Source organism: Trifolium pratense, linkage group LG3 (assembly GCF_020283565.1).
Source record: "Trifolium pratense cultivar HEN17-A07 linkage group LG3, ARS_RC_1.1, whole genome shotgun sequence".
Lineage (NCBI taxonomy): Eukaryota > Viridiplantae > Streptophyta > Magnoliopsida > Fabales > Fabaceae > Trifolium > Trifolium pratense.
Window position 1 is genome coordinate 16,837,687 of NC_060061.1, and position 56,133 is coordinate 16,893,819.

A 56,133-nucleotide genomic window follows, 5' to 3' on the forward strand; every position below is an offset into this window, starting at 1 on the left:
TCCAACTCGTTTTGCAAGCCCAAGCATGTTCAGAGTGCCCATCACATTTGTTTTTATTGCCCGTAAATTTATTATCAACACATTAGATAATCTCTCAAGGAGCAATATGAAAAGATATCTTTCAAGCAGCGATGCAACAGATATATTCGTTGATGCAGATTGTAGCATTATGAATGTGGGTTCTATGCACTTTTATATGAAGCAGCCAATTTTAGTGATTGTGCAATGAATGGATGTTAAAAGTAAACTCTTCAATTGTTATACAACTATATGAACTACTTGCTAAATAAATGGTATGATTAAACACAAAATAAGACACGATCATACCTTCACAGGATTATATTTGTAGAAAATGCGAGATGGTAAATCTGATCCACCTCAATCATCAAAGGCTCAGTGACATCTACAAAGGAATCAGAATGACAAATTCATCAGCATTACTGAGTTATAAGTAGATTTGAAGGCATGCTGAACATAATATACTTATTACATAATTCATCATTGTAAATGTTCTCAGCTTTCAGAATGGCAGCTGATCAAAATTGTGGCTTTTGTAGCCTTTTAAGTTAGAGAAATCATTTTACAACCTACGTATAAGTGTTCAGAGATGTACTACCAAATGGAACAAAAAAGTAAATTAACATAGTATATTATGAGGTTGTCCTTCAATCCAGTGAAGTAGTTATCAGCAACAACGACCTGATTAAAGATGTTAACGAATGAAATAGTTCTAGCAAGTAATATAGAAAAGGAAGAGAGAATAAGGATAATTGTATTAGGACTTTTAACAAACAGTTGGCATACAATAGAAAACCAGATGTGAATAGAGAGTTTAGGGAGAGAAGTAGCAACAACACCAATCACATACCTACAAAATATCACTACTGCAGTATATATAATTGATTCATGCCTTCACATATTCTTTCCACATGCTATGTGGTGTACGTGTCCTTATTTATTTGCGAGGTGCCTTCGCTTCCGCCGTTTCCGCGTGGTTGTTAGCAATATCCTTTTCATACATATTTTGTGGGCCCTTTCTTTGATTTGCTGACTCATTAGCTGCTTCTAGACCCTCTTCTCTTTGTGGCTTCATTACAATACCCTCCCCATTAAAATTAACCTTGTCCTCAAGGTTGAAAGAAGGAAACTTCTATTGCAAGTCATCAATTGCTTCCCATGTAGCTTCAGACGCAGCATGTTGATCCCATTGAATTAAGACTTGGTGAACTGTTTGGTTGCCTTTGATAACAGTCCTAGCTTGCAACACCTTTATAGGATTTATAATAGGACCACTGTCAGACATGGTCAGAGGCAAAGGCAAATATTGATCTTGCAAAGGTATGTTTCAGACACAGCATGGGAAGCATGAATGCAGAAATGTTCAAATCTAAGTTCAGATTGTCAAATAAGCAATAGTTGAAAATATATACCACAAACAGAAAAATGTATCGCAGAGGTACTCATCTCCAATTTCTTCACTTCGGACATAAAAATTAACATGTTGCAGAGTTTGAGAAAGGACACTTGTGAAATAAACCAAATCCATGTAACCCTGTGAACACCAGACATGTACAACAAAATTACGACATGACAAATAGCTGTAGAAAAAACCAAGAATAAAGAAATAATAGTAGCATAATCCTCCAAACCAATTCGCTGATCCGAATTGCATGGAACACAAATTCCTCTCAAATTAAGCAATTGCCCATTCACCTGGCACATTTCGTTGCATTAATTAAAAGATAAATGAGATGTCTCATCATATTTCAAATGTGTGGTGGAAAACTTCTTTAATTAACCTATTGTCTCATCAAGGCAAACATTGGAATATAAAAGCGAAAATTGGAAAACATGATTTAGTTTATTAATATATCAATTTTACAATCAATCACTTTCTCTGTTTACCTTTCTACCAAATCCTTGATAGTGGGATGTAAAATCATATTGGACAATAATGCACTATTCGGAGTAAACAAGCAGATCATTGAGGAGCTTGCAAGGATTGCTAAGAGATGACCAAATCAAAATCATATCCTCTCCTGCAACACCAAAGAATAAATAACAAATCATAAAATATATGCTCTCAGAATTGATAAAGATTGAAAAAGAAAGAATTTACTAGAGATCACCAAATTAAAACTCTAGGCTCCATGCTCTGAAGAATCCGTGCATTGTAGAAAACATTTTCACCGTTTAATTTGTATGTGTTGCCATTAAAGCAAAGAAATAGAAATGATAAAGAATGACTCATTGAAAAATTATCTGGATATGTTCTACGGTCTTAACCATTTAATCAAGAAATGAAAAATGTTCTACATACACAAAGACTTCATCTTGCTGCAAAATGGATAAACACATATCTCAATCATCCAATGAATTATATCCAAAAAATTTGCAAACAATTCTTCATAAAACAACAGTGAAGAGAGTCAAAAAAAGGATGTCAAACCAACAATTTCCCAAATAATGACAAGAAAATAGAAATAAAAAATTATAACAAAGGAAGTGGCAAATCAACAAGACTATAAAGTGCCAAACCAAGCTTGTCAAGAATTCCTCATCCTTGAGGATGGCAAAGAGATTTACTCTGGAATCGTCACACTCATGCTCCAAGTAGAGGTTCCAAAATAAACCTGAGGCTTGATACTACTCAAATGTTACTGTTTCAAAACACACTGCACTGCAGAAAACAACGTCATTTTTCAATTAACGTATCAAAGCCAGAACCAAATCTAACCTCACAATCAAAAGACCAGAAAAAAAAAAGAACCAGAATACAAAGTCAGAAGATCAAACAAGAGAAAGAAAATTATAACACCAGATGAACTAACATATCAAGAAAATATGCTTTAAATTGAAATATGCAAACCAAAACATGAGGCTCCATGCTATAATGAAAGAACATCAAATTCCTGATAAAAAACACACAAAACTCAACATTACCACATCACATCACCAAAAGACAACTATACCAATCCATAAAAAGTAGATTTAAATAAAAATGACCATTTTTATCCCACATTACATTCATAGGTTATCTACACTATAACAACCACAAGGAACTTATGGAATCAAGAAAGCTAAATTCAAGTGACAGAAACATAAAGAATTCATAGTCATAATAGAAATCACCAAATGCTTTAGAATACAACAATGCAAATATATGCTACAGCTAATTCATAGTCATAATAGAAATCACTAAATATATGCTTTAGAATACAACAATGTGAAACGACAATTATTTAGGCTTCCCCGCTATGACAGACCCATTTGAGACAGAAGATTCATATATCACAAAGGACGAGAAAATAGTGAAAGAATCATCACAAGGGAAGTGGTAAATTAAAAGAACAAGAGAGAGCCAAAACCAAGCTGTCCAGAATTCCTCATCCTTGACACATGCAAAAATATATACTTCAAATCTTGTATGCTTCAATATTCATGCTGCTGATACAAAATCAAAACAAGAAATCCAACACTAGTAGACACACCATAAAAAGAAAAATATGCCCAATCTCAAAACAAGCCAAATTTCTGTTTTATCTCAAGGATGAATTCAATGGATAGTATGTTAACCTGTGCTTGCCTGCCACAAGCCAAATTTCCGGTTTTATATTCCCACATGCCATACCAGAGGAGTCCTAGAGCCACTGTAACAATGACAATATCATTTTAGGAGTACACATAAATAAAAAGATAACAAAGAAAATAACACTAGAAGAATATCATCTCTCCCTAGCCAACTTATCCCCAACAAAGAAATCATCATAACAAACACCTAACCAAGTTGTCCAAAACTCCTAATCCTTGGGAAGGGAAGAGTTACTCCAGAAGCTTATATGCAAAACCACACAGAGTAAAACTGAAGTTACCGATATAGAAACACAAAAACTTCACCACTGGAAGAAATACTAAGTTATTTCCCAAAGATAAAAGGGAGAGTCTGTGATAACCTCTCTCTAAGCTTTCACAAAGGAATCGAGAAGCGTGGATGCTGAAATGGATATAATGAAATGTAAAGAATTCATAATCAGAGAAGAGAAATTCAAATTAAAGCCTAGCAAATATATAACACGGCCATCAGAACATAATGGTTCATGTGTCCTTCTTAATTTGTTCACAAAGGTAAGTAGAACCAAGTGGCAAAGAAACTCATCTCCAATGTTCTACATTTGAGACGGCGAATTGAAAAGGTGTAGTGTGATTGAGAAAGATGAAGACAATTGTAATACGCCAAACCCATGTAAGATTTGCTCGGCCAACACTACATGATACATTTACAAAAAGATTACGCTATGAAAAATAAGTTGTCAATTAATAAACAAGAAGAAAGAAAGAATAGTAGTATAATTCTTCAAACAAAAGTCGCAAATCAACATTATAAAGAGAGGACCACCCAGTTTTCTCAACTCCTCAAGAATCATGTAAACTTTTGCCCTGTCAGAATTCAGATCAAAATGCCAAACATAGAACAAAGTACATGGTAGCAAAATAAACCTGAGGCTAGATGCTACTTAGAATTTTATTGTTTCAAAACACACTACACTGCATGAAACAACGTGTCATATTTTAATTCACATGTATGGCGGTCAAAGACAGAACCAAATCAAAAGATCAGAAAAGAATAAGAATACAAAACATGGAGATCAAACAAAAGAAAGATAGAACCAGTACCAGAAGGAATCAGTGTTCATAAATTACCTTCCTGCAACATCGAAGGAAATAAAATATCAAGAAAATATGCATTGAAAAGCGATGGAGTTATTGAAAACTAAAATATTTAAAAAAGAGAGAAGCAAATCAACACTTGAGGTCTCCGTGACTTGATGAAAGATCAACATTTTTTTGATTTTGATAAACCATACTGCAGAAAAACAGGTTCACGGTTCAATTTGAGTGTAATGTAATCAAAGCCCAAAAATAAAAATCATAAAGAACGAATGATCAAAGAAATTTGATTATGCATCTGTATCTATTATCGTTTTTATTATAATCTCAAATTGTTCCAGATATCCAGAAATCAACTCGCTGCAAAATGGATAAACGAATATCTTAATATTCTTTTATTTATAATAGTTCGACAAATCATATAACAAAAACTATATATATAATCAAATGGGAATTGGAAGAACAATTGGTACAAATCATTAGTAGCACCGATCAATAAAATAAGAACAACAAACTCCAAGACAGAAGCCATTAAGAAGCAAATCAAACCTCAACATATACCAGAGTAACCAAGGAAAAAAGAGTGAGAAAACAGGAGGAGGATAGAACCAGAAGGACTTGTGTGTACATATATTACATCACCTGCTAGAAAAACCAAAGATAAAAATAACAAATAAAGAAATTAATATACACTCTCAGAATCAATAAAGAAATTCTTAAACAAAAAGAATTTACCGATGATCACCAAAATCAAAACTTGAGCCTCTACGCTGTGAAGAACGTTATTTTTCCATCTAGCAACTGTACATAAATCCTCATCTTTAGGGAATGGAGAGGGATAAAAAGATGAAATCTAGAAATCTTAAATGCTTCATATTGACATTCCTAAAGCACAAAAAAGTATGAGAACCTCTGCCTGCCTCAGGTTCGACGAGCACCCCACACATTTACTAGTTATCTCCCCTGTTTCACCCACACAGAAATCTCAACTCAACGAAACTGACAAAAGTAGATGCTGAGTATCAAACGTAGACTGAAACGTAAAGAGTCTTAGAAGAGATAACCAAATTAAAGCCTGCACATGATATGTGACACAATTTTGGATTCTTCCTAACACAGAAGAGTCCCAGACCACTTTAACCAAAATGATATCTTTATAGGAGTATCATCATCATCTAAATCATTAATAACAATTGAAACCACTCAAACCTGTAAAAGAAGACTATATAGAAAACATATCCAACGACCAAATCATCAGACAAACAACACCTACGTCATTACCAAGGCGTCCAAAGTTCTTCATCTCAGGAAGGACAAAGAGTTATTCCAGAATATTGTACTCAGGTTCTGCATATCCTAATGATGAATACTGATAATCTCCCCCAAGCTTGCAGAGAAGAATCAAGAAGCATGATTGCAGAAATGTTCAAATCTAAGTTCAAATTGCCAAATTATGCCCACCAACATCTGACAATATATAACAGAGCAAGAAAAATAACCGCAAAGGCACTTATCTCCAATTTCTCCACTTCAGACAACAAAATTAACAAGTTGCAGTGTGATTGAAAAAGGACACACTTATGAAATACAATAAATCCATGTAACCCTGTGAACATCAGACATGTACAGCAAAATTACACTATTACAAGTAGTTGTAAAAAAAATCAAGAATAAAGAAATAATAATAGCATAATTCTCCAAACCAAGGCGCTGATCAGAATATCATATTTACAAAGAGAGAATAGAGAAATTGAGTCCCAATATAAGAAAACAGACTAAGGCTTGAGTACAAAGAGAATAGAGGAATTGAAAAGTTTACCAAAATATATCTAATGATTTCAAAACACACTACCATGCAGTAAGCTTCACAAAAACTTCAACCAGAGGGTGATAATCATGCATCAAGCTTCGCAAAAAAGAAAAATTCAAATCAGAACTCAAGCGTGTTACCAACAGATTAAAAGCAAAACACCCATCTGTACACGAAGAATTATATCTGAAAAATAAGAGGAATTGGAAGAACAAGTCTATTAAGAATGAAATCGATAATAATATTAATTAAATCATTACAATAAAACCAGCAAACTCCAAGAATGAAACCAACCACAACCAAAATACCAAATTATCAAGCAGAAAACAATAAGAATACAGAACATGAAGAAATTTGATTTATCTATATTGAATCTTTCTTCGTTCTTGTTCATTTTATCAAGTCATTCTAGACACCGAAACTTCTTAGCCCGCTGCAAAACAGATAAACGCATCTCTTGATTACCAAACAAAGTTATATCAAAAAATTATACAAAATCTTGATGAGTAAAAAAAGAGTCAAGAGAAGTTTGATTCTATGAAATTTTGAGAAAAGCAAATCAAGACGTAAATCAAAATCATATACTCTCCAGCAACAACAAAGAATAAATAACAAATCAGGAAATATATGCTCTCAAAATCGATAAAGATTGAAACAAAAAGAATTTACCAGAGATCACCAAATTAAAACTCTTGGCTCCATGTTCATGTCCATTTTATCAACACATTCTAAAAATCGAAACTTCTTAGCCCGCTGCAAAAAGAATAATCGCTTCTCTGGATTACCAAACAAAGAAATAGAAATTATAAAGAATGACTCATTGAAGAAATTTTATTATAAAGAATCACTCATTGAAGAAATTTGATTTATCTGGATGTGTTCTCCGTTCAAAACCATTTAATTTAATCGAGAATCGCAATATGTTCTACATATCCGAAGACTTGAACTCGCTGAAAAATAAATAAACACATCTCTCAATCATCCAATTTAGAATTATATCCAAAATTTAGGCAAACAATTCTTCATAAAACAAGAGTAAAATAGAGCAAAAAAAAAAATGTACGCTAAAACAGCCATTTCCTAAATAATAGCAAGAAAATGGAAATAATAAATTAGAACAAACGAAGTGGCAAATCAACAGGACAAAAAAGTGCCAAACCAATCTTGTCAAGAATTCCTCATCCTTGGGGATGGCAAAGAGATTTACTTTGGAATCTTAAATGCTTCACACTCGTGCTCCAACACAAATCCCAAGGCTGAGCAGAAAGTATGTGAACCTCTTCCTGCCACTAGATCCCAGAAAGCCACACATTATAGGTTGAACGGGAAGTATGTGAACATTCAAAAGAAAAAAATAAGTATTAATGGTAAATCATAGAGGAGAAAATCCAGAAGACAGACAATAAGAATCAGCAGATAAAAAATGAAATGGAAATATTTCACATTACAAGTTGAGGTTCCAACATAAACCTGAGGCTTGATACTACTCAATTTTTATTGTTCCAAAACACGTTGCACTGCAGAAAATCAAACCCAGAACCAAATCAAACCTCAAAATCAAAAGACCAGAAAAAAGAACCAGAATACAAAATCGGAAGATCAAACAAGAGAAAGAAAATTATAACACCAGATGAACTAAAATATCAACAAAATATGCTTTAGAATGAGATAATGCAAACAAAAACCTGAGGCTCCAAGTTATGATGAAAGAACATCGTTATTTTGACAAAACCACACTGCATAAGAATAGGTACACAAAATTCAATTTCTGTCTTACATTCAAAGCTCAAAAATAAAAATATAATAAAGAATGACTCATAAAAGAACATCATTATTTTGACAAAACCACACTGCATAATAACAGGTACACAAAATTCATTTTTTGTCTTACATTCAAAGCTCAAAAGTAAAAATAATAAATAATCATTTTATTTTAACAACGATAGCAAATTTATTGAATGATCAATTATATTAAAAAGAGTACACTAATAAACAAACGAGAATTGGAAGAGCAATCAATTAAAACCCAAACAATTCATAGTAGGTGCAGAACATTAGAATATGAACCAAATCAAACCTCAACATCAGCAGACCAAAGTAACAAAGTAAAAAAAAAAACAGCGAGCCTCTGTCTGCCATGGGTTCCATAGTAAAGCACATATTTATAGGCTCTCTCCCCTGCAACACCCACAAAGAAAACTCACGAACTAACAAAAGTATATGCTTAGTGTAAAAAGACTGAAATGTAAAGATTCTTAACAATTTGCAAGATCATGTAGCCATATTAAATAATACAGAGGAGTTCTTTGGCCACTGTAATGAAGAGGGTATCTTATTAGGTAAAGAAGATTTAGAAAACACCAAGAAAACAACAAAACAGTAAAGAAGATTTAGAAACCTCCCCGGACAAAGTTAAGTTATCCCTAACAAACAAATCATCAGAATCAGGTTTATGCATCCAAGTTGTCCAAAATTCCTCATCTTGGGAAAGACCAAAGAGTCATTCTAAAATCTTCTAAACTTTGTTAGAGTACTCGGGTTCTGAATACACAAAAACTTCAACACCAGCTTGTATGCGATCAAAGAATATAGCTCCAAAATAAAAATAATAAAGAACGACTCATCAAAGAAATTTGATCTGTGTATCTGTAGCCACAAGCCATTATCATCATTCTTATTCATTATCATCAAGAATTGCAAATTGTTCCAGATATAAGCTCACTGCAAAAATGGATCAACGAATATAAGATATTCTTTTTATTTTAACAACGATAGCAAATTTATTGAATGTCAAATTATATAAAAAAGAATGGGCCTCTGTTTGCCATGGGTTCCACAGTAAAGCACATATTTATAGGCTCTCTCGCCTGTACCCACAAAGAAAACTCAGGAACTGACAAAAGTATATGTTGAGTATAAAAAAAAGACTGAAATGTAAAGATTCTTAGAAGAGTTGACCAAATTTCCAACCTATTTGCAAGATCAAGGCCATATTAAATGAATAAATTTTGGGAAGGAAGTATGTGAACCTCTTCCTGCCACTAGATCCCTTGCAAGCCACACATTATAGGTTGAACGGAAAGTATGTGAACATCATAGGAAGAAATAAGTATAAATGGTAAATCATAAAGGAAAAAATCCAGAAGACTAGACAATAAGAATCGACTGATAAAAAATTAAATGAAAGTAATTCGCATTACAAGTAGAGGTTCCAAAATAAACCTGAGAAAACAACTCAAATGTATCAAAGCCAGAAAACAAATCAAACCTCAAAATCAAAAGACCAGAAAAAAGAACTAGAATACAAAATCGGAAGATCAAACAAGAGAAAGAAAACTATAACACCTGATGAACTAACATATCAAGAAAATATGCTTTAGAATGAGATATGCAAACCAACACTTGAGGCTCCGTGCTATGATGAAAGAACATCATTATTTTGACAAAACCACCCTGCATAAGAACATGTACACAACATTCAATTTGATCTATGTATCTGTAGCAAATAGCCATTATCATTCTTATTCATTATCATCAAGAATTGCAAATTGTTCCAGATATCCAAAAATCAGAAATAAGCTCATTACAAAAATAGATCAACGAATATCTCAATATTCTATTTAGTTTTAACAGCGATAGCAAATGTATTTAATGGCAAATTATATCCAAAAGTGTACACATATAATCAAACGAGAATTGGAAGAGCAATTAATTAAAACCCAAACAATTCATAGTAGGCTCAACATCATTAAAATATTAACCAAATCAAACCTCAACATCAGGAGACCAAAGTAACCAAGTAAAAAAAAAACAACAGCGAGTCTCTATCTGCCATGGGTTCCATAACACATTTATAGGCTCTCTCCCCTGTAACACCCAAAAAGAAAACTCAGGAACTGACAAATGTATAGGCTGAGTATAAAAAAAACTGAAATGTAAAGATTCGTAAAAGAGTTGACCAAATGTCCAACCAATTTGCAAGATCATGTAGCCATATTAAATGATACAAATTTGGCTTCCACCAAATACAGACGAGTCCTTTGGCCACTGTAATGCAGAGGGTATCGTTTTAGGTGTACCATCATCATCATCATCATAAATCACTAATCACAACAAAAACAACAAAACAGTAAAGAAGATTTAGAAAACCTCCCCCGACAAAGTTAAGTTATCCCTAACAAACAAATCATCAGGATCAAGTTTATGTATCCAAGTTGTCCAAAATTCCTCATCCTGGGAAAGACCAAAGAGTCATTCCAAAATCTTCTAATCTTTGTCAGAGTACTCAAGTTCTGGATACAAAAACAAATAAATACTTACAACACTGGAAGAAACACAAAAACTTCAATACCCACGATCCATGAATAATTATTCAGGAACAAATACATATACATGTAATAAAAAGACCAATTATATCCCAAGGACGAATCACCATTATCTGATAATTTCGGCCAAACTTGCAAAGAATAATCCCAGCACAGAGGAACTCATCATCAATTGACAAAAAAGTTAACAAGTGTATGGCTTAGGCTTAACAGGCTAAATATGAGTTAGTATCAGGTCTTGACAAATATACACAGATTCTCAAGAATCAAATAAACTAAAAAAAATATACAAGAGGCAATTGTAAGAAAATATATAGTATTGAAGTTAATTAAAAAAATAGTATTAAAGCTTCCCCCCAACCAATTATAATCTCCTCCATAGTTGCACATTCATTTATTGCTCTCCTGTAAATTGAGAGAGTAAATAACAAGAATCAACAAAAAAACAATAAAGTAAAATTAACTTAAAATCCAATAATTGTCACCATATTAAACTTAAACAATTGTTTCAAGTTGCAACACAGAAAGCCAGAATAGTAGTTATAAGTGGTATGCTTCCCCACCTCACAAGGCAGATTTATGGAATTGAGTTAGGTCCAACCCAAACTCTAAAAGAAAATTTAATCACTGCGTTGTCAAAACCTTTTTCACACTTTCATTGCCAAAGGCAGATCTACTCTAAAGTGAGGGTGTGCAAGTACATGTGAAAATTGCACTAGTTACTTAAGCACACCACACCCCTTCAATATTTAACTTTGCACCTGTCTTTTTTCTCTCTTGATGAAAACAGGCCTATTAGGTTCATTATTTGTGCAATTTATTTGTTTTCAAGTGTCTATACTTCTAACAAGCCATACTGGTCAGGATTCAAATAAATTATGCTTATTTAAAATTTTCGTTTTATATATATAATTATAATTGTTAATTAAAGGCAAAAATAGACCCAAAAGCGCTTGGATGAGATGATAAGGGTCTCTTCCATCTTAACCAGAGGTCATGGATTTCTAATTCAGCCCTAGGAATGGCTCAATGTTAACACTCTTGAGGGATAGTTTTGCTACCTATTGTGGTTCTACCTGGCTCAAGGGATTAGTCTCTGCAATTATAGTAAAGAATACCCGATTTACACCAAAATATTAAAGTTAAAAATGTTTGCACCCCTGATCCAGGGTCATGGATACCCCACTGTTCACTACTACGCATTTTGCAAGTAAGTTGGATACCTAAGTTTAAAATATGATTGAACAAATCTTATAGAAATTTGTTTGAGCATGAACTTTCTGGCAATAAAAGATTCATTTTGACGGTTAAAACGATTTAAAAGAAGTACAGTGCAAAGCCACATGAGTATTTTAGACAGGAATTACTTTGACAAAAAAACTCAAATGGTAAACCAAATTGATTATCAAAATTTTCTAACAACATCAGTAAGATAAATGGTGCCATATTATGAAACAAGAAACACTTACCAATAATCCAACTGCCTGTCTAATGTGCTTGAGCTCATCCCAAGATGTCCCAGCATACTGCAAACCCAAGGCAATTTGGTTAGACTTTCCGAAGAAACACTTACCAAGAAACACTTACCAAGAATCCAGCTAGCTGCCTGTCTAATGTGCTTGAGCTCATCCCAAGATGTCCCAGCATAGTGCAAACCCAAGGCAATTTGGTTAGACTTTTAGAAGACACATATTGTTAAACTTAAAGAATGTTAGACTCATGGAAGTATTGATCTGAAAACTGTATGTTCTCCTCTAGGAGAAGTCTCATATAAATACAATGTAATTACATTTGAATCGGCTCAATAAATCTGTAGCTATGAATCTACATTTATTATACAATATATACTAATTAATAGTAGTTACTATTGTCAAAATAACAGTTACAAATGCATAGCATTTGAATTTGCCATTAAGACATTAAACCTATTGACACATATTACCAACCCAAAAGCTATTACAGAGTAGCAATAGGTGATTGCCTAGTTATTATTAAGCGCCTAATTAATTTATGCAATAACTCAATCTATCTAGCACAATACGGTAAACAAAAAATGAATACCTCCTCCTTTGCTTGGCAGCACCACAGCTCCAATTCTGCTAAACCAGCCTTCACATATTCTCCATTGCTGAATGGGCAACAATCACCGTAGAAGAAGACTACCAATCATTTATTAAAAACAGAATGTTAAACATTAAGATCAAAACACCATGACAAACAAAAAAATTATGTCAAAGGATGCATGCAAAAACTACTTACATGTTGAAGAGTTGAACATTAATATATGAAAATGTTTGAGAGAAGATCTTTTGGACAAGGACAGGAGGCACCTAAAACCCAAAACAATATATCATGCAATGTTTTAAGAACCGGACCGGAAGTCGAACCGTTGTGACCACCGGTTTAAGGTTCAATCGGTCGGACCGGTTCTACCGTTATTGAACCGTTTATATTGAACCGTTCATATAATTTTACTATAATAACAAAATATAATAGAATTTTTTTTTTCTACAACAAACTAAGAAAACACAACTTAAGAAAGTAATAAATAAATACTAAATAAAATAAAAATGAATAATACTTAGCTCAACAATAAGCCCAATTTATTAGTGAAAAAAGAACATACTTGACCCAAGCCCATTTACTAAACCCTAAATATAAATATCTAATCTAATCTTAGTATACAATACAAACAATATGTAAAGGTAATGTAATCAGCCGTCACTGTTCATCTTTCTCTTCTCAATCACGTGAGATTTTTTCTTTCTTTCTTTTTCTTTCTTATTTTTTATTGGCACATCCTTTCTTATATCTCTTCTTCAAGCTCAATCTTGTTCTTTTTCTCTCTTTTCTTTCTCTTCTTCAAACAAATCTCTCTCCTTTCTTTTACTTTTTTAAACAAATCAGTTACTTTTATTTGTATAAAAGCAAAGGAAAAGAAAATTGAATCCCTCTGGTCTCTGTATTTCTATGTACAGATCCTTTTACAACTCTGTTAACTAATTATCGTAAAAGACAAAGGCAAATCTTAATCAATTGATAAAAGGAAAAAAAAAATCTTGACAATAAAAAAAGCGTGAAAAGAAAAAAAAAAATAGGGAAAAAAATGTTTTTTTTTTTTTAAAAGCTAGATTCCGAACCGGCCGGTTTTTTAAAACCGCCACCGGTTCAACGGTTTGAGCGGTTCAGGGCGGTTCAGAACGGTTCTAAACGGTTTTTTTTCCGGTTCTACAGACTACCGGTTCTTAGCACTCACCCGGACCGCTGCTGTGTCCGGTTCCCGGTCGAACCGGTCGAACCGGCCGGTCCGGTCCGGTTCTTAAAACATTGATATCATGTATAAGCAATTTTTATAAATAGCATAAACAGGTAGTGTAAAAAAAGTAATTACACGATACTCAAATTGTTAAAAAGCCATAATATTAGTTTCTTACAAAGTTCTCTTTCATAGTATAGAGAATAGTGTTGAGGGATTCAATAATACTCTGCCAATGACCCATGGGAGAATCTTTACTAAAAGATCGGCCAGATCTAAGACTTAGATGTCCTTGGTGCCTGCATATCAGCAATACGAATTGCATGAGTATAGTATTTTAAAAAAAATTATATGCTAAAAAACTTTATTTGAAACTCAATTTTAGACCAAGTGCCAAAACTTAGAAGACCTGAATGCAAACCAGCCTGATACAATGAAAAACTGGAATAACACACCTACCGAAACACACATATAGCAGTACTAGGGACCTAACAACTATATACAACATAATTCTTCCTGTAATTGCTATACAAATCAAAAAAATCCCAAGCATCCTATGGGATTAGTAAACCACAAAGAAATCGAAAATCTGAAACCAGTCCACTTAGCACTTAACCAATTCCAGGATTTCAACTTTACCACCTCTAGAATCTTATGACCATCCGGAGAAAAGACAGGAAACACATCGGAGGACCAGAGTCCTCTTAGAAATTTCTAGAAACAATAAAGTATCTCGAAAAGGCATATATTATATATGGACAAGATATGAACTTAAAAAAATATATATGGAGAAGATATGAGAACTGAGGATTATAATAAGACATTCAACTTTACTTATCCCATTCAGATTCAGTTAAACAATTGTATTCAAAATACCTGGATACATAACGAAATAAATGATGTCAACTCTTTCTTCAAGTTGTCCCGCAAGATACCATATATTTTCTCCACATAGGCTGTGAGCTGTTGCTTGAAAAGCAAAGCAAGATACTTAGCCTCTACTTTGCGTACAACCTCCGATGGGGTAGGAAAGTTGGCAGACGAAGGAGATGACCGAAAACCCTGCAATTCAGGTAAGGCAACAAATAAATATGAAATCTTTTAAGTGTCAAAGGGAGAGTAGATTACAAACACTATAAGATTATTATTACCATAGTCATTCTGCCAAAGAGGGATGTTGGATTTGGTGGTTTTCTAACTGGGGTTGCGTCATTTGAACCACCGGATTTTAAACTTTGTTGGAGCAGAAACAATAGTGCAGATGTATTTGACAGCCAGTAAGCCATGAGATAATTGTCGTCTTGATTCTGGAAAGTAAGCAAGGAAGAAAAAAAGTTATATTGGATAAGGGATCCATTACGTAATTTTAGAATACAAAAAAACAAAAAAATATATTATAAACTTTCACTGAAAATTAGAATCATATATGAAGGATTAATTTTCCTAAAAGCTCAAGTTATTAGGGGAAGGTTCAAAGTACTATACTTGTATATTTCTAAATAAAAAAATTACCTCAATTGCAGAACCAATCATCTGGATAAGGCGATCAAATACACTTGTCCTTTCAGCTTCGAATGATTTCCAGTGAAGACATTTGTAAATGGTGAATGTAGCAATAGGCTTTCCATGATGGAACATAGTAGCATAAAGAACTAGAATATTAGATGTAAAATTTTAAGCACACACATGTTGACGTTTAATGTATGATCTCCTTAATTTGCTATCAGACTCTGTACCAAACTTTTTCACAGGTGTGTTAGTCTGTGTTTCCTGCAAAGAGAGCTCATTTTAGATGTCATTCAACATAACAACTGGCATGCTATAGAAAGAGAATGTAGACAAGAGTAGATATCTATGCACTTACAGTAGCTTTCTGATCTTCTACCAAATGGTGACCATTTTCCAACTTCTGCGGATAAAAATCAATAGCCCAAAAGATTCACACTTGCATACAGAGAATGCAGAAATACATACTTAAGAAAGCACAATTTACCTCATAAATATCAAAATAGTAGCATAAAGAACTGGAATATTAGATGTAAAATTTTAAGCACACACATGTTGACGTTTAATGTATGATCTCCTTAATTTGCTATCAGACTCTGTACCAAACTTTTTTTCATAGGTGTGTTAGTCTGTGTTTCCTGCAAAGAGAGCTCATTTTAGATGCCATTCAACTTAACAACTGACATGCTATAGAAAGAGAATGTAGACAAGAGTAGATATTAACTTAAAAATGACAAGTTATTTCCCAAAGATAAAAAAGGGAGAGTCTGAGATAACCTCTCTCTAAGCTTTCACAAAGGAATCGAGAAGTGTGGAGATGCTGAAACGGATATAATGAAATGTAAAGAATTCATAATCCTGAAACCCACATTATATCCCAATCAGAGAAGAGAAACCCAAATTAAAGCCTAGCAAATATATTACACGGCCATCAAAACATAATGGTTCATGTGTCCTTGTTAATTTGTTCACATAAGTTAAGTAGAACTAAGTGGCAAAGAAACTTATCTCCAATATTCTACATTTCAGACGGCGAATTGAAAAGGTGTGGTGTGATTGAGAAAGATGAAGACTTTTGTAATACACCAAACCCATGTAAAACTTGCTCTGCCAACACCACATGATACATTTACAGAAAGATTACGCTATGAAAAATAGTTTGTAAAATAATAAACAAGAAGAAAGAAAGAATAGTTGCATAATTCTTCAAACCAAGTCGCGGATCAACATTACAAAGAGAGGACCACCAAGTTGTCCCAACTACTAAAGAATCATGTAAACTTTTGCACTCTCATAATTCAGATAAAAAAGCCAAACATAGAACAAAGAAGTAAATCGACTAGACAATAAGAATAGAAATGAAAATAAAAATAATTCACAACCCAAGTACATGGTAGCAAAATAAACCTGAGGCTTGATGCTACTAAGAATATTATTGTTTCAAAACACACTACACTGCAGAAAACAGCGTGTCATATTTCAATTCACATGTATGGCGGACTAAGCCAGAACAAAATCAAACGACCAGAAAAGAATAAGAATACAAAACATGAAGATCAAACAAAAGAAAGATAGAACCAGAAGGAATCTGTGTTCACAAATTACCTTCCTGCAACGTCAAAGGAAATATAATATCAAGAAAATATGCATCCGAAAGCGATGGAGTTATTGAAAACTAAAATATTTTAAAAGAGAGAAGCAAATCAAAACTTGAGGTCTCTATGCCTTGATGAAAGATCAACATTTTTTTGATTTTGACAAACCATGCTGCAGAAAAACAGATTCACGATTCAATTTGAGTGTATGGTAATCAAAGCCCAAAAATAAAAATAATAAAGAACGAATGATTGAGGAAATTTGATTATGCATCTGTAATAGCTATTATCGTTCTTATTCATTATAATCCCAAATTGTTCGAGATATCTGGAAATCAGCTCGCTGCAATGTATAAACGGATATTTTGATATTCTTTTATTTTCAATAGTTTGACAAGTTATATAAAAAAAACTATATGGAAACAAAAAGAATTTACTAGAGATCACCAAATTAAAACTTTACGCTCCATGTTCTTGTCCATTTTATCAAGGCATTCCATCGAAACTTCATAACCCACTGCAAAACAGATAAACACATCTCTCGATTATCAAACAAAGAATTATATCAAAAAATTATACAAAAAATCTTGATGAGTAAAAGAAGAGTCAAGAGAAGTTTGATTGTGAGAAATTATGAGCGCATATCCAGACGTAAATCAAAATCATATCCTCTCCAGCAACACCTACGAATAAATAACAAATCATGAAATTTATGCTCTCAGAATCAATAAAGATTGAAACAAAAAGAATTTACTAGCGATCACCAAATTAAACCTATTGGCTCTGTGCTCTTGTCCATTTTATGAACGCATTCTAGACATCGGAAGCTCTTAGCCCGCTGCAAAACCGATAAACACGTCTCTCGATTACCAAACAAAGAATTATATCAAAAAATTATACAAAACATAATCTTGATGAGTAAAAGAAGAGTCAAGAGAAGTTTGATTCTGAGAAAAGCATATAAAGACTTAAATCAAAATCATATCCTCTCCTGCAACACCTAAGAATAAATAACAAATCATGAACTATATGCCCTCATAATCGCTAAAGATGGAAACAAAAAGAATTTACTACAGATCAACATCATATCCTCACTATCAATTTAATATCATGGTGTGCTCAATATGAAACGTCACAATTAAAGCCTACTTCAATACCAGAGGAGTTTATGGGCCAATGAAAGAGGTCATCATAACAAACACCACCTAACCAAGTTGTCAAAAATAGAGGTGCCAAAATAAAAAAAGAAACGAAAATAATTCACATTCAAAGTAGAGGTACCAAAATAAACCTGAGGTTTGATACTAATCAAATGTTATTGTTTCAAAACATAATGCAATACAGAAAACGTTGTTTTTCGATTAACATGTATCAAAGACAGAACCAAATCAAACCTCAATCAAAAGACCAAAAAAAAAAAGAATCAGAATACAAAACGGGAAGAACAAAACGTCGTTTTTCGATTAACATGTATCAAAGTCAGAACCAAATCAAACCCCAATCAAAAGACCGAAAAAAAAAAGAATCAGAATACAAAACGGGAAGATCAAACAAGAGAAAGAAAAGTATTATCGTCCCTGCAACACCAGAGGAAATACAATATCTTGAAAATATATGCTTTAAAAATAAATATGCAAACCAAAACTTGAGGCTCCATGCTATGATGAAAGAAGATCATTACGTTGACGAACCACACTGCAAAAAACAGGTTCACAATTCAATTTGTGTCTTGCGATCAAAACTAAAATAAAGAACGGCACAATGAAGAAATTTTATCTATGAATCTGTAGCCATTAAAAAAAAGACCAATTATATTCCAATAATGAGTAATGATAATCTTGCCAAGCTTTCAGAGAAGATTTGAGAAGCATGAATGCAGAAATGTTCAAATCTAAGTTCAGATTGTCAAATAGCAATAGTTGAAAATATATAACACAGACAGAAAAATGTATCGCAGAGGTACTCATCTCCAATTTCTTCACTTCGGACATAAAAATTAACATGTTGCAGATTTGAGAAAGGACACTTGTGAAATAAACCAAATCCATGTAACCCTGTGAACACCAGACATGTACAGCAAAATTACGACATGACAAATAGCTGTAGAAAAAACCAAGAATAAAGAAATAATAGTAGCATAATTCTCCAAACCAATTCGGTGATCAGAATTGCAAGGAACATGCATTCCTCTCAAATTAAGCATTTGCCCATTTACCTAGCACATTTTGTTGCATTCATTAAAAGATAAATGAGATGTCTCTGAATAAAAAAAATGAGATGTCTCATCATATTTCAAATGTGTGGTGGAAAACTTCTTTAATTAACCTATTATCTCATCAAGGCAAACATTGGAATATAAAAACGAAAATTGGAAAACATGATTTAGTGTATTAATATATCAATTTTACAATCAATCACTTTCTCTGTTTACCTTTCTACCAAATCCTTTATAGTGGGATGTAAAATCATATTGGACAATAATGCACTGCTTGGAGTAAACAAGCAGATCATTGAGGGGCTTGCAAGGATTGCTAACTTTTTTAGGTTTATTTCTCTGTTTTGAACATAACCTGGATATATAGATCATATGCAACCATCATTAACTTATTAAATTAAAAAAAACAATATGGAAACAACATTAAGCATGGTTGTTGAAAATTGATATGCTCTGATTTGAAACTATCAAATGTGATTAGTTTAAATTCAGAAAATAAAGTCTTAATGCAGGGAAGCATTATTCTAGTTGTATTTAAGAAGAGTAACATAACAAGGACACATACCACATCATATGAGTCGCAGCAGAGTTTTTCACAGAATCAGCTTCTATGTCAGCACAACCATACGAAATATAGACATATGGCCCAATGTCATGTTTCACACTCCCGTGTTGCAACTTTGCAGCTAAATTCAGAGGACCAGACATGGGATTCATGTATTCTTGAACTGGTAGAGCATCAATTACTTCAGAAAAATGGGCTGGAAACTCCTCTTTGAATACTTGGGAAGACAGCCATCCCTTCAGTTTCAGCATCTCATGCCCAAGTGTTTCTCTGAGGACGACATTTGAGGGATCCAGTAAAATACTGCCTAATGTTTATTTCCACCTGCCAATAAAATACACACTTAACAATAACATTTTGGTTCAATTGCAACACTATTACGGTCATAATCAAAAGGAACAGCTAAATGCACTAAATTTTAGTCTACATTTAGAAGAAAAACATTTTGAATAGAATATCTATTACTCTACGACAGTTTTAACTTTTTTTTGGTCAAATAGAAGTATCAAATTAAGAAATCACTTTAAAAGAAGTTCGCCATATACTAACCTCACACCAATCCAAACAGGATATAAGTAACTCTTTATTATTCTCGTACTTTGTAATACTCTGCTCGAGATAATAACAGAACATGAACAGTGGATTCCCACTGAGGTTTGATGTACTCTGGAGCACATCTTGGACCACTATAGGATGGCCCTTTCCCCAGTGTTTCTGAAAGTGCTCAAAGTTACTACCATTGAAGTCCAAAACTATGGGACAGAGCAAGCAATTATCTGATGGATCTTCTCTCTCACGTGCTTTCTGCAACTGGTTATATCGTCGGTGTCAAAACACAGCGAGCAGCTTGAACTTTTATCCGAAGTGTCAGGAATGTCATAGCTGCAAACAATTAAGGTCGGTGTCAAACCATCATTGGCCCAACTTGTATTACTAATTTCTGCAAATTGCGAGAGAAAAAAAAATGACAATTTCTGTTTTCATTTTTAAATTTCATGATTTTCTTCTTAACTTCTGCTGACAACGATGATCATTCCACACATCTCTCTTAAGTCTTAACAACATAAAAAAGTACCCAACCTCTAACTATGTTTTTGGCATATTAAATCATGCTTTTCAAAATTCAAGTTTCTGCATTGCCCCAAAAGAATAACAGAACACACAAATCCCTAAACAATCAAATCAACAGGTTTTCGAATAAAGTCAAATACCCAACAACACATGACCCAGCAACACATGACGAGAATTCCAACCAAGTAAGAAATTCAGCACAACATAAAACTTCTAAACAACCATAAACAAGTACAGAAGTACTAGATAGTGACAGGACACAGCAAATGAATGTAATAAGAACTACAAACCGCTCTCTAATGCAATCAAAGCAGAAAAACTCCTTGTTACAGCTAGAACACTGGACGAGATTCACCGATTCACTTCTCTGGTACAAGTGACACATCCTCTCAGTATTTACTTTCTTCAAGCTTGGTCCATAAGGCACAACCTAAACAAAACAGTTAGTTCAAAATTGACAAAAAAAAAACACAGAAAATCGATAAATAGTGACAATTGAAGCAACCCACTTGCAACTTTCCAAGAGCAACCCTATCAACATTCTTGGACCTGAAGTTTCGTGGCGTTACAGCTACAACCCTATTATGATCAACACCAACTTTCACATCACAATGAGAGCTCACATTGTTATAATCAAGAGGTGTTGAAGCTGGTGATATTTCCATAACACCATTTGGTAACTCTCTCCTTAATTCTCCTTCATTGAATTCAACTTCTTCTAGTTTCATCTCTATTTTCTTCTTCTTCTTTTTCTTATTCTCATTATTGTTCTTTTTTCTCTTCTCAACTTCTCTTTCCAAAACCATTCTTATAAGATCCAATTGCGAATCACATTGCTTAATTGCCTTCTTCCTAACCGGAACAGAACCAGAACCCGAAGCTGAATCGGTTACCGTAACCGATTCCGAACTCTCTGCGAGCTTCACCTTCTTCTACTTGTTCTTCCTCAGCTCCATATTCAGCTCCCTCGGTGCTCTAGCTTCCGCATTATCGACTACAACAGTTTCTGTAGCTTCATCGTTGTTCTTACGCTTTCTCTGAAGCTTCAGAGATTCAGGAACTTTCTCTCGGTATTGACGATGCTTACCTTGAAGATAGTGAACTTTCTCTCGGTATTGACGATGCTTACTCTTCTGCATGTTACAAAGATCCGAAAATATTATCAAAAGAAAGAGATTTTTTTGTAAATTACCCCCCAGTTTCTCCTTTAGCTTTCATGTTCCTATCACTTAAATTTCATCTGTCTAACAAGGTTATGTAGACATGATAAAAGAAGATTTAGGTAGACACGAATGTTGAAAGATTTCAGTGTGAATCATGTGTGAATCATGTGTAGGGGATGGGGTAAAATTTCTTTGATGTAGGAACGTGAAGAAGTCATCACCTACACATGATTTCAGTGTCATGGGGTAACACCCATCTGTACGAAGAATAATATCTGAAGCATAAGTGGAATTAGAAGAACAATTCAATTAAAACCATACTGAACTCGATAATAATATCAAATCATTAAAATAAAACCAGCAAACTCCAAGAACGAATCCAACCACAACCAAAATACCAAATTATCAACCAGAAAAGAATAAGAATACAGAACGCGAAGATCAAACAAGAGGAATATAGAATAGAAGAATTTTTTAAAACGGAAAGAATTTAATAGAGATCACAAAATCCAACTAGACAAACATGTTCAAAATTCAATTTGCACTTCTTAAAATCAAAGCCAAAACATAAATAAAAATAGTAAAGAACGAATCATATTAAAGAAATTTAATTTATCTATATTGAATCATTCTCCGCCCTTGTCCATTTTATCAAGTCATTCTGGACATCGAAACTTTTTAGCCCTCTGCAAAACAGATAAATGCATCTCTCGATTATCAAACAAAGTGTTATATCAAAAAATTATACAAAACAAAATCTTGATGAGTAAAAGAAGAGTCAAACCAAGCTTGTCAAGAATTCCTCATCCTTGGGGATGGCAAAGAGATTTACTCTAGAATGTTAAAGAGTACACATATAATCAAACGAGAATTGGAAGAGCTATTAATTAAAACCCAAACAATTCATAGTAGGCGCAGAACATTAAAATATGAACCAAATCAAACCTCAACATCAGGAGACAAAAGTAACAAGTAAAAAAAGAAACAGTGAACCTCTGTCTGCCATGGGTTCCACAGTGAAGCACATATTTATAGACTCTCTCCCCTGCAACACCCAAAAAGAAAACTCAGGAATCGACAAAAGTATATGATGAGTATCAAAAAAAGATTTAAATGTAAAGATTCTTAGAAGAGTTGACCAAATTTCCATCCAATTTTCAAGATCATGTAGCCCTATTAAATAATACAATTTTGGCTTCCACCTAATACAGAGGAGTCCTTTGGCCACTCTAATGAAGAGGGTATCTTATTAGGTGTCTTAGAAGAGATAACCAAATTAAAGCCTGCAGATTATGTGTGACACAATTTTGGCTTCCTCCTAACACAGGAGTCCCGGGCCACTGTAATGAAAAGGATATCTTCTTAGGAGTATCACCGTCAACATCATCCAAATCACAAATAACAAAAGAAACCAGTAAAGTAAAAGAAGATTATAGAAAACCTCTCCTAACGAACAAACAACACCTGCGATGTAACCAAGTCGTCCAAAATTCTTCATCTTGGGAAGAGCAGGTTCCGGATACTGAAACACACAAACTCCAACACCAGAAGAAACACAAACTTCAACACCAGCCTGTCCACAAGCTAAGAACAATTCTTCGAAAACAAATACATAAACATATAAAAAAACATGACCAATTAGGAGACCAAAGTACATTTCGTTGCATTCACTTAGTACATTTCGTTGCATTCATTAAGAAATAAATGACATGTCTCATCATATGTCTAAAGTGTCGTTGAAAATTTCCTCAAGGAAAAAATTGGAAAATAAAAGCGAAAAATGGAAAACATAAAGATTTAGTGTTGTCTTGAGTAGTTCAAGAGGATGAAGAACACTATAACCCTTTTGTATAATATATCAATTTTACAATCAATCACTCTCTCTGTTTACCTATCTACCAAATCCATTTGTATATAGTAGGATATAAAATCATATTGGACCACGGATTGGAGTAAACCAGCGGATCATTGAGGAGCTTGCAAGGATTGCTAACTTGATTGACTCCAATGAGGTAATTACAATATATATATATATATATATCACATGGAACCATCATTAACTTATTTAAAACAAAAGGAAGCAACATTAAGCATGGCAGTTAAAATTTGATATGAACAATAAATTATAACAAAGGAAGTGGCAAATCAACAGGACAAAAAAGTGCCAAACCAAGCTTGTCAATAATTCCTCATCCTTAGGGATGGCAAAGAGATTTACTCTGGAATCTTAAATGCTTCACACTCATGCTCCAACACTATCCCAAGGCTGAGCAGAAAGTATGTGAACCTCTTCCTGCCACAGGATCCCAGAAAGCTACACATTATAGGCTGAACGGGAAGTATGTGAACATTCAAAAGAAAAAATAAGTATTAATGGTAAATCATAAAGGAGAAAATCCAGAAGACTAGACAATAAGAATCAGTAGATAAAAAACGAAATGAAAATATTTCACATTACAAGTAGAGGTTCCAACATAAACCTGAGGCTTGATACTACTCAAATATTATTGTTCCAAAATACGTTGCACTGCAGAAAACAACGTCATTTTTCAATTAACATGTATCAAACCCAAAACCAAATCAAACCTCAAAATCAAAAGACCAGAAAAAAGAATCAGAATACAAAATCGGAAGATCAAACAAGAGAAAGAAAACTATAACACCAGATGAACTAAAATAACAAAATATGCTTTAGAATGAGATATGCAAACCAAAACCTGAGGCTCCATGCTATGAAGAAAGAACATCATTATTTTGAGAAAACCACACTGCATAAGAACAGGTACACAAAATTCAATTGTTGTCTTACATTCAAAGCTCAAAAGTAAAAATAATAAAGAATTACTCATCAAAGAAATTTGATCTATGTATCTGTAGCCATTATCATCGAGAATTGCAAACTGTTCCAGATATAAAAAATCAGAAATAAGCTCACTGCAAAATTGGATCAACGAATAACAGATATTCATTTTATTTTAACTACTATTGGATTTGAACCAATTAAGTATTCCAACTCTGCCTTTTAGGGTACAATACCCTGACTTTCAGTTGCTGTACTGGTCAATGGCGACCTTGTTGGATACTATCAGTGGAAAGCAGTCCAACTCCTCTGGAAATGACAGCCAACCAAGATTGGGAGTCCGGAACCAGCAAGCACTTAGGAGAGGGAATTTGATTTTGAAGCCCTATCTTCTCTCTTTAACTAGAGAGGTAGGTAAACCTGAGTTTAGAGCCCACCTCGATTCGGGATGTCGGAACACCAACCAAATCCTAAACTGACTTAGGAACAGGTTCGAGCGATAGCAAATTTATTGAATGATCAATTATATAAAAAAGAGTACACATATTTCCATCCAATTTGCAAGATCATGTGCCATATTAAATAATACAATTTTGGCTTCCACCTAATACAGAGGAGTCCTTTGGCCACTGTAATGAAGAGGGTAACTTAATAGGTGTATCATCATCATCATAAATCACAAATCAAAATAAAAACAACAAAACAATAAAGAAGATATAGAAACCTCCCCCGACAAAGTTAAGTTATCCCTAACAAATAAATCATCAGAATCAGTCAGGTTCATGTATCAAAGCCAGAAAACATCGTTTTTGTTATTTTTTCAAAACACATGATACATTTACAGAAAGCATGATTACGCTGTGAAAAATAGGTTGTAAAGTAATAAACAAGAAGAAAGAAAGAATAGTTGCATAATTCTTCAAACCAAGTCGCAGATCAACATTACAAAGAGAGGACCACCAAGTTGTCTCAACTCCTAAAGAGTCATGTAAACTTTTGCACTGTCAGAATTCAGATAAAAAAACCAAACATAGAACAAAGAAGTAAATCGACTAGACAATAAGAATAGAAATGAAAATAAAAATAGTTCACAACCCAAGTACATGGTAGCAAAATAAACCTGAGGCTTGATGCTACTCAGAATGTTATTGTTTCAAAACACACTACACTGCAGAAAACAGTGTGTCATATTTCAATTCACATGTACGGCGGTCTAAGCCAGAACCAAATCAAAAGACCATAAAAGAATAAGAATACAAAACATGAAGATCAAACAAAAGAAAGATAGAACCAGAACCAGAACCATAAGGAATCAGTGTTCACAAATTACCTTCCTACAACACCAAAGGAAATAATTATCAAGAAAATATGTATTCGAAAGCGATGGAGTTATTGAAAACTAAAATATTTTAAAAGAGAGAAGCAAATCAAAACTTGAGGTCTCTATGCCTTGACGAAAGATCAACATTTTTTTTGATTTCGACAAACCATGCTGCAGAAAAACAGGTTCACGATTAAATTTGAGTGCATGGTAATCAAAGCCCAAAAATAAAAATAATAAAGCACAAATGATTGAGGAAATTTGATTATGCATCTGTAGCTATTATAGTTCTTATTCATTATAATCCCAAATTGTTTGAGATATCCAGAAATCAGCTCGCTGCAAAATGGATAAACAGATATTTTGATATTCTTTTATTTTCAATAGTTTGACAAGTTATATCAAAAAAACTATATGGAAACAAAAATAATTTACTAGAGATCACCAAATTAAAACTTTACGCTCCATGTTCTTGTCCATTTTATCAAGGCATTCCATCGAAACTTCATAGCTCACTGCAAATAAGATAAACACATCTCTCGATTATCAAACAAAGATTTATATCAAAAAATTATACAAAAAATCTTGATGAGTAAAAGAAGAGTCAAGAGAAGTTTGATTGTGTGAAATTCTGAGAGCATATCCAGACGTAAATCAAAATCATATCCTCTCCTGCAACACCTAAGAATAAATAACAAATCATGAAATTTATGCTCTCAGAATCGATAAAGATTGAAACAAAAAGAATTTATTAGAGATCACCAAATTAAACTATTGGCTCTGTGCTCTTGTCCATTTTATGAACGCATTCTAGACATCGAAAGCTCTTAGCCCGCTGCAAAACGGATAAATGCGTCTCTCGATTACCAAACAAAGAATTATATAAAAAAATTATACAAAACAAAATCTTGATGAGTAAAAGAAGAGTCAAGAGAAGTTTGATTCTGAGAAATGCATATCAAGACTTAAATCAAAATCACATCCTCTCCTGCAACACCTAAGAATAAATAACAAATCATGAACTATATGCCCTCAGAATCGCTAAAGATGGAAACAAAAAGAATTTACTATAGATCAACATCATATCCTCACTATAAATTTAATATCATGGTGTGCTCAATATGAAACGTCACAATTTTTGTGGGCCAATGAAACAGGTCAACATAACCAAGTTGTCGAAAATCCTTACCTTGGGAAGGAAAGAGTTACTCCAGAATTTTGTATGTTAAACCACGAAGTAAAACGTTACAGAAACTCACATAAACTTCAACACTGGAAGAATATGATACCCTCGCCATAAGCTTTCACAAAGGAATCAAGTGTGGATGCTGAAACAACTATATTGAAATGTGAAGAATTTAAATATGAGTACAGATCACCAAATTAAATCCTAGAAAAAATATGTAACACAGCCAACTGAACATTATGGTTCACACGTGTAAGGTTGATTCGTCCACATAAGACACTTAAGATGGTGATTAAAAAGGTTCAGTGTTTGAAAAAGTAGGAAACTTTTGTGGTATACCAAACCCGTGTAAATCTTACTCTGTTAACACCACAAGAAAATTAAAATTAGGCTGTAACAAACAGATTGTAGAAAAAGAACCAAGAAGAAAGAACAGTACCATAGTTCTTCAAACCAAGTCACAAATCAGCATAACAAAGATAGGCCCACCAAGCTCTCCCAAAACACGAAAACAAAAACAAAAACAAAACAAAAAATCTTAAATCATGTATAGTTTTCAACATTAGTAAGAAAGAATAAGTAGTAATGGTAAATCATAGAGGAGCAAATCCAGAAGACTAGAACACAAGAATTGGCCAGATAAAAAAAGAAACGAAAATAATTCGCATTCAAAGAGAGGAACTGCAAAAAACCTGAGGCTTGATACTAATCAAATGTTATTGTTTCAAAACATAATGCACTATAGAAAACGGCGTTTTTCGATTAACATGTATCAAAGTCAGACCCAAATCAAACCTCAATCAAAGACTAAAAAAAAAAAGAATCAGAATACAAAACGGGAAGATCAAACATGAGAAAGAAAAGTATTATCGTCCCTGCAACACCAGAGGAAATAAAATATCATGAAAATATATTTAAAAATAAATATGCAAACCAAAACTTGAGGCTCCATGCTATGATGAAAGAAGATCATTATTTTGACGAACCACGCTGCAAAAACAGGTTCACAATTCAATTTGTGTCTTACGATCAAAACTCAAAAACAAAAATAATAAATAACGACTCAATGAAGAAATTTTATCTATGAATCTGTAGCCATTATCATTCGTATCCATTATGATCAAGAATTGCAAATTGTTCCAGATATCCAGAAATGAGAAATAAGATGACTACAAAATGAATAAACGAATATCTTAATATTCATTTTAATTTTAAAAGCAATAAGCACATTTATCAAATGACAAATTATATCAAAAAGTGCACATGATCAAAGAAGAATTGGAAGAGCAATCAATTAAAACCCAAACGATTCATTAGTAGCTGCAGATTATTAAAATATGAACCGAAAATTCCAAGATCGAAACCAGCAAGAAGAACCAAATCTAACCTCAACATCAAGAGGAAGATAGAACCAAAAGGAATTGAGTTTATCGATTACCTCTCTTGCAAAACCAGAGAGAAAATAACTAGTCAATAAATATATGCTCTCAGGATCGATAAAAGAAATAATAAAACGAAAAGAATTGAACATCTCCACTTCGGACAGAAAGGTTAACAAGGTTGAGGAAAATAGTTTTAAGAAAAGCTATGAATAAAGAAAGAAGAGTAGCAAAGTTCTCCAAACCAAGTCCCTGAAGTGGAGAGGATAATGAAGGAGAGGATCCAATCTCCATTGGCACAAGCTTGTTTCTACAATTTCAAAACAATACAAAAATCAGAAAACAATCATCATTACTAACCTACCAATGGATAACATAAACTAAATTAAATCAATTAATCAAAGAAAGAGATTCAACAAATAATATAAGAAAACCTTGTTATTCGCATTAACTGCTGCTGCTTGAGCATTGGCAAGTAGTTGTGCACAAAAACTCCAAAAAGAATCATCAAAATCAATAGGGAATCTCAAAATCAGAGAGAAAATCACAAAATCAGAGAGAATGTGAGAGAGATAGGGAAAGAATCTTGTGACAGGGCGATTTGGCTTGACTTCAACACCTTTTAGAGTGACAATGTTTCCAATATCAAGAAGTGCTCTTCGGTTCCTTCCTTCACCTGCTGCACCATTCTTTTTCACCTGTTTCCTTCCAAACACAAAATCCAGAAAAAAGATCAAGACCCTTTTGTTGGATTTGGGATAAAACCCTTAAAACGTGAAACTAAAGTTCCAATCTTGGGATAAAACCCCAGAAAAATTAATGAAACATCAAATAAAGTTCCAATCTTGGAACAAAACATGGAACCCCAGAAAAATTAATGAAACATCAAAATTAGTAAGATGATTGAAGAAAACACGCACCTTTGGGTTGTTGTTGAGGAACAATTCTTGAAACCATTGCAAAACTCTTGTTGTTGTTGTTGTTGATTTTTTGTATGATTGATTCTTGGTGGTAGAATCAAAGAGTGTTGTTCTTTTCTGTGATTGTAGAATGAATGAATAGTAATGAGAGAATGAGAATGAAAAACCCTATTTTTGAAACAAAGAGTCCAAATAAGTGTGATTGTGTAAAATTCTTGATATCTACAATCTGAGAAAAGCAAAGCATATCAATACATTTATAACAGACGATCAGTGAAAAAGGAAACAAAGAAATAGAAGCAAACCCTAAACTCAACCTTTCGACTTATCTCGCTGCAAAATTGAAAATATAGAACGTTGAGGGAAACTTGTTGGATTGAAGAGGTTTATATAGGAAGCGGGGGAGTTAGGATAGAACAATACGATTATGCTGATGTGGATATTTTGACAGTCATGATGCAGTTAAAATATAGCCGGGGGAGTTCAGATTGTCAAATAGCAATAGATGAAAATATATAACACAGACAGAAAAATGTATCGCAGAGGTACTCATCTCCAATTTCTTCACTTCGGACGTAAAAATTAACATGTTGCAGATTTGAGAAAGGACACTTGTGAAATAAACCAAATCCATGTAACCCTGTGAACACCAGACATGTACAGCAAAATTACGACGTGACAAATAGCTGTAGAAAAAACCAAGAATAAAGAAATAATAGTAGCATAATTCTCCAAACCAATTCGGTGATCAGAATTGCAAGGAACATGCATTCCTTTCAAATTAAGCAATTGCCCATTTACCTAGCACATTTTGTTGCATTCATTAAAAGATAAATGAGATGTCTCTGAAAAAAAAATGAGATGTCTCTGAAGAAAAAAATGAAAATACCTGTAGAAAAAACCAAGAATAAAGAAATAATAGTAGCATAATTCTCCAAACCAATTCGGTGATCAGAATTGCAAGGAACATGCATTCCTTTCAAATTAAGCAATTGCCCATTTACCTAGCACATTTTGTTGCATTCATTAAAAGATAAATGAGATGTCTCTGAAGAAAAAAATGAGATGTCTCTGAAGAAAAAAATGAGATGTCTCTGAAGAAAAAAATGAGATGTCTCATCATATTTCAAATGTGTGGTGGAAAACTTTTTTAATTAACCTATTATCTCATCAAGGCAAACATTGGAGTATAAAAACGAAAATTGGAAAACATGTTTTAGTGTATTAATATATCAACTTTACAATCAATCACTTTCTCTGTTTACCTTTCTACCAAATTCTTTATAGTGGGATGTAAAATCATATTGGACAATAATGCACTGCTTGGAGTAAACAAGCAGATCATTGAGGGGCTTGCAAGGATTGCCAACTTTTTTTAGTTTTATTTCTCTGTTTTGAACATAACCTGGATATATAGATCATATGCAACCATCATTAACTTATTAAATTAAAAAAAACAATATGGAAACAACATCAGAAAATAAAGTCTTAATGCAGGGAAGCATTATTCTAGTTGTATTTAAGAAGAATAACATAACAAGGACACATACCACATCATGTGAGTCGCAGCAGAGTTTTGTCACAGAATCAGCTTCTATGTCAGCACAACCATATGAAATATAGACATATGGCCCAATGTCATGTTTCACACTCCCGTGTTGCAACTTTGCAGCTAAATTCAGAGGACCAGGCATGGGATTCATGTATTCTTGAACTGGTAGAGCATCAATTACTTCAGAAAAATGGGCTGGAAACTCCTCTTTGAATACTTGGGAAGACAGCCATCCCTTCAGCTTCAGCATCTCATGCCAAGTGTTTCTCTGAGGACGACATTTGAGGGATCCAGTAAAATACTGCCTAATGTTTATTTCCACCTGCCAATAAAATACACACTTAACAATAACATTTTGGTTCAATTGCAACACTATTATGGTCATAATCAAAAGGAACAGCTAAATGCACTAAATCTTAGTCTACATTTAGAATAAAAAACATTTTGAATAGAATATCTATTACTCTACGACAGTTTTAACTTTTTTTTGGTCAAATAGAAGTATCAAATTATGAAATCACTTTAAAAGAAGTTCGCCATATACTAACCTCACACCAATCCAAACAGGATATAAGTAACTCTTTATTATTCTCGTACTTTGTAATGCTCTGCTCGAGATAATAACAGAACATGAACAGTGGATTCCAGCTGAGGTTTGATGTCCTCTGGAGCACATCTTGGACCACTATAGGATGGCCCTTTCCCCAGTGTTTCTGAAAGTGCTCAAAGTTACTACCATTGATGTCCAAAACTATGGGACAGAACAAGCAATTATCTGATGGATCTTTTCTCTCAGCTGCTTTCTGCAACTGGCTATATCGGTTACTATTAAGGTCTGTGTCAAAACACAGCGAGCAGCTTGAACTTTTATCCGAAGTGTCAGGAATGTCATAGCTGCAAACAATTTCTTCTGCCTTTACTTCAATCTCTTTGAGCAAAGTCATGAGAGAAATGCATCTTAAATCTAGCAGGCCTGTACCACAACCACCAAGTTCCGTAGGAGGGCATGACACTTTTTCAATATCATTACAACTTGTCTCCTCAGGCAACGTTAACGTAGGAGGGCATGACACTTTTTCAACATCATTACAATTTGTCTCCTCAGGCAATGCTAAAGTAGGAGTTAAATTGCCACAAGAAATGTCCTTCTGATCCAAAATATGGCCCTCATTGTCAACACAAGCTTTCCTTTGATCAGGTAGCTTCAACATTGATGAGTTAATTTATCCGGAAGTTCTTCCTTGAGATGATTTCTCACAACGAACAATTAGAACAACGTCTATGGAGATCCAGGATGGGTGTATTGCAGTGATTGCTGAGACCAGTCCACATTTAGTTAACAAGCAGATTGAAAAGAAAAAAAATTATAGCATCTGAAGACGAGAACTTACCAATAAATATTTTCATTGTAGCCAAATTCAACTTGATTGATTTGAATATCAGAAATATTTTTCCCTGTTACACAACATGGCATCTAAGATACATTTGTAACAAACAAAGCTGCTTTGGAAAACATCAATGTTAGAGGAATGAAAACAACTACCTTGGATTTTTGCTTCTGTTTCTAGCTCAGTTTCTACGGTTTTCACTTATTCGATTTAGTACTGGAAGGAACATGCAGATCAAATGAAAATGGAGTATTCTATCAACTCTACTTTTACCAGATAAATAGGACTGAAACAACAGGGCAAAAACGGAGGTGTCAGAATATGCTATTAACAAAACATTGGTCAAGTAGAAAAGCAAAAATGTTTGATGCCAGACCTTACTTTCACTGTCGTTACATTGGTCTGCCAAGCAGAACTTACAAGTGCAAGTTCCTTGACAAACTGGGCACGCCTTCTTAACTTCTTTTCTAGTGTCAAGATACCTATTTGTGTCAAAATGTTTTGGAAAACGTCTCATGTTTTAATTCTAAATTCAAGAGAAACAGACTACATAAATCACATTTATGAATTATCTTAGCACAAACCATCATTGGCCCAACTTGTATTTCAAATTTCTGCAAATTGCGAGAGAAAAAAAAAATGACAATTTCTGTTTTCATTTTTAAATTTCATGATTTTCTCCTTAACTTTTGCTGACAACGATGATCATTCCACACATCTCTCTTAAGTCTTAACAACATAAAAATGTACCCAACCTCTAACTATGTTTTTGGCATATTAAATCATGCTTTTCAAAATTCAAGTTTCTGCATTGCCCCAAAAGAATAACAGAACACACAAATCCCTAAACAATCAAATCAACAGGTTTTCGAATAAAGTCACATACCCAACACATGACGAGAATTCCGACCAAGTAAGAAATTCAGCACAACATAAAACTTCTAAACAACCATAAGCAAGTACAGAAATACTAGATAGTGACAGGACACAGCAAATGAATGTAATAAGAACTACAAACCGCTCTCTAATGCAATCAAAGCAGAAAAACTCCTTGTTACAGCTAGAAACCATTCTTATAAGATTCACCGATTCACTGGACGAGAATCACCGATTCACTGGACGAGATTCACCGATTCACTTCTCTGGCACCAGTGACACTTCCTCTCAGTATTTACCTTCTTCAAGCTTGGTCCATAAGGCACAACCTAAACAAAACAGTTAGTTCAAAATTGACAAAAAAGAAAACACAGAAAATCGATAAATAGAGACAATTGAAGCAACCCACTTGCAACCTTATCAACATTCTTGGACCTGAAGTTTCGTGGCGTTACAGCTACAACCCTATTATGATCAACACCAACTTTCACATCACAATGAGAGCTCACATTATTATAATCAAGAGGTGTTGAAGCTGATGATATTTCCATAACACCATTTGGTAACTCTCTCCTTAATTCTACTTCATTGAATTCAACTTCTTCTACTTTCATCTCTTTTTTCTTCATCTTCTTTTTCTTATTCTTCTTATTCTCATTATTGTTCTTTTTTCTCTTCTCAACTTCTCTTTCCAAAACCATTCTTATAAGATCCAATTGCGAATCACATTGCTTAATTGCCTTCTTCCTAACCGGAACAGAACCAGAACCCGAAGTTGAATCGGTTACCGTAACCGATTCCGAACTCTCTGCAAGCTTCACCTTCTTCTTCTTGTTCTTCCTCAGCTCCATATTCAGCTCCCTCGGTGCTCTAGCTTCCGCATTATCGACTACAACAGTTTCTGTAGCTTCATCGTTGTTCTTACGCTTTCTCTGAAGCTTCAGAGATTCAGGAACTTTCTCTCGGTATTGACGATGCTTACCTTGAAGATAGTGAACAACGTCTATGAAGATCCAGGATGGGTGTATTGCAGTGATTACTTAGACCAGTGCACTAGTTAACAAGCAGATTGAAAAGAAAAAAAATTATAGCATCTGAAGACGAGAACTTACCAATAAATATTTTCATTGTAGCCAAATTCAACCTGATTGATTTGAATATCAGAAATATTTTTCCCTGTTACACAACATGGCATCTAAGATACATTTGTAACAAACAAAGCTGCTTTGGAAAACATCAATGTTAGAGGAATGAAAAAACCTACCTTTGATTTTTGCTTCTGTTTCTAGCTCAGTTTCTAGGTTTTCACTTATTCGCTTTAGTACTGGAAGGAGCATGCAGATCAAATAATGAAAATGGAGTATTCTATCAACACTACTTTTACCAGATAAATAGGACTGAAATAACAGGGCAAAAACAGAGGTGTCAGAATATGCTATTAACAAAACATTGGTCAAGTAGAAAAGCACAAATGTTTGATGCCAGACCTTACTTTCACTGTCGTTACATTGGTCTTCCAAGCAGACCTTACAAGTGCAAGTTCCTTGACAAACTGGGCACGCCTTCTTAACTTCTTTTCTAGTGTCAAGATACCTATTTGTGTCAAAATGTTTTGGAAAACGTCTCATGTTTTAATTCTAAATTCAAGAGAAACAGACTACATAAATCACATTTATGAATTATCTTAGCACAAACCATCATTGGCCCAACTTGTATTACTAATTTCTGCAAATTGCGAGAGAAAAAAAAAATGACAATTTCTGTTTTCATTTTTAAATTTCATGATTTTCTCCTTAACTTTTGCTGACAACGATGATCATTCCACACATCTCTCTTAAGTCTTAACAACATAAAAATGTACCCAACCTCTAACTATGTTTTTGGCATATTAAATCATGCTTTTCAAAATTCAAGTTTCTGCATTGCCCCAAAAGAATAACAGAACACACAAATCCCTAAACAATCAAATCAACAGGTTTTCGAATAAAGTCACATACCCAACACATGACGAGAATTCCGACCAAGTAAGAAATTCAGCACAACATAAAACTTCTAAACAACCATAAGCAAGTACAGAAATACTAGATAGTGACAGGACACAGCAAATGAATGTAATAAGAACTACAAACCGCTCTCTAATGCAATCAAAGCAGAAAAACTCCTTGTTACAGCTAGAAACCATTCTTATAAGATTCACCGATTCACTGGACGAGAATCACCGATTCACTGGACGAGATTCACCGATTCACTTCTCTGGCACCAGTGACACTTCCTCTCAGTATTTACCTTCTTCAAGCTTGGTCCATAAGGCACAACCTAAACAAAACAGTTAGTTCAAAATTGACAAAAAAGAAAACACAGAAAATCGATAAATAGAGACAATTGAAGCAACCCACTTGCAACCTTATCAACATTCTTGGACCTGAAGTTTCGTGGCGTTACAGCTACAACCCTATTATGATCAACACCAACTTTCACATCACAATGAGAGCTCACATTATTATAATCAAGAGGTGTTGAAGCTGATGATATTTCCATAACACCATTTGGTAACTCTCTCCTTAATTCTACTTCATTGAATTCAACTTCTTCTACTTTCATCTCTTTTTTCTTCATCTTCTTTTTCTTATTCTTCTTATTCTCATTATTGTTCTTTTTTCTCTTCTCAACTTCTCTTTCCAAAACCATTCTTATAAGATCCAATTGCGAATCACATTGCTTAATTGCCTTCTTCCTAACCGGAACAGAACCAGAACCCGAAGTTGAATCGGTTACCGTAACCGATTCCGAACTCTCTGCAAGCTTCACCTTCTTCTTCTTGTTCTTCCTCAGCTCCATATTCAGCTCCCTCGGTGCTCTAGCTTCCGCATTATCGACTACAACAGTTTCTGTAGCTTCATCGTTGTTCTTACGCTTTCTCTGAAGCTTCAGAGATTCAGGAACTTTCTCTCGGTATTGACGATGCTTACCTTGAAGATAGTGAACAACGTCTATGAAGATCCAGGATGGGTGTATTGCAGTGATTACTTAGACCAGTGCACTAGTTAACAAGCAGATTGAAAAGAAAAAAAATTATAGCATCTGAAGACGAGAACTTACCAATAAATATTTTCATTGTAGCCAAATTCAACCTGATTGATTTGAATATCAGAAATATTTTTCCCTGTTACACAACATGGCATCTAAGATACATTTGTAACAAACAAAGCTGCTTTGGAAAACATCAATGTTAGAGGAATGAAAAAACCTACCTTTGATTTTTGCTTCTGTTTCTAGCTCAGTTTCTAGGTTTTCACTTATTCGCTTTAGTACTGGAAGGAGCATGCAGATCAAATAATGAAAATGGAGTATTCTATCAACACTACTTTTACCAGATAAATAGGACTGAAATAACAGGGCAAAAACAGAGGTGTCAGAATATGCTATTAACAAAACATTGGTCAAGTAGAAAAGCACAAATGTTTGATGCCAGACCTTACTTTCACTGTCGTTACATTGGTCTTCCAAGCAGACCTTACAAGTGCAAGTTCCTTGACAAACTGGGCACGCCTTCTTAACTTCTTTTCTAGTGTCAAGATACCTATTTGTGTCAAAATGTTTTGGAAAACGTCTCATGTTTTAATTCTAAATTCAAGAGAAACAGACTACATAAATCACATTTATGAATTATCTTAGCACAAACCATCATTGGCCCAACTTGTATTACTAATTTCTGCAAATTGCGAGAGAAAAAAAAAATGACAATTTCTGTTTTCATTTTTAAATTTCATGATTTTCTCCTTAACTTTTGCTGACAACGATGATCATTCCACACATCTCTCTTAAGTCTTAACAACATAAAAATGTACCCAACCTCTAACTATGTTTTTGGCATATTAAATCATGCTTTTCAAAATTCAAGTTTCTGCATTGCCCCAAAAGAATAACAGAACACACAAATCCCTAAACAATCAAATCAACAGGTTTTCGAATGAAGTCACATACCCAACACATGACGAGAATTCCGACCAAGTAAGAAATTCAGCACAACATAAAACTTCTAAACAACCATAAGCAAGTACAGAAATACTAGATAGTGACAGGACACAGCAAATGAATGTAATAAGAATTACAAACCGCTCTCTAATGCAATCAAAGCAGAAAAACTCCTTGTTACAGCTAGAAACCATTCTTATAAGATTCACCGATTCACTGGACGAGATTCACCGATTCACTTCTCTGGCACAAGTGACACTTGACACTTCCTCTCAGTATTTACCTTCTTCAAGCTTGGTCCATAAGGCACAACCTAAACAAAACAGTTAGTTCAAAATTGACAAAAAAAAACACAGAAAATCGATAAATAGAGACAATTGAAGCAACCCACTTGCAACCCTATCAACATTCTTGGACCTGAAGTTTCGTGGCGTTACAGCTACAACCCTATTAAGATCAACACCAACATTCACATCACAATGAGAGCTCACATTGTTATAATCAAGAGGTGTTGAAGCTGATGATATTTCCATAACACCATTTGGTAACTCTCTCCTTAATTCTCCTTCATTGAATTCAACTTCTTCTACTTTCATCTCTTTTTTCTTCTTCTTCTTTTTCTTATTCTCATTATTGTTCTTTTTTCTCTTCTCAACTTCTCTTTCCAAAACCATTCTTATAAGATCCAATTGCGAATCACATTGCTTAATTGCCTTCTTCCTAACCGGAACAGAACCAGAACCCGAAGTTGAATCGGTTACCGTAACCGATTCCGAACTCTCTGCGAGCTTCACCTTCTTCTTCTTGTTCTTCCTCAGCTCCATATTCAGCTCCCTCGGTGCTCTAGCTTCCGCATTATCGACTACAACAGTTTCTGTAGCTTCATCGTTGTTCTTACGCTTTCTCTGAAGCTTCAGAGATTCAGGAACTTTCTCTCGGTATTGACGATGCTTACCTTGAAGATAGTGAACAACGTCTATGAAGATCCAGGATGGGTGTATTGCAGTGATTGCTGAGACCAGTGCACTAGTTAACAAGCAGATTGAAAAGAAAAAATAATTATACCATCTGAAGACGAGAACTTACCAATAAATATTTTCATTGTAGCCAAATTCAACCTGATTGATTTGAATATCAGAAATATTTTTCCCTGTTACAGAACATGGCATCTAAGATACATTTGTAACAAACAAAGCTGCTTTGGAAAACATCAATGTTAGAGGAATGAAAAAAAACTACCTTTGATTTTTGCTTCTGTTTCTAGCTCAGTTTCTAGGTTTTCACTTATTCGCTTTAGTACTGGAAGGAGCATGCAGATCAAATAATGAAAATGGAGTATTCTATCAACTCTACTTTTACCAGATAAATAGGACTGAAATAACAGGGCAAAAACGGAGGTGTCAGAATATGCTATTAACAAAACATTGGTCAAGTAGAAAAGCACAAATGTTTGATGCCAGACCTTACTTTCACTGTCGTTACATTGGTCTTCCAAGCAGACCTTACAAGTGCAAGTTCCTTGACAAACTGGGCACGCCTTCTTAACTTCTTTTCTAGTGTCAAACGTCTCATGTTTTAATTCTAAATTCAAGAGAAACAGACTACATAAATCACATTTATGAATTATCTTAGCACAAACCATCATTGGCCCAACTTGTATTACTAATTTCTGCAAATTGCGAGAGAAAAAAATGACAATTTCTGTTTTCATTTTTAAATTTCATGATTTTCTTCTTAACTTCTGCTGACAACGATGATCATTCCACTCATCTCTCTTAAGTCTTAACAACATAAAAAAGTACCCAACCTCTATGTTTTTGGCATATTAAATCGTGCTTTTCAAAATTTAAGTTTCTGCATTGCCCCAAAAGAATAACACACAAATCCCTAAACAATCAAATCAACAGGTTTTCGAATAAAGTCAAATACCCAACAACAAATGACGAGAATTCCGACCAAGTAAGAAATTCAGCACAACATAAAACTTCTAAACAACCATAAACAAGTACAGAAGTACTGGATAGTGACAGGACACAGAAAATGAATGTAATAAGAACTACAAACCGCTCTCTAATGCAATCAAAGCAGAAAAACCCCTTGTTACAGCTAGAACACTGGACGAGATTCACCGATTCACTTCTCTGGCACAAGTGACACTTCCTCTCAGTATTTATCTTCTTCAAGCTTGGTCCATAAGGAACAACCTAAACAAAACAGTTAGTTCAAAATTGACAAAAAAAAAACACAGAAAATCGATAAATAGAGACAATTGAAGCAACCCACTTGCAACTTTCCAAGAGCAACCCTATCAACATTCTTGGACCTGAAGTTTCGTGGCGTTACAGCTACAACCCTATTATGATCAACACCAACTTTCACAACACAATGAGAACTCACATTGTTATAATCAAGAGGTGTTGAAGCTGGTGATATTTCCATAACACCATTTGGTAACTCTCTCCTTAATTCTCTTTCATTGAATTCAACTTCTTCTACTTTCATCTCTTTTTACTTCTTTTTCTTATTCTTCTTATTCTCATTATTGTTCTTTTTTCTCTTCTCAACTTCTCTTTCCAAAACCATTCTTATAAGATCCAACTGCGAATCACATTGCTTAATTGCCTTCTTCCTAACCGGAACAGAACCAGAACCAGAAGCTGAATCGGTTACCGTAACAGATTCCGAACTCTCTGCGAGCTTCACCTTCTTCTTCTTGTTCTTCCTCAGCTCCATATTCAGCTCCCTCTTGCAAAACCAAAGAGAAAACAACTAATCAATAAATATATGCTCTCGGGATCGATAAAAGAAATAATGAAACAAAAAGAATTGAACATCTCCACTTAAGACAGAAAGGTTAACAAGGTTGAGGAAAATAGTTTTAAGAAAAGCTATGAATAAAGAAAGAAGAGTAGCAAAATTCTCCAAACCAAGTCCCTGAAGTGGAGAGGATCCAATCTCCATTGGCACAAGCTTGTTTCTACAATTTCAAAACAATACAAAAATCAGAAAACAATCATCATTACTAACCTACCATTGGATAACATAAACTAAATTAAATCAATTAATCAAAGAAAGAGATTCAACAAATAATATAAGAAAACCTTTTTATTCGCGTTAACTGCTGCTGCTTGAGCATTGGCAAGTAGTTGTGCACAAAAACTCCAAAAAGAATCATCAAAATCAATAGGGAATCTTAAAATCAGAGAGAAAATCACAAAATCAGAGAGAATGTGAGAGAGATCGGGAAAGAACCTTGTGACAGGGCGATTTGGCTTGACTTCAACACCTTTTAGAGTGACAACGTTTCCAATATCAAGAAGTGCTCTTCGGTTCCTTCCTTCACCTGCGGCACCATTCTTTTTCACCTGTTTCCTTCCAAACACAAAATCCAGAAAAAAGATCAAGACCCTTTTGTTGGATTTGGGATAAAACCCTTAAAACGTGAAACTAAAGTTCCAATCTTGGAACAAAACATTGAACCCAGAAAAATTAATGAAACATCAAATAAAATTCCGATCTTGGAACAAAACATTGAACCCCAGAAAAATTAACGAAACATCAAATAAAGTTCCAATCTTGGAACAAAACATTGAACCCTAGAAAAATTAATGAAACATCAAATAAAGTTCCAATCTTGGAACAAAACATTGAACCCCAGAAAAATTAATGAAACATCAAAATTAGTAAGATGATTGAAGAAAACACGCACCTTTGGGTTGTTGTTGAGGAACAATTCTTGAAGCCATTGCAAAACTCTTGTTGTTGTCGTTGTTGATTTTGTGTATGATTGATTCTTGGTGGTAGAATCAAAGAGTGTTGTTCTTTTCTGTGATTGTAGAATGAATGAATAGTAACGAGAGAATGAGAATGAAAAACCCTCTTTTTGAAACAAAGAGTCCAAAGAAGTGTGATTGTGTAAAATTCTTGATATCTGCAATCTGAGAAAAAGCATATCAATACATTTATAACAGACGATCAGTGAAAAAGGAAACAAAGAAATAGAAGCAAAACCCTAAAATCAACCTTTCACAACGGATCAAAAAATCAAGAAACATGAAAAATCAAATTTTAGAATCAAAGAAATCAAAATCAAGAAAGACATGTTCAAAGTTGAATTCGACTTATCTGGAGCTGTATCAAGAATCGCAAAACCAACCAGGATTCGACTTATCTGGAGCTGTATCAAGAATCCCAAAACCAGCCAGGATTCGACTTATCTCGCTGCAAAATTGAAAATATAGAACGCTTAGGGAAACTTGTTGGATTGATGAGGTTTATATAGGAAGCAGAGGAGTTAGGATAGACGGCTACGATTATGCTGATGTGGATATTTTGACGGTCATGATGCAGTTAAAATATAGCCGTTGACACGTTAGCCTAAATAATAAAGGCGGTGTGTGACACGCTGTCTCCGCAGTAAGCAAAAAAATATGTTAGATTACTTATCAAAAAAATCAATGCTATATGTCTAAAAGGTATAAATCGTAAATATTTGAATGATATCATTTAAATTTAAATATATTAATCTTTTCAAAAAAAATTAAATATGTTAATAGAGTTTAAAAAATGAGTTTAATTGTTGTACACTGTCAGTGTAAAGATTTTTTACACATGTATCGAATGATGTGTTGCCACATCATTTAATGAACATGACACATCATGTGTTTTTAAATATCATATATAATGTGTTGGTATATTATTGGACGCATGTGTAAAATAATTTTACACCGACGGTGCATATAAATTAAATTCTTAAAAATATATATTAATATAGATTAATTTCACACTGACAACTAATAAGAATAGTTTAATTGTTCATGTCATATTAAAAAAAATAAGTTAAGTGAAGATGACATGTCGAAAAATATGATTGTGATTGATTGACTATGTAAATTTATTTTATTGTTAGTGTTATATTTATTTTTCTCATATTAATATCAATCGGTACAACGAGGAATATTAACGGAAGGTCAGAATTCAAACTTTGAATTTTAATTTTGTACCCTTATGAAAAATGGTTTCTTTTTTGACTAAATAAAAGGTATTCATTCATTTAAATTGATAAGAGTACATCGATGCAATACAAATTCTAAATCGCTAAAAACAAAAAGGATGAATCTACGAACAAACTCATAGCATCTGTATGTTGCATACCACACATTTGTGCACTGTCATGGTTCACTACTTAATTACAATATGAACTAGGTGAAGGGGGTTCGTACCTAAGTAAAGAATGATAGTTGTTTTTAATCCATGTTGTTATTTCATCAGGGGTGTGTGACAGGTGAAAACATTGTCATTAGGTTAAAAACTATTACACGCTACGTAACCAGCGAACTTCATTCACTACCTAAATAGAGATCAATTATTTTGGTTATTTTACGGGGGCGCGCGAGAAATAATGAAGGGCACGAAAATAAAAATCCAAGTTAGAGTCCTTCCATCACTCCCCATAACTTTTTAAATTCACTATTCCAAGTTAGTAGTCATTCCATCACTCCCCATAACTTTGCTAAGCTGCCCAAGAATTTACTAAGGCCACATTCAGTCACCGTTTTTGTCTCTTTATGATACCACCACACCCCGCACAAATGCCACCATTTACTTGCACATCCGTATTAAGGGCCACCCAACAAAATTATCACCACATTCCTCTCTCTAATTAGGCCATTGTCATTCACTCTCATTGTTGCTTTCTTGTATTGATCAACCTGATACTTTGGCATCAGGGGCGGATGCAAGGTTATGGAAGGAAGTATCATGCTTATAATTTTTTGAACAAACCTCATTAGACATGTAATCACACATTCAAACTAGTAGCATGATAGTGTATGTTATTTGTTCTCCCTATCTCTCCATATGAATAAACGTTTAAAAATAATTGTTAATATTTTTTTTACAAAATTATTATTTATTTAAGTTAATAAAAGTAAGAATAAACTGTTAAAATCAATTGATCAGACCTTAAACTGTTCTTTCGTGGAACTACTTAAGAAAACAAATTATAGAAGGTTAAGATTGTAAATGAGTAAATTAAATTGTTGCTTAAAACGACTCTTCTTTGAACCTATCACGCAAAACACACTCAGTCGTTTTAATTTTTCCCAAAACTTGCAAAAAGTACATTAATTTTTTCTTTCTAAATGGAGTATGTAAAACGGCGTTAAATATTCACTGAAGTAAAGACTTAATTAGTAAGTGTCATTTTAATTCATAACAAGGACCCTTACCTTGGTCCTTCTAGCTACTCGTGAGTACTACTTTTCTTCGTTACTTCTTTCCTTTGCTTAATACTTCTTTACAAAGTAATCCATTAAACTCATATTATTATCTCCTCAGAAATAGCTCATTTAATTCACTATAGTTTTCTTTTAGTCCTTTAAAATGTAACTCAATTTACTAGTTGATTCGATGGTGATTGACGCTGAACTTGGTAGGAATGATCACAGTTTGATCACTGCAAATGCGATCGAGGGGGGACTTGAACCACTTGATGTCGGAACTGACCCCCGAACCAGATTCAACCGGTGGTGAAAGCCAAAAATAAAATTAAAAAAAATGTAACTTGATCATATTGGTCCTAAATGTATCAAAATTGCTAACTCGGAGTTATGGTTAACAGAACTTATGTAGATGTAAGTAGAACTTTACCACTAGAGATCATTCATGTAAATATATATATGGCCCAAAATATACTTTACCACTAGACATATTTCAAATGGATGTTTTCAGACGACACAATTTATCTGGACGTATACTTTCATACAGTACAAAATATGTGTTGGAATTACATATATATATATATATATATATAGAATTCAAAAATCTCACTTAAGTCACAACAAGAGCGAGCGAAAGGGATGACTCAACTCAATGTGTCAACCCCCAAAGGAGTTTTTTTATTGCGCCTAGAATATAATCCTTAATTACGTGTCATACGAACCATAAGGGCAAAATAGGCAATAATTCTATAGCCAACAAGCATTGCCACCAAGACAGCAACATACATACCTTGTTTATCAAGACCAATATGCTTAATTGTAGGATAATTCCCAACTAAGCAAGTAACATTTTCACCACATGAATAAATGTTATCATCCTTGAACTGTGACCCCAACAAGAGCTTATTGTAATAATAGCTATGAGATAAGTACTTAATCCATGATAAAAATGCTGGCATATTTTGAATAAAGTATCCATTAGTTAGAACAAGTAATGTCATAATCAGCGATCCAGATGTAACAACCAACTTTGGATTATTTACCAGCATTGCACTAATAGCTTGTCCAATACTTTGTGATACCATAGCATACAAAAGAGAAACACTTAGTGTTTGAATGAAATTTGAAGCATTGGCTTTAAGTCCTCCCATCCAATAAGTAATGGTGATGAAAAGTGTTGGCATGAAAAGTTGAACTGGAAGATCAATAACATTACTTGCTATGAAGTATGATGAGAGTCTATACATGCATGAAGACCTTTCTTTTATTATCATTGCGCGATCTTCGGGAAATGTAAAGAGGGATTGAACCATAGGTATGAATCCACAGAATTGTGTATAGTAGAAAAGTAGTCCTACCTACAAAAATAGGAAAAACAATCAGGAAAAAGGTCTTGGATTCATTTTGCGAAAGTACTATAGCCGTATTTGGATAAACAACTTAATTAAGTGCTCATGTAAGAAACTGTTTGCATATAAGCTATAAGTTGGTTTCTTAAGCTATTATGGAGAGTTTATGGAAATTACCTGTTTGGATTAGCTTATTTTTTAGCTTAGGCAAAACAGCTTATACTAAATTAATTAACATTTAACCTTATTTATTTGCATAAGCTGTTTTGCATAAGCTCAAAAATAAGTTAATCCAAACGACCCCTAATAGTTGAAAACAGCTTATGAGCATGCCGTAAGTTGTTTCCATAAGTTCTCCTAAATAGGCTTTATACGATAAGCTCAAATAAGTCAATTTAAACCGACGTTATATCATCTAAAAGAGTTAAGTACCTTGTCTTTTATATGACCAGGTTTAGAATGCCACCAGAGAAGGCCTGCAGAGAATGATAAGGCGAAAACATGACAGATTTTGTGGACAGAAAATTGTTCATGTTTTTTTTCTTTGAAACCCCTTCTTAGTAATATAGTAAACTGCTCCCACCAAGTTGTGCAATAATGATCAAATATCTCATATTTTGAACTGTCGTCATGAAATAAAACCATTGAATTTTGAAGTTCAGTTTTTACTTGGTATGCAAGGTTACTCTCAAAAGCAGATACTAATTCTTGTTTTGTAGTATCGGTATCTTCTTCCGAATTTCCAGAATATATACCATTTGCAAGATCAAGTAAGAAATCTGTAGGATTCATGGCGACCAATGGAGAGTAACCGATGCCAGAGAAGTAATCAAGAACATAATCTCCCTTTCCAAAGTACATACCGTTACCATCGGATAACAGTAAAATCTTCTGAAACATATGAAAGAGTTTACTAGAAGGTTGATGTATGGTCATTACGACGGTTCTTCCACCTTTAGCTAGTTCACACAAATTCATCACAAGTTTTCTAGCTATGGTTGAATCAAGACCTGTAGTAGCTTCATCAACAAGTAATAGACTTGGATTAGTCAACAATTCTTGCCCTATACTAACTCTCTTCCTTTCTCCACCTGAAACACCTCTTAAAAGTGGACCTCCAATTATAGTATCCTTACAATGATTCAAATCAAGCTCATCTATAACTTCTTTAACTTTTATCATTTTCTCTTGTTTTGAGAGACTACTCGGCAACCGAAGAAGCGCGGAAAAGACTAGTGTCTCATTTACTGATAAGTGAGGATAGAAGATGTCATGTTGAGCAACAAATCCTAAGTTTTGTTTCACTGATTTTGAGAGTGGTTTCCCATTGTAGGTTATGGTTCCTTTTGTTATATTACTATCATTTAACTTTCCTCCTAAAGCATTTATCAGAGTTGATTTACCACTACCTGAAGGGCCTAAAATTGCTAACAATTCACCTGGAAATACAATGCCACTGATCCCTTTCAAGATTAGTCTCTCTTCAGAATTTATCTCTTTTTTGAAGAAAAAGCCTTCCCTTTTGCTAGGTTTGGTTTTATGCACAATATCTTCAAACTGCAATAAGGATCAGTGAAGTACAATATTAACTGTTACCAGGTGCTATAAATTAACATGTTTCCTCTATTCAATAGTAGATTAATTATTAAACAGCATGGTTTGGTTTTGCAATATCACCAATTTAGTCTTTCAAATTGCAGGAGTTGGACAATTTGTTCTGGAAATTAATGAAATTTCAAAATAATCACAAAAATTGAAAGATTCACTTTCACGTCACCCGTATGGTTTTTTGGTAAACCAATGTATTTCTGGCACAATTGCGGAGGTTAATCCCTCAAGATGATTAAGATCTAGGGTAAATTGTATTTTTGGCCCTCTAACTTTTACAAACTTGTCATTTTGCCCCCATAACTTTCATAATAGCACTATTGGCCCCCACTAATTTTGACAATGTCAACGCACACGTGGACAGTGACTCACATGTCACGTCAACATATGTAGCAAGACATGCTATTATAAAAGTTAGGGGGCAAAAATGCAATTTAGCCTAAGATCTATTTAAAAAGTTGATCTCTCCAAACATATGTTTATATACACATCGGCAGAGACCCAACCCAAACATCTACCACTTGTGTCATGTCAGATGATGTTGGTAATCAAGTTAGTCTTTTTTATTAGTCCACTTATTTTTTTCCTCAACATGCACACAAACTTCAATTCATTGACAAAAATGTGTAAATAAAACATGAAACAACAAAAAGGGAAGAAAAAAGATTAGTACCTTGAGGGTAACAGGTGAGTTAAGTTTCATATAGATATTTGGTTTAGCTTCAACTGGCTGCATCATCTCCTGATGAAATGAAGTGTTCAATATCTCACTTGCCATTGAGTTACACTTACACGTTGCTACATACTTATGTCATGTACATTAACTTTAAGGACGCATGTCCCTTTTTCAATATCTATTTTGGTTACATTATTAATCTAAAAAAATAATAATCTTGTCGTGTTCTTTGTTTGTCCATATCATTATTATACAAAAATTGAACAAGTCTCCAAGATTAAAACTTCTAATAATATTGGAAATTACTTTTATTATTACACAATATTGGAAATTACTTGGTAACTCAAATATCATTATAATCTTTGAATATTTAAAGAAATCATATATGGGAATGAGTCACGTTCACTTTTTTTTTTTTGTCGTAGTCACGTTCACTGTTTAGAAGGAAATAAGTAAGCTTCAACATACGGATGTAAAAACTGTCCTAAAAGGTGCTTATACTTCATAATCAACTTATTATTATTATTATTATCATCCTCCAACATCCATTTATTTGTTCCTTGTCCCAAAATACATTATTCTTCATTATTTTCATTCATTGCCGTATTTACTAATAATGAAATATTACTAATTTATTTTATTTTTGTTTAATATTTGGTCCTTTATCTTTATTTTAGATTTTAAGTTAGTCCCTTATTTTTTAAAAGTTTCAAGTTGGTTCCTTATATTTTCTGTTGTTTAATTAGTTAGTCCCTCCCATTCAATTTACTAACAATGTTAGTTTTTGAAACGTGGCAAACGGAAACCACCAATAATCTTTTGACACGTGTCAAAATACAACGATGTTAGTAAAAAATTTGACGGGAGAGACTAACTAATTGAACGACAGAAAAGATAAGGGACCAACTTGAAACTTTTAAAAGATAAGAGATTAACTTAAAACCTAAAATAAAGATAAGGACTAAATGTGTAATTAAGCTACTAATATACTGCATATTGTCTTTATATTACAATAAAAGTGTATTACATGGCCTTTTTTATTATGTGATTGAAGATTAAGAAGGAAAAAAATAGATATTTATTTTATTAAAATAGAGATATTTTTTTATTGAAAATCTTAATTTGGTAAAAAAACAACCATTGGTGTTTTCTCCATGTTCTACTTGTGTTTTCCAAAACATTGAAATAGATTTGATGTAGTCACCTTTTTCGTGCAAGTCGTACAGTCACGACATAATGATTTAAATATGCGTTAGAATTTTTAAGGTGAATTTTTCGTCCACTTAGATCTCACGAGATTTGAAGGATTAGCCTCTTCTATGCATAGAGAGATATATCCGGTTTATAAAATTATAAAAAAAAAAAAAAAAAAAAAAAACTCAGTGTAGTCGACAAAACTACAATGTAGGTTGAAATATGTAAATTTTGCACAATGCCAAATTAATGGTGAAGATGATACAACAAAAAGTGAGTTTATTCACTTCATTATTTTTTCTTTTTATTGGATACAATGTCGGTTCTTTCTAATTGAACCGAAATTAACAACCATAATTTGGGACTGTGGATAAAAAAATTCAAAACGAAAAAACAATTCAAGGAAACAAATGAATTCTAGTACTTTCTCCTGTCATTATTATAAACAAAAAAAATCACATTTTAATTAGGTTCATTGGTAAACGGATATATCTGGTCTATATTATAGACTAGATATATTAGTTTTTCAATAAACCTAAAAAGTGATTTTTTTTACTTATAATAATGATCGAAGGGAGTATTAATCAATCAGTTAAAACTTAAACCAACTAACGAAGTTAATTGATTTAAGTCAAATAATGGTGAAATTAAATTTAGAAAGCCCTCTTCTACTTGGTTGCTTGCTAATTTAAATTTGTTTTCCTATAAAATAATAGGAGTAAAGACCCATTTTGATCCATATAATTTTCTGACGGTTAAATTCAATATCTAACAAAAATAAATTTTAAATTAATCTTTGACATTTAAATATTTCAGAGAAATTAGTCCTCTATTATAATGAACTAGAGACTAACTTGTCCTTCATCATAAAAATATCAGAGATTAATTTAATTTTTTTTTTATTAGTGATTGAATTGAACTGTCAAAAAATTGTGAGGACTAAATTGTAAGATCTTCACTCAAAAAATAATTAATAAACAAATAAATTTGAGTTAAAGTGTCCAATTGATGATGAACTATATAATTGTCATCAATAATCAGTATTTCCTCTTCATGAGCTTACGCTGTTCCTCTACCTCCAACAAGTTCATGATTACTGCTTCTGAAGCATCTTTTAACAACACCGACCAGTCTCTGTAAAACACATGCATTCAAATCAAAGTCACATAATAGAACTCAAATCCTCTCCCACACAATACCAGTGTAACATTTTTATTTTTTGTGAAAAAAAAAATTGCTACCACATGCAATGATATATGTTTTCCTAATTAAAAATAAAATAAAATTGTTGCACTGTGATATCGTGGGAGAGGATTCGAATACTTGAGAGTAGGGTTGGGAATAGGCCAGGCGGCCTACAGGGGCCTTCGGCCTGGCCTATATAAGCCTGGCCTGGCCTGATTATTAAAAATGCCAGGCTTAGGCTTTGAAAATGGCCTGTTTACATAAATAGGCCAGGCTTAGGCTTCTAAAAAGGCCTACGAAGCCTGATAGGCCGGCCTGTTTATAATAATTATTATTTATATAATATTATTATTTATATCTTATAAAAAAAATATTATTTATATAAATATTATTAGCTTTTAATTATTGCGACTTTTCGTAATCGTATTTGTTATTTGATTAGTTTTTAATTATTGTGTTAATCATATTATTAGCTTTTTCTTAATGTTGTAGAAATTATAAAAATTTAAATGGGAACTTTTTAAGGCCTGTTTATCCTATTTAAAAAAACTATATAGAGAAGTTTTAATGTAACACAGGCTTTTAAACAGGCTACAAGGCCAGGCCAGACTTTTAAAAGGCTCAGGCCAGGCCAAAAAAAATATCATTTGATAGGCCACAGGCCAGGCTTAGGCCTGAAAAAAAATCGTAGGCCAGGCTCAGGCCTGTCAAGGCCTGGCCTAGCCTGGCCTGTTCCCAACCCTACTTGAGAGGATGTACAAACCAACTATATAACCTACATTTTTTTATGGAGAAAAAAAAAAGTGTAATGAATGATTAAGATGACAAACCTATTTGAAGAATCAAAGGTTAATCCCACAGTGAATTTAGCTTCCTCTAATGCAGCACTAAACCTTTGAAGCTCTTTAACAGGACAAGTACCATTGTCCTTAACAACGAGCTCAGAAGGTTTAACATCATAAAAAATTGGGATAACCCTTTTTTTGGACTCCATAAAAAGAGCAAGTTCATGAAGACAAAAATAAGAGTCACAATAAGTTGGTGAAAAAACAGCAACACCAACTTTGCAACCAAGAATTCCTCTATCAATATGATCAAATAACCTATCCCCAGGTTTCATATTCTTACTATCCAAAAATGATTTCACTCCCATTTTCGTCAAACGATCGTACAACAACCCCGCGAAGTTTCTCTTTGTATCGACTCCTCGGTGATTTATGAACACGTCGCATGATGGTCGACGGGCTATTTTACGGTACAAGGTGGCTGGCAAACGTTGCATGGCTCCTTCAACAAGTTTTACACAAAGTTTTTTTTATATGTTTTATTTATTTTCTAATGTCTCTCTCTCAATTAATTTGTCTCTATATATGTGTAAATGTAATAGGTGAGGGGACATAAAATGTTTGAGCGTGTATATATATAGAAATTTTGGTGAAGGGTTTGATAATTAATATTTTGAAAGGTTTGAATTTCAACGTGTGGTGGTCCATGTGTTGATGTTGATTTAGACTAAGAGAAAATACTAGGTATTTGAACGAAAAAGAGTAAAAGTGTTTGAAAATTTTGACTTAGCTTGTAATTAAATGGGAGTGTCCAGAACTGTTTGCCCTTCAAACACGTTTGTATAATATTGTAGCGTATTCAAAATATTCAATTCCTAATGATTTTGCCTCGGAAGTTTAGAGAGTTGCTTCCTAATTAAGCTTGTACTAGTATTAGTTAGGATTTGCTTCTTATTAATAGTTAATTATTACTATAAAAAGAATTTAGGTGAGTTGGATTCTACCTCTGGGAGAATGTTTGCTTTTTATCTATATTTATATATAGGGTCTTGCTAACCAGTGCCCCTGGGGCACTAGTTAAGGAACCAAAAGAAGAAATAAAATAAAAGTTGTGCATGGAAAATATCAAAATATTGACTTTTGTTGTATTGACTACACTATTTCCAAGTAAAACTTTCTAAATTTGAATCCTTAACAAGTGCCCCTGGGGCACTATTTAGCATAATATCAATAATACTCTTGATTTTTTTTTTAGCACAAAATTTTTTTTATTATCAAACTCACCATAACATAAGACATGTCATTAAAGACTAATTAAAATTTTATTTTTGTGGTGTACAAATCACGAAACCAATTATCATCATTTAGTTGATATATCATATATTAACAATTTTGTAGAACCAGATCCCGAAGTTGGGATATCTTTTCCTTTTTATAAACAACTTTAATTGTAATTAATAAGAAATAAATTTAATTTGCCAAGAAAATGGGTATAATTTTATTTTATAATATCTAATATATTTTTTACCAACAATAAATTGGTCAAAGTAGTAAAAATCTCCATTAATAAAAATTTGTAAGGGTCTTAATTTTCTTAAGCATTTGGACATGAGTTCGATCTTTTGGTTCATGCGCATGAAAAAAAATCGATTGGAAGGTGGAGAGAATCCATCTTATATGCCTCACAAATTTCTCGACGGAAATTAGTCATCGCTAATAATTGTGAAAATTTCATATTAATATCGTATTAACCCAAAAAAAAATAAAAAAAACTAATATCATTTATATAAAAAGGGTCTTACTAATTAACGAGAGCCCCCGAGACACGTACTCTTTAAACATTCCATTTAACGAAATATTTTATTCAAAAATTTAAACACTACAATTTCTAAGGGGTTTATTTTACGCATTCCTATAAAAATTCAATAAAATACTTACTATTTAAGGTCTCAAAGAGTGTCTCGGGAGCACTCGTTAGCATTTACCTTATAAAAATTCAATTTGTGTAATTCAATTTGCGTAAAAAAGAAGAAAAAAAAAGGTAGGTACAATATACCTATTTTGTTTTAAATTATAACAAATTATTCGGGATAAAAAAAAAGTTAAAATCATATAAGAGTAAAAATAGAAGAAAAAATATAAGTTGTATAAGCTCATAAGCTACTAAAAATAACATTTGAAAAATAAATTATAAGTTAATAAAATAATCTATACTGAAAAGACCTTTAGCAAATAGATTGTTTAACTTAAAAGCTATAAAATATATGTTATAAATTAGTTTATTGACCTTGCCAAAATTACAACTGAATTTTTCATTTAAATAACATTTTTCAACTACAAAACTCGAAATTGAGTCTTTACTTAAGAAAACTGGGTTCAATCCAATGTGCATAAGTGAACTAATCTCTTTTTTTTTCACCACAAGTATTCAGTTGGATCGTCTAATCTGGTTCGAGAGTGAGTTTTAATATTAATTAAGTGGTTTCAGTCCCCTTACAATCGTAGTTACGGAAATCGAACCGTGTTCCTTCCTACAAGTTCAGTATCAATCACCATTGAAACAAATAACACCCATATTGGCGAGGCGCCGTCTTAAAGTGAATTAATCTTACACTATACATAAATTTATTTTTCACAACTAAATTAATAGATTTTATTATATCTCATTCGATTTAATGGTTGATCATTAATTTAATGCCATAAACATATTTGTAAATGCTACAAGACTTATTTCATTTTCTTGGTTTATAGTGATTAATTTCAAATTGTCGGATATATAGTATAATTTAATGTGAAAACTTCTATTTTGGTTTAGAAGAGGTCTCTCAATGTGAAGTATGGATCCCAACCCCAAAATGTATGGTATGGTGCATGCATGTAGCTGAGTGCTTTATTTGATTTCTTAGAAATTGACGATTCTATTTTTGGTTACAAGAGAGAAATGAAATTGACGATTCTGATGTTAGAAATGAATTCATGTCTTGTTCAAAAAAAGAAAATGAATTCATGTTGTGTGATGGTGGTTGAATGTTCTGGTCAAGTAGTATTCGGGAATTAATTATGGTTTACTAGCTGTGTGAAAAACAACTTAGCGTTTTATTTTATTTTTCTGCATAAAAGTTTCTAAGTGAAAGTGTAAAACATATTAATTGCATAGAGTTCAATTCAAATACAACGATTAATTAGAGTTTAATTAGTATCATCAACGTTCCAGATCTGAATATAGGATTATTCTGGATATCTGAAGGTTGTCATATCAATTATAGATTTTGTCATAAACATTAGGTCGTTTTATGTTATTAAATTGGATGTTGTGAGCCTGTTTGCAGATTCATACTGTTTATTAGTTTTAGCGAAATTGAATATGTAATGATTTCGATTGATGTATTCCTTATGAATTTGAATGAATTAATGAATATTGTTGTTTTTGAGTAAAAAAAATAAATAATTAGGATTTGTTTTGTTTGGAGTCTCATTAGTTTACCTCAGTTGGCGGGGACATTGCATTATATATGCAAGAGATCGAGCTTCGAACCCTGATCATCCCACTTATCCAGCGTGAAATTTTAGCCACTGAGATAATTAATTGACCAAACAAAAAGAATTTTTTGTTTGGAAGAAGAAGGAAGAAATTGCAATTTTTACTTTGATTTTGGTCCTTGGGTATTTTTGTCTTCTCACCTATTTTTTTAATCATTTGCTGACTTGATCAATCCATTCAACGTGGCACTGCCATGTCATAGTATATTTTGCTGGCAGATGTAGTGACTAAAACCTGTGGGTTTAAATTCTACATGGTCGAAACAAGAGGAATTTTTTTTATAGGGTCTAAAACCTAAATTCGTCAATTTTACAGAGACTAAAATCACCTTTTATCGTTAAATATATGTTAGGGAGAGGAAAAATATTAGTTGTAGACAAGAACAGAGGCAGGAATTCAGCTCTGGGAGTCGAGTTTAAAAGTATAATTTAGTAAAGAAAAAACTAGATTTTGAAAGCACAACATATACAAAAAATTATAAAATAACTCTAAATTAAAGTTAATATTGTGTATATGCATTTCATGGATCACTTTTTTAAAGTTGGGATTTTTGACCTCTCTATTTTCATATGTAATGTAATTTTGATCTTAATCCACGTACTTTGCTGTAAATGACTTATTAGATAAAAAAAAGGTGAATTCTAGTTTCAAAAGTGATATATTATTATCAAATATTGGGGCAGTAAATCACCTTTTTTGGTAAAACAAAAAATACACTATTTTTAGTTGGAAAAACATGTCGGGCGATCAAATTTACAACAAACATAAAAACATAACTAAAAAGTTGAATTAAAAAAGGCGATCATTTTCATGAGTTTAATAAAATAGAGGGAGCAAAAATGAAATTAAAACAATAATATAATATCGTCCTAAGTATAAAAAAAAATTATTTAGAAGGGACCGTAACCTCTGCCGGTCCCCTTCTAACTCCATCCAACGGCAGATATTAAAATTTTGACCTAAGCATAAAGCTCCTTCTGGTTTTCAACCCAAACCATTAGATATTACTTTAGGAGACACGAAGCTTATTATATATCCATCATTCAATCATTTTATTATCAAAGTTTTATATTAATATATTTTGAAATAAGTTTAAATTTTCAATATGTTTAAATTTTAGGATGCCAGTACTCATCAAACTCCAGATTACATATATGTATATTGATAGGTAGGTATGATAAAACATATTATGTATTGGAAACACATAGTTAAAATTACAATCCAATTGGTGTGCATTGGGGTCATATAATTCAAACCCAAGTATGTATGTATACATTTAACAAAACTAGTGATGGGAAAAGTGGTCCCTTAATATATAGTAGATCAATAACAAGTTAACAACCATTTGAAAATAATTAACACTAATGGTACTGTAATAAATGAGATCAGTGACAACTACATATAACTCATGCATCATGACTTGATTACCACTTAGTGTTCTAACTAGCAGTCTTCGAAAACGCAACGCGGTGATCTTGAATATTATTTATTGATGTAACTTCATAATTTTATATACTAAGTTCATAAATCATAAATAAAGTGATGTGTATGTACCAAAAAAAAAAAGTGATGTGTAAAACGAATAGACACCACTATATAAAGGATGTTCCAAAGTTTGTAATCAAAGAACCAACAATGGAAAAATGATAAAGGTTACTATATAATAATTTAATATACTACTGTATATCTGGTTTACCTTTATTCATTAATTCTAGAACAAGTCCATTACTATAGCACTCACTTTCAAAATAGTAGTCTTATAAAAATAAAATAAAACTCAAAGAAGTATGAACCCTAGCTAGTAATTAGCTAATAGTATTCAATAAACAACATGTGTGTTCCCTTTACCTCACATAGCAGGGGTAGAGTGTGGACAATAAATGTCACTGCCTAAGACTCTAAGGGTTTTTTTTTATACCTACTTAATATTATATAACATTATGATTAAATATGTATTTTGTCACTATAATACTGCATTCTTTTAAGTGTAGTCGATATTAAAT

The 56,133-nt window shown here is 33.2% G+C and overlaps 2 protein-coding genes and 3 long non-coding RNA genes across 38 annotated transcripts; all 5 read right to left on the reverse strand.

Annotated features, from left to right (window-relative positions):
• Positions 1 to 327: 327 nt before the first annotated feature.
• On the reverse strand, positions 328 to 8,738 carry LOC123913851. Of its 15 annotated transcripts, XR_006811738.1 has the most exons (11): positions 8,556 to 8,738; positions 8,164 to 8,214; positions 7,949 to 7,995; positions 7,148 to 7,767; positions 5,404 to 6,911; positions 5,218 to 5,313; positions 4,808 to 4,864; positions 4,675 to 4,705; positions 1,906 to 4,264; positions 1,431 to 1,552; positions 673 to 1,267 (listed from the first exon to the last, which is right to left on the reverse strand). It is a non-coding gene; the product is annotated as an uncharacterized LOC123913851 (long non-coding RNA). The 15 variants fall into 15 exon arrangements; XR_006811734.1 differs by adding an exon at positions 328 to 403 and having other exon boundaries at positions 869 to 1,267; positions 1,906 to 2,680; positions 3,577 to 5,313; XR_006811737.1 differs by having other exon boundaries at positions 1,906 to 4,705.
• A 756-nt stretch (positions 8,739 to 9,494) lies between these two features.
• Positions 9,495 to 18,614, reverse strand: LOC123913850. Of its 4 annotated transcripts, none has more exons than XR_006811727.1 (12): positions 17,935 to 18,614; positions 16,343 to 17,843; positions 16,118 to 16,203; positions 15,924 to 15,968; positions 15,572 to 15,829; positions 15,211 to 15,366; positions 14,936 to 15,121; positions 14,238 to 14,358; positions 13,063 to 13,133; positions 12,865 to 12,962; positions 12,273 to 12,329; positions 9,495 to 10,770 (listed from the first exon to the last, which is right to left on the reverse strand). It is a non-coding gene; the product is annotated as an uncharacterized LOC123913850 (long non-coding RNA). The 4 variants fall into 4 exon arrangements; XR_006811725.1 differs by lacking the exon at positions 9,495 to 10,770 and adding an exon at positions 10,777 to 11,208; XR_006811726.1 differs by lacking the exon at positions 9,495 to 10,770 and adding an exon at positions 10,777 to 11,208 and having other exon boundaries at positions 16,053 to 16,203.
• Positions 18,615 to 18,805: 191 nt separating this feature from the next.
• On the reverse strand, positions 18,806 to 26,295 carry LOC123913852. Its single transcript, XR_006811744.1, has 6 exons — positions 24,892 to 26,295; positions 21,521 to 24,701; positions 21,302 to 21,441; positions 20,490 to 20,822; positions 19,941 to 20,264; positions 18,806 to 19,214 (listed from the first exon to the last, which is right to left on the reverse strand). It is a non-coding gene; the product is annotated as an uncharacterized LOC123913852 (long non-coding RNA).
• A 3,810-nt stretch (positions 26,296 to 30,105) lies between these two features.
• Positions 30,106 to 41,819, reverse strand: LOC123913848 (lysine-specific demethylase JMJ25-like). Of its 17 annotated transcripts, none has more exons than XM_045964736.1 (23): positions 41,281 to 41,800; positions 40,824 to 40,943; positions 40,673 to 40,730; positions 40,499 to 40,548; positions 39,855 to 40,316; positions 39,636 to 39,775; positions 39,039 to 39,152; positions 38,811 to 38,943; positions 38,658 to 38,721; positions 37,963 to 38,583; positions 37,071 to 37,884; positions 36,848 to 36,980; positions 35,089 to 36,759; positions 34,861 to 34,993; positions 34,709 to 34,772; positions 34,006 to 34,578; positions 33,739 to 33,925; positions 33,097 to 33,202; positions 32,876 to 33,006; positions 32,724 to 32,787; positions 31,881 to 32,647; positions 31,331 to 31,654; positions 30,106 to 30,420 (listed from the first exon to the last, which is right to left on the reverse strand). In XM_045964736.1, the coding sequence occupies exons 21-23, from the start codon at positions 32,541 to 32,543 to the stop codon at positions 30,232 to 30,234; spliced, it is 1,176 nt and encodes a 391-aa protein (XP_045820692.1). In that variant the 5' UTR covers positions 32,544 to 32,647; positions 32,724 to 32,787; positions 32,876 to 33,006; positions 33,097 to 33,202; positions 33,739 to 33,925; positions 34,006 to 34,578; positions 34,709 to 34,772; positions 34,861 to 34,993; positions 35,089 to 36,759; positions 36,848 to 36,980; positions 37,071 to 37,884; positions 37,963 to 38,583; positions 38,658 to 38,721; positions 38,811 to 38,943; positions 39,039 to 39,152; positions 39,636 to 39,775; positions 39,855 to 40,316; positions 40,499 to 40,548; positions 40,673 to 40,730; positions 40,824 to 40,943; positions 41,281 to 41,800; the 3' UTR covers positions 30,106 to 30,231. The 17 variants fall into 17 exon arrangements, 13 of the variants coding, with proteins under 13 accessions (XP_045820692.1, XP_045820686.1, XP_045820683.1 ...); XM_045964730.1 differs by having other exon boundaries at positions 39,034 to 39,152; XM_045964727.1 differs by having other exon boundaries at positions 39,034 to 39,775; positions 40,824 to 40,936; positions 41,281 to 41,819.
• Positions 41,820 to 49,656: 7,837 nt separating this feature from the next.
• On the reverse strand, positions 49,657 to 51,104 carry LOC123914671 (TIR-only protein-like; the record flags this gene model as incomplete). The annotated part of the gene is made up of 2 exons (XM_045965860.1): positions 49,657 to 49,753; positions 50,635 to 51,104. Coding segments are annotated over 2 exons (567 nt in total), but the record flags the coding sequence as incomplete, so codon positions are not given.
• Positions 51,105 to 56,133: the final 5,029 nt, after the last annotated feature.

What these genes read in the sequence shown, in the direction of transcription:
- LOC123913848 (XM_045964727.1), bottom strand. Translation starts at nt 32,543, where the DNA reads ATGTTGAAGCTACCTGATCAAAGGAAAGCTTGTGTTGACAATGAGGGC. An exon ending in CCTGTTTGGATTGGTGTGAG is followed by an intron (nt 31,655 to 31,880) that starts GTTAGTATATGG and finishes TTTTATTGGCAG; the next exon opens with GTGGAAATAAACATTAGGCA. An exon ending in GCTGCGACTCACATGATGTG is followed by an intron (nt 30,421 to 31,330) that starts GTATGTGTCCTT and finishes TGGTGTTCACAG; the next exon opens with GGTTACATGGATTTGGTTTA.